This window comes from Eleutherodactylus coqui, chromosome 4 (genome assembly GCF_035609145.1).
Source record: "Eleutherodactylus coqui strain aEleCoq1 chromosome 4, aEleCoq1.hap1, whole genome shotgun sequence".
Lineage (NCBI taxonomy): Eukaryota > Metazoa > Chordata > Amphibia > Anura > Eleutherodactylidae > Eleutherodactylus > Eleutherodactylus coqui.
This window is the reverse complement of record NC_089840.1, coordinates 117,089,153-117,161,241: the sequence shown is the minus strand read 5'-3', so window position 1 is coordinate 117,161,241 and position 72,089 is coordinate 117,089,153. Positions and strand designations below refer to the sequence as shown.

The following is a 72,089-nucleotide window of genomic DNA, read 5'->3' as shown; positions in this document are numbered from 1 at the left end:
CAATTTTGATAGCCTCTCTGGGTATTCCAGTCCTCTCATTTCATGTATTAGTTTAGTTGCCCTTCTTTGTACCCCCTCAAGCACTGCAACATCTTTCCTGAGCACCGGTGTCCAGAACTGTACGCAGTTTTCCATGTGGGGCCTAACAAGTGCCTAGCATAATGGGAGAATAATGTTCTCGTCCCTCGCCCCTATACCTCTTTTAATGCACCCCAAGACTTTATTTGCTTTTGCAGCAGCTTACTGGCATTGATTGCTCCGGCTAAATCTGCAGTCCACTAGTACCCCCAGGTCTTTTTCCATATCACTTTTCCCTAGCAATACCGCATTGTGTATATTGGTAACATCTGTTTTTGCTGCCCAAGTGCATAATCTTACATTTGTCAACATTGAACTTCATTTGCCATTTTTCTACCCAAGCCCCCAGCTTATCTAGGTTCTTTTGTAGCCGTACCTTGTCCTCCATTGTATTACGTGTCTGGTATGATATTGTGACATCTGCAAATATTGATATTTTACTGTGCAGTCCCTCTATCAGGTCATTGATAAATATATTGAACAGAATGGGGCCTAACACTGAACCCTGTGGCACCCCACTAGCAACGGTGGCCCAATCAGAGTACAAACCATTTATTACCACCCTCTGCTTTCTTTCTTTGAGCCAATTCTTTACCCAGATACACATGTTTTTGCCAAGACCGAGCTGCCTCATTTTATATATCAACCTATTATGCGGCACAGTGTCAAATACTTTAGAGAAATCCAGATATATGAGATCAATAGACTCTCCCAGGTCCAGTCTAGAACTTACTTAATCGTAGAAGCTTATCAGATTGATCTGACATGATCGACCCCTCTTGAACCCGTGCTGGTGAGGAATTATTCCATTGTTCTCCTTGAGGTATTCTATGATGGTGTCTCTCAGAAGCCCCTCGAATATTTTTCCAGTTATTGAAATGAGACTTACTGGCCTGTAGTTACCAGGCTCCCTTTTGGACCCCTATTTGTATATTGTAACTACATTGGCAATGCACCAATCCAACAACCCCGGTCTTGATAGTGTCCATAAATATTAGAAATAGCGGCCTAGCATATCACTTAGTTCCCCTAGAACCCTTGGGTGTATTCCATCTGGGCCAGGAGATGGATTAATCGATTTTCATCCACTTTAACTAGCTCTGCACTTCCTCCTGTGTTAGGTATGTCATATTTTGCGGGGGTTTCGTTTTATTCCCCTGCATCGCGTGTGACATTTCCTTTTTGTTCGTGAATACACTTGAAAAGAAACTATATCATAGATTTGCCTTCTCCCCCATCATCTTCTATGATCTCTCCTATATTATTTGTTAGAGGGTCAGTGCTTTCAGTGCAAATCATTTTACTGTTTATATAATTGAAGAATAGTTTAGGGTTATTTTTGCTTTTTTAGGCGATCAGTCTTTCTGCCTCCTCCTTAGCAACTTTAATCTTTTCTTTACATATTTAGTTTATTTCCCTGTACGATTTTACGCTTCTTTGCTGCCTTCTTGTTTTAGTAGTTTAAAGGCTTTTTTTTATTCATTGCCCCCCTTACAGTCTTGTCGAGCCACATTGGTTTCCTTCTACTTGTAGTTCTTTTATTTTTAAAGGGTATGAACTGCTCGCATCTGGTGATTTAGGATGTATTTAAACGTCACCCATTTGTCGACTGTACTGTTATTTTTAAGGATGTTGTCCCAATTAATGTTACCAATAGTAGCTCTGTGCTGGCAGGCAGAGGAGTATCAAGAAGAGGAGTGCCAGGCAGAAAGAAAAGCACCAGAAAGGAGAAAAGAAAGTGCCAGGCCGGAGGGAGAAGTGAAAAGAGACAGAGAACAGCCCTGACAGAGAGAGAGAGAAATCTGAGAAATCGTGAGTAACTGAGGAGGAGAGACAGCTTTGACAGTGAATAAAAAAAATAAAACAAAAAAGATATCAATATGAAGAGAGGGAGATAAAGAAATAAAGATATAAATAGAAAAAAGGATAGATAGAATAAATCCAGAGTAAGCTCCCAGTGTATAAATGAGTTAGACACAGGTGTCTACATTGTTGCAAGTTGTGTATCAGTTATTACGCACTGAATGTGATGAAGAAAACTAGCTCATCTCACTGCCTTATTTAACCCCTTAGTGACGAAGCCTCTTTGCGCCTTAGTGACAGAGCCAAATTTTTGAAATCTGACATGCGTCGTTCAACGTAGCATAACTCTGTAAAGGCTTTACATATCCAAGTGATTCTGACATTGTTTTTTCGCCACATGTTGTACTTCATTTTGTTTGTAAAACGAGACCGATATAATTTGTGTATATTTATTAAAAATACCAATATTGAAAAAATTTTGAAAAAATTGTCATTTTTTTCACATTTTCAACTGTAATATCTCAAATATGTCCAAACATACTGTACAAATTTTTGATAAGATATATATTTACATCTGTTTACTTTGTTCTGAATGCACATTTGAACAACTTTTGTGTTTTTTTTTAACCATTTAGAGGACGTACAAATTTAACATTACTTTTCAGCATTTTGAGGAACACGTTGTTTTCCTGCACCAAGACAAGTTTGCAAAGGCTCATGAGTGTCAGAATAATAGATACCCCCCCAAATGACCCCCCAAATTTTAAAAACTACACCCCTTAATGTATTCACTGAGGGGTGTCATTTTTAGAGATGAGCGAACGTGCTCGCCACGCCCCTTTTTTGCCCGAATACCGTGATTTTCGAGTACTTCCGTACTCGGGCGAAAAAATTTGGGGGGCGCCGTGGGTGAGTGGGGGGTTGCAGTGGGGAGTGGGGGGGAGAGGGAGAGAGAGAGGGCTCCCCCCTGTTCCCCGCTGCTGCCCCCCACTCACCCACGGCGCCCCCGCCCCCGGCGACCCCGAGTACTTTTCAGTCGAGTACTGAAGTACTCGAAAATGGCGGTACTCGATCGAGTAATTACTCGAAACGAGTACGTTCGCTAATCTCTAGTCATTTTGTATTTTGACCCCATCGTTTTTTTCAGGAATTAATTCAATTTAGAGGAGAAAAAATAAAATTTCATATTTTTGCAATTATGTCATTTTAAAGACATTTGTTTTTCCTATTGTGCCCATGAAAATGAGGATTTACACCCCAAAATGGATACCCCTGTTTTTCCCGTGTTCTGAAATATACCCATTGTGGCCCTAATCTTATGTCTGGATGCACAACGGGGCCTAAAATGAAAGGAGTAGTCAGTGTCTTTCAGAACATGCAAAGCAGAAGGAAAAAATTACGATTTTCATTTTTTTGGCAATTTTGTCAATTTAAAAACTGTTTTTTTGTACAGTGTACATAGGAATGAAGACCTTCACCCCAAAATGGATACCCCCGTTTGTCCCGTGTTTAAAAACATACCCCTTGTGGCCCTAATCTACTTAAAGGACACCTGGCAAGGCCTATAATGGAAGGAGCACCCGTTGGATTGCATGCACAACTGAATACATTCCAGGCCCCATTGCCCACTTGTACGGAATAAAAATTGACACCTTAAAAAATCCCACCCCACACACACACACACACACACACACTCCGCGCCCTTTTCGGAGTTCCCCAAATCTTAGATAAAAGTAATAATATGAACTGTGTAGTATTCCCAAAGACAGGGGTAATTACGGAGGCTGCTTGGGATGGGTACATGGGGCAATAAAACCGTGTATCCCCCCTCCTCCCATGCTTTTTGGGGGTATTTCGTGACCTCAGTAGCAGGTATGGGGTGTAAAAAGTGGCGCTTTGTGAGTCTCTGTAAGCTTGATGAGGTGCGGCGGTCTAACACAGAAGACGCTCAACAAGCAGCTCCTGGAACTGCATGAAGGCGAGCGTTCCCGGGGCTTCTTGTAAAATATGTATTACAGGTAGCGGTCTGAATAATGCCGGGCTCACGCAGCCGTAGGTGAAATCTGCTTGCGAAGGCCCGCAGCGGATCCCAGCTGTGAGCCCGGCTGTGACCCTGCGTACAGCTGCGTAATGTACTGCGCATAACTGCCTACTCACACAGGCGGTCATGCGCAGTACATTTTTTTTGTTTGTATTTCCTGCACCGTCACTTAGCGATGACGCGGGTACCCGCAGCCCGTACACAATGTAGTTGCGTATGGGCTGCGGGTATATCCACGACCGTGGAGCACAATGGGCTCTATGTTGCGGATATCCGCGGTAAAATAGAACCTGCTGCGTTCTCCTTTCTGCGAGTGGATTACGCAATTCCGACCCACTAATGTGAGTGGAATTGTATAATCCAATGCGATTGATCTGCGTATTACCGCAGATCAGATGCATGCGAAATCCGTAATTTCTATCCGGTCATATGAGACCGGCCAAAGGTAGATCGCTACCTTTTTATCACGTGACCGGCGACTGCTCAACAAGGTCACTCCTCCAGGCTCTTGGCGACCATTGGTCGCTGGGAGCAGGGAGATTTTACGTTTCCTGGGCTCCCCGGCTCCTGCGCATGTGTCTGGTGTTTTGCCGCATGTGCAGAATCCGGGAAAGTTCACGGAGGAAGATCGCGTCGGGGTGCAAATACAGAGGCCTCCGGAAAAAAGTTTCATCTCATCTCACCGATCGCATCGGTGAGGGGAGATGAACCTTCACCTTTTTTTTACTTTTAGGTGATCGCCATTATCCATTGGATAACAGCGAACACGTGAGCAGAAACCGCTCACCGCAGCCCCCCGTGGAATCTCCAGGCTCTCGGCTAAGTTTTGTAGCCAGGAGCAGGGAGATTTTAAATTACCCTGCCAAACCACGGCTTTTGCGCTTGCGCCTGCCATTTTGGCGACAGGAGCTTGCGCAGAAACTGGGGTAAGGTCAGCGGATAAATCCGCTTGCCTTATGTTCGTCATTTCATCCTCCCTCACGGATATGATCCGTGGCGGGAGATAAAACGTAAGCTTTTTTAACTTTTTTTTACTTTTTAAAACTTTTTTTTTACTTTTTACACTTTTTTTTAAACTCTTTACGCTTTTTTTTAACTTGAAATGATCACTGCTATCCATTGGATAGCAGTGATCATATCCCCGGTGAAATCTCTCTGCTCCTGGCTACAGGAGATTTTAAATTTGCCGGGGACTCCCGGGCTTCTGCGTATGCGCGTGACGTCATCGTCTGGCGCGCATGCGCAGAAGACCGGCGGCGGGTCCGGGAGGACCAGATCTCCGGGGGACACCACGGAAAAGCCGGGTGAGTATTTTCAGCTGCCCTGATGGATCTGATCCATCAGGGCAGCTGAATCTTTAACTTTTATTGACTTTTTAAAAACTTTATTGCGATCGGCGCTATCCATTGGATAGCGTCGATCGCAATGCCGGGGGGGACTGCCCGCAGCCCGGGATGACAGCTTCATGCCGTCGGCTACCTGCGGGCACCTACAGCATGGAGCTGTCACGTCCTCAGGCAAGTGGGCATTAATCCAAAGAGGACGGATAAAACTATGTCCTCTAGGATTAAAGCCCACTTACTGAGGACGTAGTTTCCCGATGGGGCCGTCACTAAGGGGTTAATATAATAATATTGTGGTTACAACAATTAAAGCAAAATATCTGACTGTGTATTATTGCACACCTCACCACTCACAACTACAAATTGTGCCCAAGGGCACTAGCGACCAGACAAAATAAATCACAATTAATTGCCAGCCACAAAGAATAATAATAATAAAACTAGCGCTCACCATAGCGCTTTGTGGCGACACATCACAAGGAAGACAGTAGGTGCTGCTTGCTCTAAATGTAATGTCATAAATTTTATAAAGAGAAATTTTGCCAGGTGAACATAACACTCGAGCACGGATATGCTTCAAGGAACAGCTGTAGAGCTGAAAAAAAAAATTGCAACGAAAGACAGCAGGTGTGCTGCTTGATTTAAAACCAATGCCATAAATTTTACTAGGACAAATTCAAACACAACAGCTGAGCATGGACCTTCTCCAAGGAGAAGCTGTAGAGCTACAGATGTTTCTTATGCATTAAAACATTTTCGTTTAGGGGAGAGGAGGAGGAAATATGGCGAAAGCAGAAGAAGGAGAGTAGCAGCAGTTGCACCATCAGCAGTAGCAACAGCCCCTTTAAGGTATAGTGTGGTCTTTGATATAAATGAATTCTCAGTTATATGTTAATAAAAATTGCCAGCAAGCTAACTAATCAGTGAAATCTGCCATCGGGGTGCAGGAGTCATGTGAAATCCATGGCCGGTTCATTTTTATAAATGTCAAGCAATCCATATTGCCTGTGGACAGGCGGATGTGACTGTCAGTTATCACACCCAGCTGTGCTGAACCTTATTTCTGATAGCACACTGGCAGCAGGGCAGGCAAACATCTCTTAAGCATATTGATATACATTATCTTTAAATTAACATACTGCAAAATTAAATCCCGCACCACATGTCAATATCTGCAAGGGTTTTGTGCAGATTTGTTCCACATGTGTGGATGAGATTTTCAAAATCCCATTTATTGCTGCTACAGCTATTGTAAATTCCGCTGCAAATCCACCCCGTGTAGTAATAGTGATCCCTATATTGGTGGTTCCAGTATTAATTGTGACCCCACAGTGGTCCCAGTAGTAGTAGCGACCCCCAAAGTGGCCCCAGTAGTAATAGCTACTTGGTCACTTCCTATTTGCTTTAACCTGGAGTGTTGCGCCTTCTCCACTGCCAGTTTTTTAGTTCTATCCTCCTATTCTATCACGCCCATCCAGGTTGTGCGTCATCTGGTCAGGCAGCACCTTCACTATTGAAGTTACCACTTCACTCTCTTCACTACTTTTACAGTATCATTTTTCACAACAAACACAACTGTACAGGTTTTGCTCCACTCCTCTTTTTCCTCCTCGTCCAGTAGTAATAGCGACCACCACAGTGGCCCTAGTAGTAAGTATCCCCCACAGTGGCCCCAGGTCTAATATCGACCCCCACAGTGGCCCAGTTAGCATGTATTCCTTTCTATTAAGACACGCATGGTGCACATCTTAATAAACTGCCTGCAAAGATACAATATATAGTGCTATAATACTGAGGTATTGCAGCATATTGTATAAACAAACAATTACTAGTTTGAGTCCCCTTAGGGGGCCAAAAGAAGGTAAAAATAGGTGAGCAAGTTATTTTTTTAATTACAAAAAAATCTAAATAAAAGTTTAAATCCTCCATTTTCCCATATTTATACAGATGCTCCCCGACTTGCGAACAGGTTCCGTTCCGGGAGCCCGTTCGCAAGTCCGTTTTGTTCGCAAGTCGAACAAATGGTTGTATGGAGGGGATCGCGGGTGGATCCCGCTCCATACAACGTCGGGTGCCAGCTGTTCTTACAGCGGGCACCCGGCGGCAGCAGTTTCGACGAGCCGCGCCGCTTGTCAGAACTGTTAACACTTTAAATACCGCTCTGACAGCGGTATTTAAAGTGTTAACAGTTCTGACGAGCGGCGCGGCTCGTCAGAACTGCTGCCGCCGGGTGCCCGCTGTAAGAAACAGCCTGCACCCGACGTTCAGGGGGCCCGTACAGCGTCCCACGATGAGATCGCGGGACGCTGTGTGGTTGCTGGGCAGCCGGGGACCTCCTGAAAGGCCCCAGGGCTGCCTATGCAGAGTGCCTATCGAGCGCACGGCTTGCTAGGCGCTCTGCATAGACAGCCCTAGGGCCTGTCCGGTCCCTGCACAGTGTGATGTAATGCCATAGCATTACATCATACTGTGCTGTACAGATAGTTCGTATCTAGCGAAATTCGTAACTCGAATGTTCGCAAGTCGGGGACTATCTGTAATGATAAAGAAAATAAAAGAAAAGCATATTTAGTATTCCCGCAAACGTCTGCAAAAGCATCCAAAAAGTCATATATACGCCAAAATGGTACCAATAGAAACCATGGATTGTGCAGCAAGAAGCCTTTGCACAGCTGCATTGAAGAAAAAATTTAAAAGCTATGACCGTTAGAAGATGGTCACAGAAATGATATGTTAGATATTTTATGTCTTAAAGGGGTTCTCCGGCCACCCGGGGTGAATTTTTTTATAATAATAATGCTTTCCTTTCACTAAACATTCTAAAACACAGCATACGTGGGTTGAAAACACCAGGCATATTACCTGTAATGTCTGTTTCTTACTTTCAAAAATGGTGCTGTTGAGCTGCAATCCCACAATGCCCTGTGCCTCCCCCATCTGTGTGCGCGCTCCCGATGACAGCAGGACGCATTGAAATGAAAAGTAGTGTCTCCTGGCCCCCCACAGCTCCCGCCCACCTCCATTGAACTAATTGTCAGTCTCTCCAGGAGAGACTGTCTATTAGTTCAATGGAGGTGTATCAAGTGTGATACAGCAGCACTGCAGATGTATCACAAATGATCTGCTTATATATGTCTGCAGAGCTGCTCTATCTAAGCAGATCCTGTGGAATACATTGGTAAGCATATGTATCCAAACAGATCCTGTGTGATACGTTAGCTGAGCAGACATTTTACACAGGATCGGCTTGGACACAGCAACTCAGCACACATATACATCTGCTGAGATGCTGTATCTAAGCTGGTCCTGTGTGACATGTCTGCTGAGACGCTGTGTCACACAGGACTGGCTTAGATACAGTGTTGCAGCAGACGTATCACACAGGATCTGCTTAGATACATCTGCTGAGACAATGTATTTAAGCAAATTATGTATGATACGTCTGCTGAGACACTGTATCTAAGCCGGTCCTGTGTGATACGTCTGCTGAGACACTGAATTACACAGGATTAGCTTAGATACAGCAGCTCAGCAAACATATTACACAGGATCTGCTTAGATATGTTTGCTGAGAAGCTGTATCCAAGCCTGTCTTGTGTGATACGTTTGCTGAGATGCTGTATCTAAGAAGATCCTGTGTGATACATCTGCTGAGACACTGTGTCTAATCCAATCATGTGATACGTCTGTTGAGGTGCTGTATTACACAGGATCGGCTTAGATACAGCAACTCAGCATATGTATCACACATGATCGCCTTAGATACAGCGACTCAGCATGGTGGCCCCAGTAGTAATACAGACCCCCTAATAGTTGCCCTGGTAGTAATATAGACCCCCCCAATAGTTGCCCCGATAATAATACAGACCCTTCTAATAGTTGCCCCGGTAGTAATACAGACCCCCTATTAGTTGCCCCAGTGGTACTACAGACTCCCCAATAGTTGCCCCAGCAGCAATAGTGGCCCCCAAATAGTTGCCACAGCAGTAATGGTGACACCCAAATAGTTGCCACAGCAGTAATAGTGACCCCCAGTAATTGCCCCAGCAGTAATGTAGACCCCCAATAGTTGTCCCAGCAGTAATAGGGATCCCAGTAGTTGCCCCAGCAGTAATAGTGATCCCCCAGTAGTTGCCCCAGCAGTAATGCAGACCCACAGTAGTTGACTAGCAGTCAACCCCCAATTACCCTTCTATCGGCCAGTGGATGGTGCTGTAGGATCAGCATCAGCTCCAGGCTGTCAACGGGAGCAGGCAGACAACACTGAGGAATCAACCAGGACGTCAAAGTATATCTCAGTTAACATGCAAATTTAACATCCACAGTATTAATAGTGACCCCCACAGAGGCCCCAGTAGTAATAGCGACCCCCAGAGTGGCCCCAGTAGTCATAGCGACACTCACATAGGGCCCTTAGTAGCAATAGCGACCCCCACAGTGGCCTCAGTAGTAATAGCGACCCCCACAGTGGCCCCAGTAGTCATAGTGACCCACACAGTGGACCCTGTTGTATTAGTGACCCCCACAGTGCCCTCAGTAGTAACAGTGACCCCCACAGTGGCCCCAGTAGTAATAGTGACCCTCACAGTGGCCCCAGTAGTAATAGTGACCCCCCACAGTGGCATCAGTGGTAATAGTGACCCCCACAGTGGCTCCAGTAGCAATAGTGACCCCCCTAGTGGCCCCAGTAATAATAACCCCACAATAGCAACAATAATAATATTAACCCCCTCAGTAATATTAAGCCCACAGTACCCACAGTAATATTAACCCCCTCAGTAATATTAACCCCACAGTAATAATATTAACCCTCTCAGTAATATTAACCGCCTCAATAATATTAACCCAACAGTAATATTAACCCCCTCAGTAATATGAACCCCACAGTAATATTAAGTCTCTCAGTAATATTAACCCCACAGTAATAATATTAACACCCTCAGTAATATTAATCCCTCAGTAGCTCCAGTAGTAATAGTACTCCCCAACCCATATACTTACCTTCTCCTTATAGTCAGCGCCGCTCTTCCCGCTCAGCGCTGATCCCCGTTGCACACTGACGTCAGTGTGTGCGCTTGGAACGCTTCCTCTCTGAATCCTCTCCTGCGGAAGTGAGGAGGAGAGGACTCAGGGGAGTAGGATCTTGGGTGCACACTGACTTCAGAGTGTGCACTGGGATCAGTGTCGCTACTTGATAACCATTGGGAGATGCGACACCCTGCCAATAATCACTACAGTGGTTATCACTACAGCAGCCGTCGGCTGCTCACCACGGAGACCCTGGGTTGGAGCCCCTGACTGTTGCTTGTGGAGCCTTGGGAGCACAGTTTGGGAACTGCTGATCTAGGATGATCTTGTGTAGTTATCAGTTAAAGGGATTGTCTGAGTAGTAGGTTCTCTGTGAAACCCGTTCTCCGTGCATTAAAACAACAAATAGTCATATACTCACCCCACTCTGCTGTGTCCATGTCCCCACTCTGGGTCTCCCCTCTGATGTAACATTTACAGGCTGCCCCAGCCGGTTTACAGGATGTCAAAAGTGTTGCAGCCAATGACAGAGCTTGATACTAGATCACTGAGTTCTGTGATTGGCTGAAGTGCCTGTGACATCCTGTAAGCGTGGTGGGACTACAGCCAGTATACATGCCTCGGAGCAGAAGACTATGCAGAGCTGCAGGACACAGCAGGGAGATGTATTTGCCCATTTGTTATGTTAGTGTATGGAGAACTGGTTTTACAGAGAAGCTGCAACTTGGACAACCCCTTTAATATCTATTATGCCTGGAAATCTAAGGTGCTTTAGTGATTCAAACCTAATACTAGATAATATTCATGCAAGTTTAGCATGATGAAAGGGTTAATGGGCAGTCTAGTGTAGGACAGTGTGCCTATAATTTCATTCTCAAGTGCACCCCAGACTCTCACTGGCTTTTTAAGTATTATTGGCAAGAGCAAAAAAAATGTGTTGTTGATTTTTCAGAGTGATACCCTTTTAATGAGAAGGAGGCAGCCCAGGTCATTGGAAAAACACAGCTCAAAAGCTATTCATTAGTCTCACTTGACCCTCATCTGATAGTTTGACACATAGTAAGGCCCTGGAGAGAGAAGTACCCTGTGTATTTCAGTTTCATTTTTGCTAATAATCTGAAATCACCCAGAAGTGAATTGATCTTGAAAGTCCCATTTGTTATAAAAAGGAGAAGGTTGCCTGAGGATTTGTATCTTTTGCCTTTATAAGCGTAAAAAAAAGGTTTGCAGATTATAGCTACTCAACACTCGACAGAAACTGCCGACTATCCAATGACCTACTGACAGCCAAATCGAGGGGCGATTACTCCCTACTGATCCTCCTCAACCTTTCCGCAGCGTTTGACACTGTTGACCGCAAACTCCTCCTCAGTATGCTACGCTCCATTGGCCTAAAGGACATTTCTCTCTCCTGGTTCTCCTCCTACCTATCCGACCGCTCTTTCAGTGTCTCCTTTGCTGGCTCTACCTCCCCTCCTCTTCCTCTTGCTGTTGGGGTCCCCCAAGGCTCGGTCCTCGGCCCCCTTCTTTTTTCTATCTACACAGCCCCTATTGGACAAACCATCGGGAGTTTTGGCCTCAAATACCACCTGTATGCTGACGACACCCAGCTATACACCTCTTCCCATGACATCTCTGCACCTTTCCTCCAAAACATCACGGACTGTCTGTCCGCTGTCTCTAACACTATGTCCTCTCTCTACCTAAAACTAAACCTCTCTAAAACTGACTTACTGGTATTTCCACCCTCCACTAACCGACCTCATCCTGACATCTTCATCTCCGTGTGTGGTGCCACCATAACTCCTAGACAACATGCCCGCTGCCTTGGGGTCATATTTGACTCTGATCTCTCTTTTACCCCCTACATCCAATCTCTGGCCCGAACATGTCAGCTGCACCTCAAGAACATCGCAAGAATCCGCTCTTTTCTCACTTTGGACACGTTAAAAATGCTTACTGTCGCCCTCATCCACTCTCGGCTCGATTATTGCAACTCGTTGCTGATCGGCCTCCCCTGTACCAGACTGTACCCTCTCCAATCCATCCTGAATGCGGCAGCCAGGCTCATCTTCCTGTCCAGCCGCTACTCGGACGCCTCTGCCCTGTGCCAGTCACTGCACTGGCTGCCCGTTAAATACAGAATTCAATTTAAACTCGCTACCTTCATCCACAAAGCTCTCCACAGCGCAGCGCCCCCCCTATATTGCTTCCCTCATCTCAATCCATCACCCAGCCCGGGCTCTCCGCTCTGCTAATAAAACCAGACTTTAATTCGAACTTCTCATTCCCGCCTCCAAGACTTCTCCAGAGCAGCACTGGTCCTCTGGAATGCACTACCAAAGGCTACCCGAGCAATTCAGGACTCACAGAACTTCTTTTGGGAGGCATACCGCATTCCCTAAACAAACCCCTCTGTACTCTGCCTGATAACATGCTCTCTGCCCTAGTGGCGGGTAAGCGGTTGCACGAGAGCGGCAGTGTGTGAGTGGTTGTACAGAGGCAGCAGCGTGTGAGCGGTTGCAGCAGCGTGGGAGTGGTTGAGCGGAGGCAGCAGCGTGTGAGCGGAGGCAGCAGCGTGTGAGCGGTTGAGCGGTTGCAGCAGCGTGTGAGCGGTTGCAGCAGCGGGTGAGCGGTTGCAGCAGCGGGTGAGCGGTTGCAGCAGCGGGTGAGCGGTTGAGCGGTTGCAGCAGCGGGTGAGCGGTTGAGCGGTTGCAGCAGCGTGTGAGCGGTTGCAGCAGCGGGTGAGCGGTTGCAGCAGTGGGTGAGCGGTTGAGCGGTTGCAGCAGCGGGTGAGCGGTTGAGCGGTTGCAGCAGCAGGTGAGCGGTTGCAGCAGCGGGTGAGCGGTTGAGCGGTTGCAGCAGCGGATGAGCGGTTGCAGCAGCGGGTGAGCGGGTGAGCGGTTGCAGCAGCGGGTGAGCGGTTGCAGCAGCGTGTGAGCGGTTGATCGGAGGCGGTAGCATGTGAGCGGAGTGTGAACAAGTCTATCTTCACTACTTCCACAAGTAAATTGTAGTTCCCCATTAGGATGAGCTCCATGTCTGGCAATGTCATCCAGTGTGCTACTTGTGCAATGTATGCAGTCCTTGATCAGCTGATCGAGGGTGCATACTGTTGCGCAAGATGCGTGTACGTCGCACATTTAGAAGCCCAAATTCTGGATCTAAATGAGCAACTGGCAACACTGAGAGCCATTGACAACATGGAAAGGAGTTTGCTGCTCACTGAGCAGACACTCGCTGGGGTAGAGGCGGGGGGAATGGTAGTACGGAAGAGCAGGGGGAGCAGGCAGTAAGCTGGGTGACAGATAGAAGGAGGCATAGAGGGAATAGATCCAGGGAGGCTGGTCCTGAACTGGCACAACCCAACATGTCTGCAACGTTGGCAGATGAGGGCGATGCCATTACAGAGCCAGCACCGCTGCAGCACGACATGCCCTCTGAAGGCCAGGGGGATGACTGCTCCGGTGAGACGGGGACGGGGAGTGCAGGGCAGGCTAGACAGGTTCTAGTGGTGGGGGACTCAATTATTAGGGGGACAGAGAGGGCAATTTGCCATAAAGACCAGGATCGTCGAACGGTGTGTTGTCTTCCTGGCGCTCGAGTTCGACACATCGCGGATCGGATTGACAGATTACTGGGAGGGGCTGGTGAGGATCCAGCGGTCATGGTGCACGTTGGCACCAATGAACAAGTTAGAGGTCAATGGAGGGCCCTCAAAAATGATTTTAGGGACCTAGGGTCCAAGCTCAGGGCGAGGACCTCCAGGGTAGTTTTCTCGGAAATACTACCTGTACCTAAAGCCACACTAGAAAGGCAGCAGGATCTTAGGGAGGTAAACAAGTGGCTCCGGAGTTGGTGTAAGAAGGAGGGATTTGGGTTCCTGGAGAACTGGGCTGACTTTGCTGTCGGCTACAGGCTCTACCATAGGGACGGGCTGCATCTTAATGGGGAGGGTGCAACTGTGCTGGGGGATAAGATGGCTAGAAGGCTGGAGGAGTGTTTAAACTAGGGACTGGGGGGGAGGGTAAAATGAGAAATAGTGGGGTAGCCAGTATAACTAGCGATCCGGGTCCAAGCAAAGGGAATGGGGGTCGAGCTGGGGGTGGAGTTAGTACAGTTAGAACTGATAGATCAGCCATAAGTATGAATAGCAACAAAACAAATTTAAAAAACAAAAAAAATGATATAAATTGTATGACCACGAATGCACGAAGTCTGATTGGTAAAGTGGGTGAGCTTGAAGCGAGAATGACTGATGAAAATTATGATATAGTCGGAATTATGGAAACATGGCTTGATGATAAGTGCGATTGGGTGGTGAATTTGCAGGGGTACAATCTCTCAAAAGGGACCGAAGGAACCAGAAAGGGGGAGGGGTATGTCTGTACGTCAAATCGAACTTGAAGCCGAGGCTACGGGAGGATATAGGGGTAGGAGACGAACAGGTGGAATCTCTGTGGGTAGAAATACAGGGAGGAAAAAATAACAAAATCCTGATAGGGGTCTTCTATAGACCACCAAAAGCAACAGAAGAAACTGAAAACTTACTATTAAGGCAGATAGAAGAGGTGTCAAAGCGCAATGAAATAATTATCATGGGGGACTTTAATTATCCAGATATAACATGGGAGAAGGAAACCTGCAAATCTCACAGGGGTGATAAGTTCTTGAGAGTAATTAAAGACAATTACCTGAACCAACTTGTGCAGGAACCAACAAGAGGGAGGGCCATTCTGGACCTAGTACTAACCAACAAACCGGAATGTATAAAGGGGGTGCAGGTTGAGGGGCACTTGGGGAACAGTGACCACAATATAATCAACTTCCAGCTGTCAATCAATAGGAAGCCTTATCAGGGAGCGACAAAGAAACTAAACTTTAGTAAAGCAAAATTTGATGAGCTTAGAACTACTATCGGTAACATTAATTGGGACAACATCCTCAATAATGCCAGTACGGAGGACAAATGGGAGAAGTTCAAAAGGATCCTAATCACTTCATGTGAGCAGTTCATTCCCATTAAAAATAAAAGAAACTCAACTAAAAGGAAACCAATGTGGCTCGACAAGACGGTAAGAGGGGCGATAAACGAGAAAAAGAAAGCGTTCAAACTACTGAAGCAACAAGGCAGCGAAGAAGCGCTAAAATCATACAGGGAAAAAAACAAAATATGCAAAGATAAGATCAAAATCGCCAAGGAGGAAGCAGAAAGACTGATCGCCAAAGAGAGCAAAAACAACCCGAAGCTATTTTTCAACTATATTAACAGCAAAAGGATTTGCAGGGAGAGCACTGGCCCTTTAAAAAATAATGCAGGAGAAATCATTGATGATGACGAAGGGAAAGCAAATCTACTAAACAGTTTCTTCTCAAGTGTATTCACAAACGAAAAGGAAATGCCACACGAGATGCAGGGGAATAAAATGAACCCCTCACAAAGTATCTCATACCTAACGCAGGAGGAGGTGCGGAAACGACTAAAGAAGACTAAAATTGATAAATCACCGGGCCCAGATGGATTACACCCAAGGATACTAAGGGAACTAAGTGATGAGATAGCTAGGCCGCTATACCTAATATTTCTAGACCCTATCAAGACCGGTGTAGTACCATTGGATTGGCACATTGCCAACATGGTTCCAATTTACAAAAAAGGGAGCAAAAGTGAGCCCGGTAACTACAGGCCAGTAAGTCTCACTTCAGTAACGGGAAAAATTTTCGAGAGGATTCTGAGAGACGCCATTGATGAGTACCTCAAGGAGAATAAGGGAATAACTCCTCACCAGCATGGGTTCATGAAGGGTCGCTCATGTCAGACAAATCTGATCAGTTTCTACGATGAAGTAAGCTCTAAGCTGGACCAGGGAGAATCTATTGATCTCGTATATCTGGACTTCTCTAAAGCCTTTGACACCGTGCTACATAATAGGCTAATATACAAAATGAGGCAGCTCGGACTGGGTGAAAACGTGTGTAAGTGGGTAAAAAATTGGCTCAATGATAGAAAGCAGAGGGTGGTAATAAATGGTTCGTACTCTGATTGGACCACAGTCGCTAGCGGGGTGCCACAGGGTTCAGTATTAGGCCCCACTCTGTTCAACATATTTATCAATGACCTGATAGAGGGGCTGCAGAGCAAAATATCAATATTTGCAGATGACACAAAATTATACAATATAATTAATGCAACGGAGGACAATGTATGGCTACAAACAGACCTAGATAAACTGGGGGCTTGGGCAGAAAAATGGCAAATGAAGTTCAATGTTGAAAAATGTAAGACTATGCACATGGGCAGGAGAAACGGATGTCACCAATATTCACTTAATGGGGTACCACTAGGGAAAAGTGAAATGGAAAAGGATCTGGGGGTATTAGTGGATAGTAGACTAAACTGGAGTAACCAATGCCAGTCAGCTGCTACAAAGGCAAATAAAGTCTTGGGGTGCATTACAAGAGGTATAGGGGCGAAGGATGAGAACATTATCCTTCCATTATATAAGGCACTTGTCAGGCCTCACATGGAATACTGCGTACAATTCTGGACACCGGTGCTCAGGAAAGATGTCACAGTGCTTGAGGGGGTTCAAAGAAGGGCAACTAAACTAATACATGGAATGACGGGACTGGAATACCCAGAGAGGCTATCCAAATTGAGATTATTTACTCTAGAAAAAAGACGGCTAAGGGGTGATCAAATAACGATGTATAAATACATGAGGGGACAATACAAGGATCTCTCCCAAGATCTGTTTACACCCAGGACCACGACGGTAACAAGAGGACATCCGCTACGATTAGAGGAAAGTAGGTTTCATCACCAACATAGAAGGGGATTCTTTACTGTAGGAGCAGTTAGACTGTGGAACTCTCTGCCGGAGGAAGTGGTGACGGCAAAATCAATAGAGGAGTTTAAAAGGGGACTTGATGTCTTTCTGGAGAGGAAGGATATTATAGGTTATAAATAGTAGGTTAATTGTCAATCCGGGTATATCGGCAGGTAGGAACTATTAGCGGTTGATCCAGGGAACAGTCTGATTGCCATCAGGGAGTCGGGAAGGAATCTTTTCCCCAAAAGGGCTAATTGGCTTCTGCCCTTGGGGGTTTTTTTTGCCTTCCTCTGGATCAACACAGGAGGATAGACAGGCTGGACTAGATGGACATTGTCTTCATTCAGCCTTACATACTATGTTATTATGTTACTAGTGACTGCAATCCCTGCTAGCCATCATAAACCGCTCCTGCAGTCATACCATTTCTGCCGTCACACGGCTAGATGTCTGACCATTGTCTATGTGTATAACATCGCTCACTCTTCCACTTCGCCATACTATGCACATCTCCAGCCCCTATACCTTCTGTATCACCCACTATTCGTAGTATGTAAGCTCGTTGGAGCAGGGCCCTCACCCCTATTGTATCAATCAACTGATTACTATATGTAACCGTGGTTCTGTAATTTTTGTATTTTGTCTTCCTGTACTACCCCTTGTCTATGTAAGCGCTGCAGAATATGTTGGCGCTATACAAATAAAGATTATTATTATGTATTATTATTATTATTACTCAATTCCTAATTCTTCCCTGATAGTTTGTTGTTTGCAATACGATATTGCTGGACATATACCTGACCAATGAAATGAGTAAAATCCCTCAAAAAACAAATAAAAAAAATAAACCAAACATATATATATATATATATATATATATATATATATATATATATATATATATATACTAGTAGAAAGCCTGTCCAAGTATAGTAACTGTAATCTACACTCATTGTCAAAAGAAAATCAGGCACCTAGAGGAAGTTGTTGGAATCGAACTTTGGGTGACTGTAACATCGATATGAGTAAGTGATTAAATCTCAGAGCAGAAGGATAATTTATTGCGGAGAACTGAATCCTTGCAGGGAGGCTCTAGTACCCTGTTGTACCGCCTCTAGATTGGATGCACAATGTGATGTGAGTTGGCATGGAATCTCTAGTATCCATTTGTACCTTCTCTAGATTGGATGCACGATGTGATACGTGTGGGCATGGAGGCTCTAGGATCTTGTTATACCACCTCTAGATTGGATGCACAATGTGATACATGTGGCCATGGAGGCTATAGGACCCGTTTGTACCTTTTCTAGATTGGATGCACGATGTGATACGTGTGGGCATGGAGGCTATAGGACCCGTTTGTACCTTCTCTAGATTGAATGCACAATGTGATACGTGTGGGCATGGAGGCTATAGGACGCGTTTGTAACTTCTCTAGATTGGATGCACTAATGTGACACAGGCGGGCATGGAGGCATACAGCTTATGTATAATATTCTGCAGCATATTGGTCCACACTTGCTGTAAGTAAGCTTCTAGATTGTGCAAACTTGTGCGCTGTCGAATTTGGCATCCCAGACGGTCCCATACGTATTCTATTGCCGATAAATCTGGCAAACGAGCAGCCAAGAAAATGTGGTAATATTGTGAATGAATTCCCATAAACCCCTTGTGTGTGCGGCTGAGTATTATCCTGCTGGAAAATGCCTCTTGGAAGCCGCCGTGAGAGTAAGGCATGTGGCTGCGGAATGTCCTGAACATATCGCTGAGCTGTCATTGTTCCTTGTACTACTACTAGGGGCGACCGACTGTTGTATGCAATGGCCTCCCAGACCATCACACCAGCAGTGGGGGCAGTGTGCTGCTCCACAGCAAAGGCAAGATTGAGGCCCTTACCCCCTAGGTCTCCAGACATAAATATGGCTGTTGTCAGTGCCTAAACTAAACCTGGATTTGTCGCCAAAGACAACCTGGTTTCACTCCGTGGTAGTCCCATTTTGTCATTCATGACACCAAAGAGGTGATGGTGGATGTCAAAGGCAGTACAGCCAAGTGCCTGGAAATGGTTCCGACATATACAGGAGCCTGTGACTATGGTGCCACCTGTCTCTGGATCGTAGACAATGAAACCATTGGGGATGCTCCTGCTTGTCGGATGATCATACCATCCTCTGTACTGGTGGTTTGTCAAAGGCATCCTGAGCCCGGTTGCTTTGTATGTGTGCTCATGCTCACACTGGTCGCAATGCTTCCTAACAGTCTGGTCAAAATGGCCCATGTGATGGGCAATTTGTTGATATAACTCTAGTTTATCACATTCCAACTCTGCTAACTAGGTGAAATCTCTTCAATTGCGTCATAGATGCATGCTTACACAAGCGGAAAAAGAGGTCACTACACACAAGGAGCCTCTGAGAGCCTTTTCATAGGCAAAGGCCACTTTTAGGCCCTCAGGTGACAAGACTGTTCACCTAATCACATCACAACTCTAATCATTTGTACATCTGCATGAGATGTAACTGCATGCCGAGTTTTGCAGCAAAACGACAACTGGTTCTAGGTGTCTGATTCTTTTGTATATATATATATATATATATATATATATACGTTTAACCACTAAAGAATACATTTTATTATTTGCTATTTAAAACCTTAGGGCTGGACAGACAAACAAAAACAATCACACAGGATCCCAACTAGATCAGTGTGCGTCCATGAGTAGAGAGTAATTAATAGGACAAAGTCCCAGTAGATGTAGAAAAGTCCAGATAGGGATAGCTTAATAGTAACAATACGGTGAAGTTCCTCAGACATCTGATCTTTTAATTACAGACCCCGGGGACCTGCTACAAACTATTGATAACATCCATTCATTTAGTTTCTCAATCAAACTACCCCTCCAGGCACGCAGTTAAAATATGATGTAGCTGGGTAATTTCATAATTGGCTAATTTCATAATTCATACTTTCAGTTCTCAAAGTTCATACTGTCAGCTCGACGCGTTTCACTGCAGATTATGCAGATCAGCAGGAACAGTTTCAAATTTCATTTTATTCACAGCGCATTGTTAGTTATGGATGGAGTGAAGTCAAGAATTGACCAAACTTCAGTTTGTATGAATGGTCAGTAAACCCATAACCTAGCTCAATAGCTGAGCTCTTAGATGAGTTGAAACAATTATTACTATAGGCCAGGGAACAAGACCTTATCAATGATACTGAGTACAAATATATACTGCCTAATTCTCCCAGAATTGCAACATTTTATGCTCTTCCTAAGATCCATAAGGGCATTGATCCATTGCATGGAAGACCAATTGCGTCCGGCTGGAACAGTCTGACACAAAATACAAGAGTCTATGTGGACAGAATTTTGAGACCGTTTGTGACATCCAGGCTATCGTATGTCCATGAAACCATGAATGTTTTATGCCACATTGAAGGTATAGCTGTGGGTTCCGATACCTTTCTGGCAACAATCGATGTGAAGGCACTTTACAGCTCTATACCCCACTTAAGGGGGATTGAGGCAGTGGAATTCTTTCTATCTCAGAAAGGTTCACAATTTTGAGAACATAACAACTTTGTCAGTCATCTCTTGTATTTCATACCATGACGATCAGCACCACCCTCTACTGTGAAAGTCTTTGAAAGACTTCCCCCACTATGGAAGTTTGTTTCTTTAATTCCTTCTCGTTTTTCATTAAGTAAGCGAACATCTGGTAAAAAAAATTGACAATTTCCCATAATTTTTTGTTTAGAGATTTCTCTTCTTTACAAATTCAGTATAGGTACAGTCTGTTCACGGAAAAAAAGACCCAAGCACAAGCCTCCTCCAAGGGAACGGAGTATGGCTACCAAAAATTCCACCAAGCAAGACAGCAGGTGTGGTGCTTTTTTTAAGAGCAATGTCATAAATGTTGCAAAGAACAGATTTCACCAGGTGATCATAACACACAACCACGGGCCTCCTTCATGGAAAAGCAGTAGAGATACCGAAAATAACACCAAGCAAGACACCTTTTGTAAAAGCAATGGCATTAATTTTGCAATGGACAAATTCTACCTATTGAGGAAAACACCCAAGAACGATCCTCCTTCTTTAAGAAAAATCAGTAGAGCTAACCAAAATTACACCAAGGAAGACAGCAGATGTAGTGCTTTTTAAAAGCAATGTCATAAATGTTGCCAAGGACAGATTATACCAGGTGAACAGTACACCCAAAAATGGGCAGTGAGGAGGAAGAAGAAACATAGACAGCAGCAGCACCACCAGTTCTGTAATTTGATATATTTTTGTTTTAAGGGGGCGGGGGTGAGTAGGAGCAAGAGGAAACATGGCAGAAGCAGCCATCAGCAACATGACCTTGAGGTCACAGTGTGACCTTTGATATAAATCTATGTTCATTCATATGTGAATAAAAGAGTTGTCTGACCTCTTTTCCACAGATGACCTATCCTCTGGACAGGTCATCAGTAGTTGAAAGACAGGGGTCTGTTGCTTGGCACCCCCATCCAACAGCTGTTCGTCTAGCCCGCTGTTCAGTGTAGCAGGCCGGACGTTATCATCAGCAGACAAGCGGAGAAGTGCGGGCGCCAGATTCCCTCCCATTAAAGTCATTGAGAGAGCTGTGCTGCTATGCTACTTCCTGCTCCTAATCTGTTCAGTTCTGGGTATGACATCCTGGCCAGGAGAGAAGCAGTAAGTGGAATACTAGCATGGCTCTCCCATTGATTTCAACAGGACTGAAGTACTTGCACTTCTTGTGCTGACTGCTGACTACACTGTCCAGCCCACTGCACTGACAGCTGGCCAGATGATCAGCTGATGGATGGGGGTAAACCTGGGTACCTACTTAGGAAACGTTGGGCTACCAGGTTTATCACGTGTGCAGGGAAGGTAGATGTGTAAGATGCTCTTCCTTGGTGTGGCTGCACTCCCCTTGACATATGCATTTTAGCATAGCATCGTGGCATTTCCCATGTACTGTGCTGTATGGAGGCTGGGTTTTGTCATATACAGATATCGGTGTCCACGTGGAGGGTGTTGAAAGGTGGTAGGGGGAGATAGAGTAAGAAAAGGGGGTGGGGGTTAAGGAGGAGATGGACAAGGATGAATGCCCCTGCAAGTCATGGGAGTACCATGAAACTAGGGTCACCCCTATTGGGCTTCATGGCCCACCTGCAGGACCTTGACCTAGTTCTTGTGGCTGCTCGGTCATGTTGTGTTGAGGTTGTTTACATTCTGGTCTCATCTCAAAAGTTTATTGGAGATCTCACAGATGACCACTGGGCATGTGAACCAGGCATCCAATAAAAGTGCTGCCTAAATGAAAGATGGAAGACACATTTGGTGATATCATTAAGGCACACTGCCTTCTGATTGGTTTCATGATGACGCTATAGCTGGCATTAAAGGAAAGTCATTTTCTAACTATTTTGAATAGTTGCACATGGTTTGTTGGTTTCCCAACCAAAAGCAAATCTTTGTGACAAATGGTCCAAGGCAAGGTTCCATGGTGGCACTAATGCACCATTGTATCTGCTTTGCCAACAAATTGTAGCACAACATGAAGATGACGGGAGAGTACTCTTAGGGGTGACCTGCTCTAACTGAAAGTTTTAGTGAGAAAAAGTTAATTTAGGCTTAAAGAGAATCTTTTTTTTAAAGTACATCAGTAAATCCCCCAAAGAAGAACAATATAAAATTTTACAATACGTAATAACGATGGTCATTTCTTTCATATCTACGTATCTAGGACATTAACAGCAGTTCGGTGGGGTTCCTTCACCTGGGCCCCCCAGCGATCAGCAGATGCTACAGACCGCCAAATTGATCAGAGCAGAATGACTCGGACCACTGCCATACAGATGACCTTCTGAACAATCTGGAGGTTCCTTCTCATCAGTTGATCCTAATTAGTGGTACCTCGACGATCTGCTGTTGGTGATCTATTCTAAGAATGAGTCAATAATATTGCCCAGGAAAACCCATTTAAATTACATAAATGTAAAAAAAACAGAGTTGTAATCTGCTATGGTCTTGCATTATACTGTATTTTAACTGGCCGCCTATTAAAGACTTACCACATGCTATAGGCATGACAGCCCTGGAGGCTTTCAGAAGTCCCTGGGCTGTGATGATACCCAGATAACAGCCCTGTGATCTTATCATGTGGGAGGGGGTGTTCGGGACATTTAAATGCCGCTGTCAGAACTGATAGCGGCATTTACAGGGTTAACAGTCTCGATCAAAGTTCTCTCTGATTGTGGCTGTTGCAGCTGATACCTGCCATGTATGAAGTGGGTTTGACTCCTGAGCCCACTCTATACACACCATGTGCTGTAGATGGCTATTTATGTCCTAAGTGCACGGGGTATGTACAGTTAGGACATAAATAGTTGAATGTGTATAACTAAACGGTTAAAGAATGTCATTACTTCCTAAAAGGAAATATGTTTGTACTGTGTTAACCAGCAGATAAAGATAAAAGTGAGCTTCCTCAGATGTTGACAAGCTTAATAGCTAAATGAAAAGCAAGCTTTAAACTTTAACTTAGTCCAGTTTCACATCTGTGTAGGAACCTCCGGCTGGAAGTCCCATCACAGGTCCAGCTCAAAATACCCAAAGAGAAAGCCCTGCATGTAGCGCTTTTTCTTCCATCCAAAAGACTAGGCAGCTGAGCGTAATTCTAACAGACCCCATTATAGTCAATGCCATACCTTCGGCGCTGTTCGGTTCCATCCAAAGAGCGGAGCAGAAAAGCGGAATCCCCAACGCAGATGTGAAACCACCCTAACTCCCCAGCATCAAACAACAGATCCAGCTACAGCCAGCAGTACTTTCAGCAACTAAGGGCTCCCGCACATGGGCGCATTTCTGTGCGTATTTGTGGCTGCAAAATCTGCATGCGGATTGCGCAGAGAATAGAACCCATTGATTTAAATGGGTTCCTTCATACAGTGTTTTTTTCAGCAAGCATTTCGTGTGTGCTAAAAAAAAGCACAACGCACTCCCTTTTGGTGCGCAATTTGGCACCAAAGGTCCCTAAAATGCGTGATTTCGCACGGAAAATTAAAAACAGCTGGGACTAAGTAGGCTGGCTTGTCTACTCTAACATGGCACTGCCGGGAGCACGTTGATCGCTTTGCCACAATTTTACTTTCGGACGCAGCTCCCTGTGGCCCACAGCATGTTTTAGCATACCCCATCATTGTTATGGGTGATTAGGTGTGCTAAATGGCCAAAGATAGAGCAGACATCACTCAAAAATCGCGGCGCCACGATTGAACGTGTGTCTGTGAGGCCCCATTGATGTCAATGGGAGCGTTATATCATGATTAACGAAGCGTCCAAAATGCCGCAGTAAAAAGTGCCCGTATGAGAGAGGCCTTAGTTCTGTAAATTAACATTGGCCATTTGTTATGTAGGTAAGAAGTTGGAATGGTAGTATGACTGCAATGAGCGTGGAGACTGGTCAGCATGGTTGATGTGGAGCCAACACAATGATGTTTCATCAAGATCTCCAAAGTCGCTACATTGTTTATTTTACATAAATTAAAGCAATAACAAATATTGATTTCCTGTTTGCACGTATTTGCTAAACTTTCAGAGCACCTTTCAACAATTACATTTGCCTTATGGTTCCTACATGTTCATCAAGTGAACATTCATCTCATCCCGGCATCCTATTACAGCATTAATCATACAATGTGTTATTATTGCATATTCAATAAAAGTGTTAACATTTTGTATCACTTCCTTTTCTTTAATTTCATTTTTTTTTTAACATTTCGTTCTAGTTTGTTGTATAGAATATCCTGTGGTTCTTGGAAGTTCTATCCATTTTGTTAGTTTATTATAATTTGCCTTGTTTCTGGACTGTGCTAAATTCCTTCTTGAGATATATCATCCAGCGTATGCTCACCACTTGAACTGTCAGTTAACATGACTCTGTGCAGGATGAATGTTTTTATGATCTGAATATACGTTTCTTTAAATTTTTTTATTTTGAATGCATAGATGATAGGGTTCATTGCAGAATTGGCATGAGACAGTAATATAGCAATAAGAATGGCTGGCAGGAACACACTGGAGTCTTTTATCGATGGCCTAAATAGGATAAGGCAATTAAGAATGGACAAGGGCAACCAGCTAAGCGTAAACAGCAACAAAACAAGGGATAGAGATTTTGCCGTCTTGTACTCTTTGCCATAAAACATTCCTTTGCCTTGGATATTGGATGGACCTTTTGCTAAATGTTTCCGGATCAGATAGAAAATCTCGATATATAAAGCTAGCATAATCAGCAAGGGTAGAAAAACCCATCCGAAAGTATTGAAATAAACCATGTAATCCATCCTCATAACACTTTCGAATTCACACTTCATGTAGTTTTTCTCTTCACCCTTTAATTTAGATCCATTGTTCCATCCAAACATTGGCACCAACCCAACTATGAGTGATAATATCCACACACACCAGATTGATATGCAGATCCTTCTCGGGGTGATCACAGATTTATACCTGTAAGACAAAACTGATATTAATCTTTGGTATGAGTCAAAGTTAATGGGGGCATGGATATCAGACAACTGAAGGAAGCGGTGCAAAACCAAAAAATATGGAGGGAGCTCGCCTTTAGGGTCACCGAGGATCGTGAACGACTAAACGGCTAACAACAACAACACAAGTCATTATTGCCTTTTCCCACTTTTTAGTTTTAACTTGCTATTTTGTAAGTATCTGTAATTAATAATCCCCATTAACCATTTTGTAACTGAAGCTGCCCTCATTAAAAGTCAAATAGGTGTGCACACGTAGGGAAACAAATGCTATTTCTCACAAACACTGTGCGTTAGAGGCACAGTAAAAAGTCAACGTTGAAAATGGTACCGCCTGATACGCCATAGCATATGCTCATGTGGGAGAGCCCTAAAGATAAAGGCTCTGTGGGTGGCTGTACAATGCTATATCATACACTGCGTCCGAACCCTATGGGGTCATACAAGTACCCTGTATAGAATTCAGAAGAAACAAGATCGTATCAGTCAAGATGGTTTCACAACAACAGGATGTCATTTACAAAACATCAAGACTTCAACGTTGAGCAAAATCATTGATTATTTTATGTTTAGACAAGCGTATTTAGTTTCTAAGGAAAGGTAGTTACGCATGCAGAGGGTCTGGTATTTGCAACCAGAGGATTAAAAGATACAGCCATGCTGATTTACTTGGAAGAAGTGCTTACATGGGAAATTCTTCCCCCAAACATTTACCCAGTAAAACCCTCTTTGAGGACGGTTATCTCTTGCTTCCTGAAGGGCTAAAGGACCTGAGTGACATCACAATCATGTGTCAGTCCAGCATCCTGACAGATCTCCTATGAGACTTAGACTGCAGTGTCTGTATACAGAGATATGTAGAAGCTGCAGAAGACAAACAATTTGCAATTTTTTAAATTAAAACTCTATTGCAAAAATAATTTTCAGCCCAAAATATATGCATTTAAGGAGTAGCTGCTAGAGATGAGCGAACGCGTTCGTCCGAGCTTGATATTCGTGCGAATATTAGGGTGTTCGGGATGTTCGTTATTCGTAACGAACACCATGCGGTGTTCTGGTTACTTTCACTTCCTTCCCTGAGACGTTAGCGCGCTTTTCTGGCCAATTGAAAGACAGGGAAGGCATTACAACTTCCCCCTGCAACGTTTAAGCCCTATACCACCCCCCTGCTGTGAGTGGCTGGCGAGATCAGGTGTTCGCCTAATATAAAAGTCGGCCCCTCCCGCGGCTCGCCTCAGATGCATTGTGAGTTAGATGAGGGACAGTGCTGTTTATACCGGAGCTGCTGTAGGGAAAGAATTGGTAGTTAGTGTAGGCTTCAAGACCCCCCAAAGGTCCTTATTAGGGCCACTGATAGCTGTGTGTTGGCTGCTGTTAGCAGTGGCATTTTTTTTTCTCAAAATCGGCTCTGCAGAGCGTTGCACCTGGCATTAGGGACAGAAGTGCTGCATAGGCAGGGAGAGTGTTAGGAGTGAGTGTAGCCTTCAAGAACCTCAACCGTCCTTTCTAGGGCCATATTTATCCGTGTGCAGTACTGTCCAGGCTGCTGTTAGCTGTGCTGCATTTTTTTTGGGCTTCTCAAAATCGCCTCTGCAGAGCATTCCACCCTCCATTGATACTGCAGGGAAAGAATTGTATAGGCAGGGCCACAACACAGTTATTATTCATAGAATATACGCAGTGCTGCCTTTTGGTGGAAAAACAAGTGGAAACAAATCTATTTGTCCAGCCTCTGTCCGTCCTTACGGGCGGTGGACACGTGTGAGCTGCGTGAAAAACATTGCTAAATCATACGCACCCAGCTACGCTTTACTGCTGGCTTCGCCATTTGCTTTCCTTAATTGGGAAAAAAAATACCTGCTCTGCCAGAGTTATAATAACTCTGCTACCCTCACGTTCTGTGACACATAAGCAGGGACACAGCACAGTTATTAAACTTCTCATGTTCATTGAATATACGCAGTGCTGCCTTTTGGTGGAAAAAAACTGAAAACAAATCTATTTGTCCAGCCTCTGTCCGTCCTAACGCCTGTGGACACGTGTGAGCTGCGTGAAAAACATTGCTAAATCATACGCACCCAGCTACGCTTTACTGCTGGCTTCGCCATTTGCTTTCCTTAATTGGGAAAAAAAATACCTGCTCTGCCAGAGTTATAATAACTCTGCTACCCTCACGTTCTGTGACACATAAGCAGGGACACAGCACAGTTATTAAACTTCTCATGTTCATTGAATATACGCAGTGCTGCCTTTTGGTGGAAAAAAACTGAAAACAAATCTATTTGTCCAGCCTCTGTCCGTCCTAATGCCTGTGGACACGTGTGAGCTGCGGGAAAAACATTGCTAAATCATACGCACCCAGCTACGCTTTACTGCTGGCTTCGCCATTTGCTTTCCTTAATTGGGAAAAAAATACCTGCTCTGCCAGAGTTATAATAACTCTGCTACCCTCACGTTCTGTGACACATAAGCAGGGACACAGCACAGTTATTAAACTTCTCATGTTCATTGAATATACGCAGTGCTGCCTTTTGGTGGAAAAAAACTGAAAACAAATCTATTTGTCCAGCCTCTGTCCGTCCTAACGCCTGTGGACACGTGTGAGCTGCGTGAAAAACATTGCTAAATCATACGCACCCAGCTACGCTTTACTGCTGGCTTCGCCATTTGCTTTCCTTAATTGGGAAAAAAATACCTGCTCTGCCAGAGTTATAATAACTCTGCTACCCTCACGTTCTGTGACACATAAGCAGGGACACAGCACAGTTATTAAACTTCTCATGTTCATTGAATATACGCAGTGCTGCCTTTTGGTGGAAAAAAACTGAAAACAAATCTATTTGTCCAGCCTCTGTCCGTCCTAACGCCTGTGGACACGTGTGAGCTGCGTGAAAAACATTGCTAAATCATACGCACCCAGCTACGCTTTACTGCTGGCTTCGCCATTTGCTTTCCTTAATTGGGAAAAAAATACCTGCTCTGCCAGAGTTATAATAACTCTGCTACCCTCACGTTCTGTGACACATAAGCAGGGACACAGCACAGTTATTAAACTTCTCATGTTCATTGAATATACGCAGTGCTGCCTTTTGGTGGAAAAAAACTGAAAACAAATCTATTTGTCCAGCCTCTGTCCGTCCTAACGCCTGTGGACACGTGTGAGCTGCGGGAAAAACATTGCTAAATCATACGCACCCAGCTACGCTTTACTGCTGGCTTCGCCATTTGCTTTCCTTAATTGGGAAAAAAATACCTGCTCTGCCAGAGTTATAATAACTCTGCTACCCTCACGTTCTGTGACACATTAGCAGGGACACAGCACAGTTATTAAACTTAGATTATTCATTCACTAGAGGCAGTGGGGCCTTTCGTTTTCCAAAAAGGGAAAAAATTATATTTGGCCTGCAGTCTTGCGCCAATTTATTTCCTGCCTGTGAAATCAAATCACTGGTAATACAGCATGCTGAGGGGTAGGGGTAGGCCTAGAGGACGTGGACGCGGCCGAGGACGCGGAGGGCCAAGTCAGGGTGTGGGCACAGGCCGAGCTCCTGATCCCGGTGTGTCGCAGCCGACTGCTGCGCGATTAGGAGAGAGGCACGTTTCTGGCGTCCCCACATTCATCGCCCAATTAATGGGTCCACGCGGGAGACGGTTATTAGAAAATGAGCAGTGTGAGCAGGTCCTGTCCTGGATGGCAGAAAGTGCTTCGAGCAACCTATCGTCAACACGCAGTTCTGCGCCGTCCACTGCTGCAAATCCGAATCCTCTGTCTGCTGCTCCTCCTTCCTCCCAGCCTCCTCACTCCACTACAATGACACCTGCTCAGGAGCGGGAACACTCCCAGGAACTGTTCTCGGGCCCCTGCTCAGATTGGGCAGCAGCGGTTCCTCTCCCACCAGAGGAGTTTATAGTCACTGATGCCCAACCATTCGAAAGTTCCCGGGGTCCGGGGGATGAGGCTGGGGACTTCCGCCAACTGTCTCAACAACTTTCTGTGGGTGAGGAGGACGATGACGATCAGACACAGTTGTCTTGCAGTGAGGTAGTAGTAAGGGCAGTAAGTCCGAGGGAGCAGCGCACAGAGGATTCGGAGGAAGAGCAGCAGGACGATGAGGTGACTGACCCCACCTGGTGTGCAACGCTTACTCAGGAGGACAGGTCTTCAGAGGGGGAGTCAAGGGCATCAGCAGGGCAGGTTGCAAGAGGCAGTGCGGTGGCCAGGGCCAGGGGTAGAGGCAGGGCCAGACCGAATAATCCACCAAGTGTTTCCCAAAGCGCCCCCTCGCGCCATGCCACCCTGCAGAGGCCAAGGTGCTCTAAGGTCTGGCAGTTTTTCACAGAGACGCCTGACGACCGACGAACAGTGGTGTGCAACCTTTGTTGCGCAAAGCTCAGCCGGGGAGCCAACACCAACAGCCTCACCACCACCACCATGCGCAGGCATATGATGGCCAAGCACCCCACAAGGTGGGACGAAGGCCGTTCACCGCCTCCGGTTTGCACCCCTGCCTCTCCCCCTGTGCCCCAACCTGCCACTGAGATGCAACCCCCCTCTCAGGACACAGGCACGACCGTCTCATGGCCTGCACCCACACCCTCACCTCCGCTGTCCTCGGCCCCATCCACCAATGTCTCGCACCGCACAGTCCAGCCGTCGCTAGCGCAACTGTTGGAGCGCAAGCGCAAGTACGCCGCCACGCACCCGCACGCTCAAACGTTAACCGTCCGCATCGCAAAATTCATCAGCCTTGAGATGCTGCCGTATAGGGTTGTGGAAACGGAGTCCTTCAAAAGTATCATGGAGGCGGCGGCCCCGCGCTACTCAGTTCCCAGTCGCCACTACTTTTCCCGATGTGCCGTCCCAGCCCTGCACGACCACGTCTCCCGCAACATTGTACGCGCCCTCACCAACGCGGTTACTGCCACGGTCCACTTAACTACGGACACGTGGACAAGCACAGGCGGGCAGGGCCACTACATCTCCCAGACGGCACATTGGGTGAATTTAGTGGAGGCTGGGACCGAGTCAGAGCCTGGGACCGCTCACGTCCTACCCCCCCCCAGAATTGCGGGCCCCAGCTCGGTGCTGGTATCTGCGGCGGTGTATGCTTCCTCCACTAAACCACCCTCCTCCTCCTCCTACGCAACCTCTGTCTCGCAATCAAGATGTGTCAGCAGCAGCACGTCGCCACCAGTCGGTGTCGCGTGGGGTGGTAGCACAGCGGTGGGCAAGCGCCAGCAGGCAATGCTGAAACTACTCAGCTTAGGAGAGAAGAGGCACACGGCCCACGAACTGCTGCAGGGTCTGACAGAGCAGACCGACCGCTGGCTTTCGCCGCTCAGCCTCCAACCGGGCATGGTCGTGTGTGACAACGGCCGTAACCTGGTGGCGGCTCTGCAGCTCGGCAGACTCACGCACGTGCCATGCCTGGCCCACGTCTTTAATTTGGTGGTTCAGCGCTTTCTGAAAAGCTACCCACGCTTGTCAGACCTGCTCGGAAAGGTGCGCCGGCTCAGCGCACATTTCCGCAAGTCCAAGACGGACGCTGCCACCCTGCGGACCCTGCAACATCGGTTTAATCTGCCAGTGCACCGACTGCTGTGCGACGTGCCCACACGGTGGAACTCTACGCTCCACATGTTGGCCAGGCTCTATGAACAACGGAGAGCTATAGTCGAATACCAACTCCAACATGGGCGGCGCAGTGGGAGTCAGCCTCCTCAATTCCTTTCAGAAGAGTGGGCCTGGTTGGCAGACATCTGCCATGTCCTTGGTAATTTTGAGGAGTCTACCCAGGTGGTGAGCGGCGATGCTACAATCATTAGCGTCACCATTCCTCTGCTATGCATCTTGAGAAATTCCCTGCAAACCATAAAGGCAGCTGCTTTGCGCTCGGAAACGGGGGCGGGGGAAGACAGTATGCCGCTGGATAGTCAGGGCACCCTCCTGTCTATTTCTCAGCGCGTACAGGAGGAGGAGGAGGAGCATGAGGAGGATGAGGAGGAGGGGGAAGAGACAGCTTGGGCCGCTGCTGACGGTACACCGGCTGATTGCCTGTCATCCTTTCAGCGTGTATGGCCTGAGGAGGAGGAGGAGGAGGAGGAGGAGGAGGATCCTGAAAGTGATCTTCCTAGTGAGGACAGCCATGTGTTGCGTACAGGTACCCTGGCACACATGGCTGACTTCATGTTAGGATGCCTTTCTCGTGACCCTCGCGTTGCACGCATTCTGGCCACGACGGATTACTGGGTGTACACACTGCTCGATCCACGGTATAAGGAGAACCTGCCCACTCTGATTCCCGAAGAGGAAAGGGGTTCGAGAGTGTTGCTATACCACAGGACCCTTGCGGACAAGCTGATGGTAAAATTCCCAGCCGGCAGCGCTAGTGGCAGAAGGCGCAGTACCGAGGGCAAGGTAGCAGGGGATGTGCGTAGATCGAGCAGCATGTACATCCCAGGCAGTGCAACAGTCTTTAAGGGCCTGGCCAGCTTTATGGCTCCCCACCAAGACTGTGTCACCGCTCCCCAGTCACGGCTGAGTTGGCGGGAGCACTGTAAAAGGATGGTGAGGGAGTACGTAGCGGATCGCACGACCATCCTTGGTGACGCCTCTGCCCCCTACAACTACTGGGTGTCGAAGCTGGACACGTGGCCTGAACTAGCCCTGTATGCCCTGGAGGTGCTTGCTTGTCCTGCGGCTAGCGTCTTGTCGGAAAGGGTGTTTAGTGCGGCTGGGGGAATCATCACAGATAAGCGTAGCCGCTTGTCAACCGACAGTGCCGACAGGCTTACACTCATCAAGATGAACAAAGGCTGGATTTCCCCAGACTTCTGTTCTCCACCAGCGGACAGCAGCGATACGTAAGCAATACGTAGGCTGCACCCGCGGATGGAAGCTACGTTCTCTCTCACCATCCAAAACGGGGACATTTCTGCTTCATCAATCTGTGTCTAATATTCCTCCTCCTCCTCCTGCTCCTCCTCCTGAAACCTCACGTAATCACGCTGAACGGGCAATTTTTCTTAGGGCCACAAGGCTCAGTCAAATAATTTTTCTGAACAATTTTTATAAGTTTCAATGCGCTTAAAAGCATTGGAACTTTAACTTGAACCAATTTTTCGTTACACTGGGCTGCCTCCAGGCCTAGTTACCACTTAAGCCACATTAACCAAAGCGATTAATGGGTTTCACCTGCCCTCTTGGCTGGCCATGGCCAATTTTTTGGATGTACATTAGTACTGTTGATACAGCAATTTTTGTGGGCCCTCGCCTACAGTGTAATCAAATTAATTTTTAGCCCACCTGCATTACAGCTGACGTTACCTCAGCTGTGTTGGGCAATGCAATGGGATATTTTTATGTACCGCCGGTGGGTTCCAGGGAGCCACCCATGCTGTAGGTGCACACGGAGTTTTTAATACATCTGTACACTTCTAAAGAACCCCAGTCTGACTGGGGCATGCAGTGTGGGCCGAAGCCCACCTGTATTACGCACGACATTACTACCTCAGCTGTGTTGGGCAATGCAATGGGATATTTCTGTGTACCGCCGCTGGCTTCCTGGCACCCACCCAGGCAGTGGGTCCACAGGGAATTATAAATGCATCTGTTTCCACTTATAAAGAAACCCAGTCTGACTGGGGCATGCAGTGTGGGCCGAAACCCACCTGCATTAACCCTTTCCAGTCCACTGTGTGACCTGTGAAGACATTAGGGTTTTAAGGCTGTACAGCTCCGTTGTTGGTAGACGTCCGTCGGGGTTCTCTTACTGTATATTGCCAGCCTCTCTGCTGTCGGAGCCTATCCTACGTGTCAGCTCATGCAGTACTGGCTTTAGCCAGCATATAGCGCCGTTGTATAACGGCAGAAAAAGAGTAAGCCCCCTAGGAAAACCATATACAAATTGGATTGGAAAGGGTTAAGCACAACATTACTACCTCAGCTGTGTTGGGCAATGCAATGGGATATTTCTATGTACCGCCGGTGGCTTCCTGGCACCCACCCATGCTGTAGGTGCACACGGAGTTTTTACTACATCTGTACACTTCTAAAGAACCCCAGTCTGACTGGGGCATGCAGTGTGGGCCGAAGCCCACCTGCATTAAGCACGACATTACTACCTCAGCTGTGTTGGGCAATGCAATGGGATATTTCTGTGTACCGCCGGTGGGTTCCAGGGAGCCACCCATGCTGTGGGTCGACAGGGACTTCACAATAGGGAGTTGTACCTGCCTGTGTCTATGAATTAAAAAGCCCGGTCTGACTGGGGCATGCAGACACCTTGACAGAATGAATAGTGTGTGGCACATAGGTTCCCCATTGCTATGCCCACGTGTGCAGCTCCTGATGGCGGTGGCACAGGATTCTATTTCTCATTGCTTCTGTACAGCATTGTGGGCTATCGCTCCGCCACTTTTAAAGAGGGTCGCTGCCTAGCCGTGCCAACCTCTGCAGTGTGTGCCTGCGGTCCCTCGTCATGGCAGACGCACTTCTAAATAGACATGAGCGTGGTGTGGCATGAGGGCAGCTGAAGGCTGCCCAGGGACACTTTGGTGTGCGCTGTGGGGGGGAGGGGGGGCGGTTGGTCAGCATGTAACCCAGGAGAAGTGGCAGTGGAGTGTCATGCAGGCAGTGATTGTGCTTTGTTGGAGGTAGTGTGGTGCTTAGCAAAGGTATGCCATGCTAATGAGGGCTTTTCAGAAGTAAAAGTTGTTGGGAGGGGGGGGGGCCCACTCTTGCCGGTATTGTGGCTTAATAGTGGGACCTGTGAACTTGAGATGCAGCCCAACATGTAGCCCCTCGCCTGCCCTATCCGTCACTGTGTCATTCCCATCACTTTCCTGAATTGCCCAGATTTTCACACATGAAAACCTTAGCGAGCATCGGCGAAATACAAAAATGTTCTGGTCGCCCATTGACTTCAATGGGGTTCGTTGTTCGAAACGAACCCTCGAGCATCACGGGAAGTTCGTTACGAATAACGAACACCCGAACATTTTGGTGTTCGCTCATCTCTAGTAGCTGCACTTTTCACTAACTTTTGAAAAAAGTTTAATGGAGTCCCGCTGCTGAGACCCCCGCTGATTGCTAGAAAAAGAGGGCTGCAGTGTTCATCCAAGCGATGTGTCCCTTCGACTACCTTTGCTGATATTCGGCTCCTTCTGGCAGCTGGAGACGACACATAGAGGTCTATAGGGAAGCTTATTAGTTCATGCATGGGCATTTTTCTTGTATTCTGTGATTGTAACAGAACTTCTATGCACCTTATTAATAATACATTTTGTTTATGGCAGGTTTAGTTATATATAGTTGGTATTATATAAATTGGTATTCTCACCATATAAGCACATGCTTTACATTTTTTTTCCTTTTCTTTTGGGGTTATTAAATAATTCTTCTTATTGATATACAGGTTGACATATGGGCAGCATATTTCATTGACATACATACTGTATATACAAGGTGTAGTTAAATAAACTGATCCAGTGCTATATCTAAACACTGGGGTCCTATATTGAAATAACAATAGCATGCTTGAAAAGGGAGGCATGGATGCACTACATGATGGTATGGCCTATGGACCACTGGGGGCCATGGAACATCAATTTCAATTTTGTGTTGTAGCCCCTGTAAGAGATGGAGAGTAAAACCCAACTGCAAAGTTGAAGAGCAGCATGTGAGAAGCAGAAATCTGCTTTCCACGTCTCTAAGTCTCAAGGGACTGCTTTTATGACTGAAGTTATGGAAAGTATACTCAAAGTAGCCTCCTTCTGGTACTATAGATGCAGATCATCCAGGAAGTCATCCAATGTCATCTGTAGAAGATTCAGGTAGCGATCCACGTTGAGAGTCGCTGGAATTAACACAAGTCCAACAAAGTGAGTGTGCCAAATTCCAACCCACACATTTACGCTGAATTTAGCATTCTCTTCTGATTGGGTTGTGCTTTTACTAGTAATTTATATTGCATCTTCACTTCACTAATACATAAAACCATAGAATGGTAGAGTTGGAAGGGACCTCCAGGGTCATCGGGTCCAACCCCCTGCTCAGTGCAGGATTCACTAAATCATCCCAGACAGATACAGTATTTTCCAGCCTTTGTTTGAAGACTTCCATTGAAGGAGAACTCACCACCTCCCGTGGTAACCTGTTCCACTCATTGATTACTCTCACTGTCAGAAAGTTTTTTTCTAATATCTAATTTATCTTCTCCCTTTCAGTTTCATCCCTACAATTACTACAATTCCACAGTGATAGCATCAGCCCAGGATTGTATTGTCGAATGGCTCCATGCATGTATAGTAGCAGAAAGAGGCTACTATAAGTACAAGTACACTTTTCCTACTTCAATCATAGCAGTGGTCCAGTGGAACTTAGAGAGACTCAGAAAGCATATTTCTGCTCATCACACGCTGCTCTAAATGAGTCTTCTTCTATAGGGGCCACAATTCGAAATTGAAGTGTATGTACCATGGCCCCCAGAGGCCTGTGCGCCATATTATTGTGTCGCCTTACTATTCTAGTACGCTATTGTTATTTCAATGTAGGACACCTGTATTGAGATGTAGGGCTTATAGAATACATTTTGTATATATTATGTCCCAATTCATGTCATTGTGTGGTTGTGTTAGGATGCTTTTTGCATAGGAATGGAGGGATGGTCCATATTCCGTATCTGTACCACCAATAAAAAAAAACATTCTGATAAATGAGAGGCGTTCCCACTCCCACTTAACCCAGACAGGCATACGGCTGTGCTAAGCTGCTTCATAAAGCTATAGGTAGAAAGAAAAAATGGGACTGATTCTCAGGGCTTAAACACATGGGTGCATGTGCTAATATGCTCTCCACTACGAAGCGTATTAGTGCATGAACCGGGGTTTTTATTTTTGACTATTTAAACTCCATGCTGTTGTGCATGAGGAAGCGGGAAGATGAGTCCTGCCCTATCTTTCTTGCATGTAGAAAAACTAAGTGCAAGAAAGAAAGGGCAATTCCTGATAGTCAATATGAAACCATTGAAATCAATTGTTTTGTTTCATCATGTTTTGCGACCGTGAATTTCACGGCTGCAAAACTTAACAAAAACACACCCATTCTTGCAACAAATCTGCTGTGTTTTTATACGGTCACTCTTGTTCTCAAATTCAAGACAGTACCAGCTGGAAACAGATATATTCTTGCAGATCACATAATTACTAGAGATGAGCGAGCACCCAAATGCTCGGGTCCGCGTTATTCGAGTCGAGCTTTTCGTAAAATTCGAGAGCTCTACTCGAGTAATGAACCCCATTGACTACAATGGGAGACTCGAGCATTTTTGTATGTGGAACGCAGGGTCTCGCTTTTTTTTTTTTTTTTTTTCTTGGTTTGTGTTTGTTTCTCTCTCTCTCCCTCTCTCTCTCTCTCTCTCCTTCTCCTTCTCCTTCCCCTTCCCCTTCCTGCCAGACCAAAAATTTTCAAATGACGCGCACTGCGTCGCGACAGGGAGGGGCCAAAACAGGCACGTCACAGCGGGGAGGAGCCAAAAGCTGGGGCGGGGTCGAACGCAATTTGATGCTTGTTCGAGTAACGAGCACCATCGAGTACGCTAATACTCGAACGAGCATCAAGCTCGCCAAAGTATGTTCGCTCAACTCTAATAATTACATATTGTCCACTAAGGCTGGGTTCATACAAGGCGAATTTGCCGCAGAAATTCCGTCCTGAATTTTGCTGCGGCAAATCTGCATGCGGCCGCTAATCCCGGGATTATCCAGCCATGTGGGCGAGATTTGTGAAAAATCCTGTCCACACACGAAGGCCAATCCAGTGTGGCAAAGCCGGCGGAAGCTGACGCTGCGGCGCGGATTGCCCAGCCACAGCATGTAAATTTTTTTTTTCCGTTGCGGCCGCGCTCTCTTCTATGGGAGTGCCGGCCGCAATGAAAAAGCTTGCGGCCAAGCCACTCCAAAACCCGTGGCAATTTTGAAGCAGTGCTTTCCCGGCGGAAATCTCGCATACTTTCGCTGCGGCAAGACAGCAAGATTTCCGCTGGGAATACGTGCTGTGTGACCCCAGCCTAATACTCTGAAAGTGGTTAGTTATGAGTTAAAATTGAACTTTAGGAATAACAGCAGTCTCAAAACAATTTTGGATGTAACATTAAGGCTGGGTTCTCACAGGGCGGATTCTCGGCGGAAATCTCGCAGTTTGGCCGCAGCGAAAAACCACAAGATTTCCGCCGGGAGAACCGCTGCTGCAAAACCCGTGGCGGCTTTGAAGCAGCCCGGCCGATTGCTCTTCCGCTGCGGCCGGCGCTCCCATAGAGGAGAGCAGCGGGGGAAAAAAAATGGACATGCTGCGGTCGGCAAATCCGAGCCGCAGCGACGGCTTCTGCCGGCTTAGCCGCAGCGGATTTGCCGTCCCGTGTAGATGAGATTTCTGAGAAATCTCGTTCACATGGCTGGCTAATCCCGGGATTAGCGGCCGCATGCAGATTTGCCGCGGTGAAATTCCACATGGAATTTCCGTGGCAAATCCGCCCTGTGTGAACCCAGCCTAAGGCTGCTTTCACACCGGCGTTAGGGTCAGTTCAAGTTTTCCATCTCTCTGCTCCCTTTTTGGAGGAGAGAAACAGAAAATAAACTTAAAAAAAAGGAATCCGTTTCTTTCCACATTGATTACAATGGTGTTTCAAAAAAACAAAAAGGCTTCCATTAGCTTCCATTCCATCAGGTTTCCATCACTTTGGATGGGAAAATAATGCTGCAAAATGCGCCATTTTACCATAAACATTGGCTTCACATTGGCATATGCTTATGTGCGCATGCCTGAGCGCTCCATATTTGCGAAATGAGAAATGCTATTTTGCACGTGCATCGTCATATTTTACTGCACTTTTTGTGCCCGCAAGCCATGTTCATTTGCGCGTGACAAACAAAGACGCACCGATTGAAATGGCTATTTTGTCCTAATGAGTTTCAGATGTGTACTTTTTCCAGCAGAATTACGCAGTGCTTCACGCATCTCCTTGTGTGTTCATTTGCCTTTGCGCACCCTCCCCATTGGCTTCCATGTGCGCAAATACACAGAAAAATAAAGCATGTTATATTTTTGTTTTGTGCAACTGAAATGCACGCACAAAGTACGGAAATGTGAACAAACGCATTTAAATAAATGGGTTCTATTCTCTGCGTATTACATGCAAAAAGTTTGTGCACGCAAATATGCGTACAGATATGGCCGTGTGAAGCCAGCCTAAGGATGCTTTCACGCCTGCTTAGTTCAGGGCTCAGACTGCACTATTTTTCCATCTAAAAAAAATGGAAACCAGGCAGAATGGAAGTAAACTGAAGCCTTTCCATTTGCTTTCCAAATTTTTGAAACCCCATTGAAAGCAATGGGGAAAAAATTATTGTTCAATTTTTTTTAGTTTTATCTCAGTTTTTCTTCTTCAAAACGGAGCTGAGAGGCAGAAACCCTGAACTGACCCTAACGCTGGTGTGAAAGCAGACTTAGACCTTTGCTATACATTTAGTACAGGAGTTGTGCTGCGTTTTATATCCCGTTGTGAGGAAATACATGAAAACAGCTGTGCAACTCTATGCAGTATTGGTAATGTAGAATGCATATCAGAACAAACATCTTTCTAGCAAATACTATATAGACAAACAATGTATAGAATGTTGTGAAGAGTAGTAATAACATTATACAATGGAACTTCTACAGGGTTTAGCAGGTTCCTTACCTTGTGGGTATTTTAACTCTCAAGTACCTGTCAATGGATATTGCAAGCAGGGATAGGATGGAGGCATTGGTCAGAATAATCAGTAGACAGCACATAAACAAACAGGAGTAGAAATGCAGATGTTTCCCGAGGCTGATTACAATGGCCAGCGGCATAACCAGGATGCCTACTGCAAGGTCTGCAAATGCAAGTGATACAATGAAGAAAAAAGTTGTATTCTGCAGGCTTGGGTTTCGCTTCACTGCCCAGATGACCAGGATATTGCCCAAAATAGCTGTTATTCCAATCACAGTCTCCACGACAATGTATGCCTTGCTGTAGGATTCCAAATCAGTTTCATTTGCCATGTCCAGTGATATCTAAATAGTTACTGAAGAATTTTCCCAGTATACATCCAAAGAAGAGGGTAATAAATTAAAAGGGTTCAGTGCACAGAAACGCTGCTTATTGTTCCATTGGACAAACCTGTCAAAAATAAATCTTGCTTTTTGTTTTCTTGTGCCAAAGACTAAAAAAAAACTCCAGTAGGGATGACAGTTCCTCCAAATAGATTAGAATCACAGGCTAAGTCCTGCTGTCATTCCTTGTTTTATCAAAGGAAGTCGATGCTGTGCTTTGAAATGTAAAGAAACTGCAGGATGTCACCTCAGATGTGGCCAGCTAGTTGCAGTAGTGAATGCAAAAGCTTTAGAGAAATCACACTTTATAACTTTTGGTTTGTGTGCCTCCTCAGCTTTAGAGAAGTTGCCCTAACGGAAACCAATGTTTCCCTTTTTCTAGCAACATTTGTATTTAAAGGGGTAGTTACAGCCAAGAGTGGCAAGGCTAGCAAAGGAATGGTAAGTACAGAAAAACAGCAATTCCACTCTTCATATCCTTCAGTTCCTCCTAACCCTTCTTAGGCTACAACTATCTGGAGACTTTGGGTGTGCAACTAAAAATCACTATGCAGCCATTTGACTTTGCATTTTCATTTAAGTCAATGGGGTCATAGAATCATAGAATGGTAGAGTTGGAAGGCACTTCTAGGGTCATCGGGTGCAACCCCCTGCTCAGTGTAGGGATTCACTAAATCATCCCAGACAGATTTCTGTCCAGCCTCTATTTGAAGACTCCCATTTAAGGAGACCTTACCACCTCCTGTGGTAACCTGTTCCACTCATTGATCACCTTCACTGTCAGAAAGTATTTTCTAATATGCGACTTTTAGGCTGTTGCAAATGCGACCTGTAGATCTCAAAATATCCAGCATCCTTGTTTACTAACAATGCAATTCTTCTGTGGAGGCAGGTCCAGCAAATGTTTTTTCCTAACAAGCAGTAAAAGGAGTGATGCAATCAGAACTAGTGTCCCCTTTTTCCAAGGGTCCCGTAGCAGATGCATGGTCTGCCTCTATGGTATGTACACTCTTACTGTTAAAGAAGACTATTGTATTGCTTATGTCAAGCTCATGTTAATTGCATGTTGTGTTCTGCTTTTCATTGGTACAGGTAAAGGGATCAGTGACAGAAGCACTAAAAGTATAGATCTCTTTGAACTCAGGGCCAGTGAGGATACTGGTACCTTCGAAGGCAGATTAAGGCTACCAAGGCCCTAGGTTGTATAAAAATTGTGGGCTCCTTGACGAGTATAAAGTTCTGAACTAGTCTGACATATACTACACAAATATAATACCAGAATCAAGCTTACTATATAGATGCAATAACAGAAACAAGCTCATACATAGATACAGAAAAGAAAAATTTCTACAAAGCACAGAACATGTTAAAAAATCCATCAAAGATTAATCATTTCAGATTTATTTCCTCCTTCAATTCAACCCAATATAATAATAATAATCTTTATTTGTATAGCGCCAACTTATTCCGCAGCGCTTTCAGGCATGGATAAATGCAAAACAATACAACAATTACAATATAAGGTACATTGGGTTAGACACAAATGGGTTGGGGGTGGTACAGGAGGTGCAGGGGTTGGGGAACATAGGCAATAGGAAATTTTATGTACAGATCATTTATCAGAAGGCAAACAGGGTGGAGCACTATAGGGAGGGGCGATATCTGTACAATTCCACTGGAAAACAAACCAAAAGCCTTATGGTGGAAAGAAACATAAAAAAATAATAATATGGTTGCATAAATATACGCACGCTAAAACATATGCTTTGTTGATGAACTCTTTGACTTTATGACAGTATTCAGTGTTTTTGGGTAGGTAATCAGAATGGCACACCTTGACTTGGCAATTTTTTGCCCACTTTTCCTTGCTTGCTTGGTTTTGTGCCAAAAAGGACTGATATTTGGAACTGTTCATAATTCCTTCCGTGTTGACTAAAGCCCCAGTTCCAGAAAAAACAGCCCCAAAGCATAAAGACATTTTTTATATCCACTTTATATGAGGGCCAAATAATACAACCGGACCATGACCACATAATTCACCATAGTGTTACTGAATAAAAAGCAGTAAAAAGATCAGCATTACCAATAATAAAATTCTACGAGGGCCAAATAATACTGCTAGACTGTGACCACATAATACTACCCTACTGTTGCAGAAAAAAACAAAAACAAAGATTTATACTACCCCCGTACAATGACCATATAGCAATAGATATTAGCTCTACACATATGCTCTACAGACTGTATAAAGGCCCATTTAGACACAACGATTATCGCTCAAAAGATATTGCTCAAGCGACTTTTGAGCGATAATTGTGTTATTCACAGTGCAAGATGAGCGATCACCTTGCGCTGCCAGCGTAGGATGCAGAAGACAAGCGGGGTGTCCCCGCTTGTCTTCTGCATCCAGTTGTTCCCCGCTCTGAGCTCCCGGCTATTATACAACCGAGCGCTCGGAGCGGAGGATGCAGAAAACAAGCGGGGTTTCCCTGCTTGCCTTCTGCATACAGCTGTTTTCTGCATGGAGTGCCCGGCTGTTATGCAGCCAAGCGTTCTGTGCCGGGTATTGAGAACAGAGCTGGACTGCTCTGTTCTTCATACCCAGGCTTTTATCAGGGAGCGGGATACAGCTGAAACAATAGTATCAGCTGTATCCCGCTGTGAATCGCTGATAAGACTCATCGTCGTCTTTCTGCACGCTGAAAGACAATGATGAGCGACAGCATAACGAAAATTGCACGCAACGAGTATCGCTCAAAAGATGGCTTTTGAGCGAATTTTGAGTGATAATCGTTGTGTCTAAATGGGCCTTAAGTCATTACAGTACTGTTATATTCGATAATCACAGGTGACATCTTCACTGACTGGAGTTGTTCATTTTCCCTTTTCTTCTGCATCTGGCCCAGACCATCATGGCAATTTATACCAGCCACAACTTGTCTCTGCAGAATTTCATACACTGACAACCATGGCTTCTCGCCAGTATCTTCCCTATGTTATCCACACCTCTACATAATACTCCCCTCTATAGTGTCTCAGAGAGTAATAATGCCACTTTTGGTGTCCCACACGATAGTACTATCCCCATTTTTGTGCCCTCTGTAAGCCTCACACAATGTGTCCTACTTATAGTGACTCTAACAAAGTTAAAGTGCCTCCCTTAGCAATAATGTCCTTATGCCCCACTCAATAATAGTACTCTATTGTGCCCCTACTCAGTAATAATACCCCTTTTGCCTCCTTTTACTTATACCACCCCTTTTACTCCCTTTTACAAATAATTCCACTTGTTTCCCCCTTTTACAAATAATGCCCCCCTTTTTTAAAATAGAAATTCAGGCAGCATCAGTAGGTGCATTTAAAACTTATCCATAGAGGGTGAGGACTTTATTGCACAACCCAAAGACAGCAATGTTTCGACCCTGAACACAAAAGGGACTTTATCAAGCCCCTTTTTGAAACAGTGTCCCACAGTATATCTGATTGGAAGTTGCTCTCAGGCAAGAAATTTATGTGACAGACACCGGTCAGGAATTGTCTACAGTTCTGGACAGTTGTCAACTTTACTGTATTTTCTTTACTAAATCAGTGATTCTCAAACTTATTGCCACAGGGAAACCTGTAAGTAGTGTACTCTGTTGGAACGCCGTACTCCCAAGAAACTTGGTATAGGGGTGGGTAAAGCACTCTCTAACACTTGCTGATCACTATATTCTGGCAAATATGTGCTGACTATTTTGCCAAGCATCTTTGAAAAGATGAAATCTATCATCCCTACAGTACATATGACAGGTCCTGCTGTTGTGTTTCAGGGAACCTTGTTGAGAAACACTATATTATAAAGTAACTGCACTTTTTTAACATTTGTGCAATAGGTCTTATTAGCCAATTCTTTACATTTTGCTTACAAAACCCTTATTCTGCTATACAGCTAGGTAAAGATGGGGCTGACAAATCCACCTTTGCCTCACTGCAAAGCAGAAGCGGGTGCTGCAGCTCTCTATAGAACAACGGCAGACATAACTCTTTTGTTCCCATATAATAGTTTATTAAGAAGTGTCTTTATTATATATAATTTATTTTCAATAACCCAAATATTTCCCACCATCCCTGGTGTTTTATTCCTCTCCAGTCCAGCTCAGATGCTGCCATCCCACAGCGCAGTGAAGGAGAAGCTGTTCTATGCAGCAGACAGCTTCTCCCCTTCACAGCATTCTCTGTACGCTAGACTAAAGCACTGACAGTGTGCTCAGTGTATCATGTGTAGACTACTATACGTCAAAACCTGGCAAGCAGCAGGCACTGTGAAGGGGAGAAGCTGTTGCCAACACAACAGCTTCTCCTCCACAGTGCCTGGGGACAGCAGCATATGAGCAGGATAGAAGAGGAATAAAACACTGGGCATGGTGTGACCGATTGAGGGCACAGGGCTAATGAGAATAAATTATATTTAATTGAGACAACTCTTCAAGGGCCATTCTGGTGATTTTTTAAAATTAATTCATTATGTATTTATTAGAGATGAGCGAGCGTACTCGTCCGAGCTTGATACTCGTTTGAGTATTAGGGTGTTCTAGATGCTCGTTACTCGAGACGAGTACCACGCGATGTTCGAGTTACTTTCACTTTCATCTCTGAGACGTTAGCGCGCTTTTCTGGCCAATAGAAAGACAGGGAAGGCATTACAACTTCCCCCTGCGACGTTCAAGCCCTATACCACCCCCCTGCAGTGAGTGGCTGGCGAGATCAGGTGTCACCCAAGTATTAAAATCTGCCCGCCCGCGGCTCGCCACAGATGCATTCTGACATAGTTCAGGGAAAGTGCTGTTGATGCCGGAGCTGCTATAGGGAGAGCGTTAGGAGTGATTTTAGGCTTCAAGAACCCCAACGGTCCTTCTTAGGCCATAGAAATCGGAGATCGCACCTATCTGCGATCTGCGATTCCTGTTCTCTTCCCTATATGAGCTCAATGGGGCCGGCGGCAGCAGCGCCGACCCCATTGAGAACATATAGAAGACAAATCATTCTTCTCTGCCACAACTGTAACAGCTGTGGCAGAGAAGAACGATGTTTGCCCATTGAATTCAATGGAGCCGGCAATACAGCAGGTTCCACTGAAAGCAATGGGCTGCCGGCGTGCGCGGGATGAATTGTTGGGAAGGGCTTAAATATATAGGCCCTTCCCTGCAATTCATCCAGAAATGTGTTAAAATAAAAATATATATATATACTTACCTTGTCCCGGCAGACGGAGTTCAGCCGCGGCGGCCGGCAGTGGGTGTGAAGGGGGTGTGAGTCAGACTCAGCGCTGAGCCAATCAGGGGGCAGGTCTGACACACCCCCTTCACACCCACTGTAGGCCGGCCGCGCTGAACTCCGTCTGCCGGGACAAGGTAAGTATATACCGGCGTATAAGGCGACGGGGCATATAAGATGACCCCCCAACTGTCACCTTATACGCCGGGAATACAGCGGAGCAAAAAATAAAAATCATTACTCACTTCCCCTGGCGTTCTGCGGCGCTGCTGCAGGCTGTTGCTCCCTCCTGGTCCCTGGCAGAGCATTGCTTTCTGGACGCAGGGCTTGAAATCCCCGCCTCCAGAAAGCTACTGTGATTAGCTAACACACGCCGTCAGCCAATCATAGCCATTCAATGACATCATTGTCATTGGCTGTGATTGGCTGAAGGCACGTGTGTTTTCTGGAGGCGGGGATTTCAAGCCCTGCGTCCAGAAAGCAATGCTCTGCCAGGGACCAGGAGGGAGCGACATCCTGCAGCAGCGCCGCAGAACGCCGGGGGAAGTGAGTAATGATTTTTATTTTTTGCTCCGCTGTATTCCCGGCGTATAAGGTGACAGTTGGGGGGTCGTCTTATACGCCCCGTCGCCTTATATGCCGGTATATACGGTATATATTTTTTATTTTTACACATTTCTGGATGAATTGCAGGGAAGGGCTTCTATATTTAAGCCCTTCCCAACAATTCATCCCGCGCACGTCGGCAGCCCATTGCTTTCAGTGGAACCTGCTGTATTGCCGGCTCCATTGAATTCAATGGGCAAACATCGTTCTTCTCTGCCACAGCTGTTACTGCTGTGGCAGAGGAGAACGATCTTTATGCTGACAGTGCGGGGGGGGGGGCACTCTTGCCGCTATTGTGGCTTAATAGTGGGACCTGGGAACTTGAGATGCAGCCCAACATGTAGCCCCTCGCCTGCCCTATCCGTTGCTGTGTCGTTCCCATCACTTTCTTGAATTGCCCCGATTTTCACAAATGAAAACCTTAGCGAGCATCGGCGATATACAAAAATGCTCGGGTCGCCCATTGACTTCAATGGGGTTCGTTACTCGAAACGAACCCTCGAGCATCGCGATAATTTCGTCCCGAGTAACGAGCACCCGAGCATTTTGGTGCTCGCTTATCTCTAGTATCTATCCCTCAGTAAGTTAGTGTTACCTTGGTTAGTTATTTCTATCTGGACTCTTTCTCCTAAGATATTCATGTTGTTATTCGAGCCGACCTCTGATGTATATCCAGGGCACATAAGAAATACACAAAGATTTATTCTGTGTCTACACTAGTTGAGTCTAGGAGAAAGTAGGTTCTCAAATCTCAGACTTTTATTACATCACAACAGAGCCTTTTATAGTCAATAGGCAGGCTTATTAAAAACGAACACTTATTGGTTTCCTTTATCCCCCACCCTTGTGCACTATGCATTCCAACAAAGCCTGCCTGCTCCTGTAACTTTCTTCTGATATCAAATTCATAGGTTTCTTCCCAGCTTTTCAAACACCCTGCAGTATAATGTTTCTTTGCATATGCAGACCATTTCTTCCACCGTCACTGTTAGCATCCCAGTTCCTGTCGACATCAAGATATATGGCAACTATGTGGGCGGCTGCATTTGCTATATCATGTGGGATTATGCTCTGTCAGGCACTTACTAAAATGTTTGTCAATACAGCAACATTCTTCAATACTAAACGGAGTACAAAGAAGGTGTTGACCATCTTCCTTTTCTGATGTTGTTCAACAATTTCATCATTCTCTGCAGTTGTTCAAAGATTGAGGGAGTGTTGATTTTCCAGTTCAAAAGATTGGAACTGGTATAAGGGGATATACAGCACACCAACACACAAGGGAATGCATAGCATATACAACATTGCTTATTCATACTACTTATGTCTGGCCATCTGCCCAGAGCTCCAGAATAAATCATTGTTTCTACAAATATGCATGGTTTTTCCTTAATGAGAACAATCACACTTTACTCTACTGATGAAACACCAAGGCTAGAGCACATACCAGGGTGTCAGGTTACAAATTTCCTTTTGTTAGAGGTGCTGATATACCCAGCCAGCTTAATTATCTCACACTGGTGGCATTTATTCATAGAACTACAAGTCCCAGCATCACAACCTAACCACTCCTCTTTCTTTGTTCTACCTCTGGCCATAGAGACTACTGTAAGAAGGTAGTGGTTCTTCTTCCCACTCTAAAGGAGGTGCTATGTTTGGGGTGCGGCTTTTCCACTATTCTCAACCATCTTTATGTAACATTCCTTTGCATATCCTAATACATGGCTTTTGATTTCTTACAGCAGTTATACAACAGTGTACACACAGTTGCATATACTGAAAACTTACATCCTTGTCAAATATTTTTTGCAGTATTTCAAGCATCTCTAAATCAAGACTACTCTGTGGTGGCCAAATTGGTAATAGCTTCAACCATTGTATTTCAAACAAATATTTTAACCTTTTGTTGTCCAGTTTCACATTACTAACTTTACAATACAGTTTACTGAAGGTTTTTTTAGCAAGCATCCAAGCCCATACTTGGTTGGTACTGTTTTCCCTATGCATTGAAAACAATTGCCGAGTTTTACACAGTTTTTTTTTCGCTGGACTGTTTTTTTTTTTAAGTAAACCACAGTACTTTAACAACAAGACATCTTCATTTGGAAAATCCCATCAAATTATTAAGGTCTGTCCGGGACGTGATCAAGATCCTCATCAACCCCTATGGGATAGGCTGTTTACCTGTGATTGCCTCAGACTAAATCACTAACACTACTCGACAGGGCATATCATCTGTGACTAATCAGAGGCAGGTCTCAGCTATTGAATGACAGCTGAGAGCTGCCTCTGATTTGTCCCTATGCTCAGCCAATCAGAAGCAGCACTCACCCATTCATGAATTCATTGTGTTCAGTGATGATGGGACTCCCCGGAGAGATGAAGGAATCCTCTGCCACAGTTGTCACAGCTGAGCAGAGGAGCGCGATGTTCTCTGTATGCCAATTGGAATGCCGCAGCTGCCGCCTGCCACACTAACCACAGGTGAAACCCCTGGATGTGACAGCATCCGGGGGTTTCCCATTCAAGGAATCCCCTGCTGCAGCTATCATAGCCACAGCAGGGGATAGTGGGTTGCACTCTTTTTGAGGGGATAAATGCTGCTAGGTGCGGTTTTTCTGCCATGACGCTTCTTTTATTCACACAAATTGTTGATCAGTAGAGATGAGCGAGCACCAAAATGCTCAAGTGCTCGTTACTCGAGACGAACTTTTCGCTATGCTCGAGGGTTCGTTTCGAGTAACGAACCCCATTGAAGTCAATGGGCGACCCGAGCATTTTTGTATATCGCCGATGCTCGCTAAGGTTTTTATTTATGAAAATCTGGGCAATTCAAGAAAGTGATGGGAACGACACAGAAACGGATAGGGCAGGTGAGGGGCTACATGTTGGGCTGCATCTCAAGTTCCCAGGTCCCACTATTAAGCCACAATAGCGGCAAGAGTGCCCCCCCAACCCAACAATTTTTACTTCTGAAAAACCCTCATTAGTAAGACATATCTTAGCTAAGCACCACACTACCTCCAACAAAGCACAATCACTGCCTGCATGACACTCCGCTGCCACTTCTCCTGGGTGACATGCTGCCCAACCCCCCCCCCCCCCGCACGACCCAGTGTCCACAGCGCACACCAAAGTGTCCCTGCGCAGCCTTCAGCTGCACTCATGCCACACGCTGGCCTCATAGCCACACCACCCTCATGTCTATTTATAAGTGCGTCTGCCATGAGGAGGAACCGCAGGCACACACTGCAGAGGGTTGGCACGGCCAGGCAGCGACCCTCTTTAAAAGGGGCGGGGCGGTAGCCCACAATGCTGTACAGAAGCAATGAGAAATCCAATCCTGTGCCACCTCCATCAGGAGCTGCACGCGTGGGCATAGCAATGGGGAACCCATGTGCCACACAGTATTCATTCTGTCAAGGTGTCTGCATGTCCCAGTCAGACCGGGGTTTTTTATAAATAGTCACAGGCAGGTACAACTCCGCAATGGGAATTCCGTGTGCACCCACAGCATGGGTGGCTCCCTGGAACCCACCGGCTGTACATAAATGTATCCCATTGCAGTGCCCTGGACAGCAGAGCTAACGTCAGATTAAATGCAGGTGGGCTTCGGCCCACACTGCATGCCCCAGTCTGACCGGGGTTTTTAATACATAGACACTGACAGGTACAAAGCTCTAATGTGAAGTCCCTGTGGACCCACAGCATGGGTGGCTCCCTGGAACCCACCGGCGGTACATAAATATATCCCATTGCATTGCCCATCACAGCTGAGGTAACGTCAGGTTTAATGCAGGTGGTCTTCGGCCCACACTGCATGCCCCAGTCAGACTGGGGTTCTTTAGAAGTGGACACATGCAGTTACAACTCCGTGTGGACCGACAGCATGGGTGGGTCCCAGGAAGCCACCGGCGGTACATAAATATATCCCATTGCATTGCCCATCACAGCTGAGGTAACGTCCGATTAAATGCAGGTGGTCTTCGGCCCACACAGCATGCCCCAGTCTGACCGGGGTTTTTAATACATAGACACTGGCAGGTACAAATCCCTAATGTGAAGTCCCTGTGGACCCACAGCATGGGTGGCTCCCTGGAACCCATTGACGGTACATAAATGTATCCCATTGCAGTGCCCTGCTCAGCAGAGCTAACGTCACATACAACATAGGTGTGCTTCGGCCCACAGTGCATGCCCCAGTCAGACTGGTAATATGTATCTTAACAGTAACCGCGTTGGTGGGAATGTGGTGGCGACTGTGGACCTAGTAGCGCGGTTTTATTTAGTTGGTTTTCGGAATGTGGCCAGGATTAAGTGTACCGTGGTGGGGGGATGGTGGGGGGGATCTCTTGTTGTGTCGGTAAAGGTGAAATTCCTGGACTGCCACCAGACGGACCAATGCAAAGGTATTTGCCAAGCATGTTTTCATTGTTGGAGGAGGAGGGGGATGTTTTTGAGGCACTACGTGTCCTCTCCACGTGTCCGTGGTTATATGCACCTTAACAGTAACCGCGTTGGTGGGAAATGGCCTCGCCACCATCATGTCTTTGGGAAGCCTCCGTTTCCACACCCCAGTGACATAGCATTAGCAGCGGTATAGGTAGAGCCCAGAATTAGTAACAGTTCAGCGGTAGCATTAGGGACAGGCCCCAGTAACATATCACTAGCAGCATTATAGGGGGAGTACAGTATTAGTTCCATTTCAGTAGTAGTAGCAGTCCAGACAGGCCCCAGTAACAATTCCGAAGCAGCAGTATAGTGGGAGCACAGTATTAGTTCCATTTCAGTAGTAGTAGCAGTCAAGACAGGCCACAGTAACATTCCCATTGCAGCAGTTTAGGGAGATAACAGTCTCTTTCACATTTCAGTAGTTGCAGTATAGACAAGGCCCCAGTTACATTTATGTTTATGTAGCAAAAGTGTAGGCCAACCCCACACACCTTGCTGTACCATGAGTGCAGGCGAAGCCCACAAAAATTACTAGGATTACACTGTAGGCGAGGGCCCAAAAAAATTGGTGTACCAACAGTACTAATGTACCTCAGAAAAATTGCCCATGCCCAACCAAGAGGGCAGGTGAAACCCATTAATCGCTTTGGTTAATGTGGCTTAATTTGTAACTAGGCCTGGAGGCAGCCCAGTTAAAATAAAAATTGGTTCAGGTGCAAGTTTCAACGCTTTAATGAGAATTGAAACGTATAAACATTGTTTACTAAAGAAATATGACTGAGCATTGTGGACCTAAGAAAAATTGCCCGTTCGGCGTGATTACGTGAGGTTTCAGGAGGAGGAGCAGGAGGAGGAGGATGAATATAATACACAGATTGATGAAGCTAAAAGGTCCCCGTTTTTGATGGTGATAGAGAACGATGCTTCCATCCGTGTGTGCAGCCTACGTATTGTATAGGTACCGCTGCTGTCCGCTGGTGGAGAAGAGAAGTCTGGGGAAATCCAGGCTTTGTTCATCTTGATGAGTGTAAGCCTGTCGGCACTGTCAGTTGACAGGCGGGTACACTTATCCGTGATGATTCCCCCAGCCTCACTAAACACCCTCTCTGACAAGACGCTAGCCGCAGGACAAGCAAGCACCTCCAGGGCATACAGCGCGAGTTCAGGCCACGTGTCCAGCTTCGACACCCAGTAGTTATAGGGGGCAGAGGCGTCACGGTGGACGGTCGTGCGATCGGCTACGTACTCCCTCACCATCCTTTTACAGTGCTCCCGCCGACTCAGCCTTGACTGGGGAGCGGTGACACAGTCTTGCTGGGGGGCCAGAAAGCTGGCAAAGGCCTTGGAGAGTGTTCCCCTGCCTGCGCTGTACATGCTGCCTGATCTCCGCGCCTCCCCTGCTACCTGGCCCTCGGAACTGCGCCTTCTGCCACTAGCGCTGTCGGATGGGAATTTTACCATCAGTTTGTCCGCCAGGGTCCTGTGGAATAGCATCACTCTCGAACCCCTTTCCTCTTCGGGTATGAGAGTGGAAAGGTTCTCCTTATACCGTGGGTCGAGCAGTGTGTACACCCAGTAATCCATAGTGGCCAGAATGCGTGTAACGCGAGGGTCACGAGAAAGGCATCCTAACATGAAGTCCGCCATGTGTGCCAGGGTACCTGTACGCAACACATGGCTGTCCTCACTAGGAAGATCACTTTCAGGATCCTCCTCCTCCTCAGGCCATACACGCTGAAAGGATAACAGGCAAGCAGCATGGGTACCCTCAGCAGTGGGCCAAGCTGTCTCTTCCCCCTCCTCCTCATGCTCCTCCCCCTCCTCCTCCTCCTCAACGCGCTGAGATATAGACATGAGGGTGCTCTGACTATCCAGCGACATACTGTCTTCCCCCTCCTCCGTTTCCGAGCGCAAAGCATCTGCCTTTATGCTTTGCAGGGAACTTCTCAAGAGGCATAGCAGAGGAATGGTGACGCTAATGATTGCAGCATCGCCGCTCACCATCTGGGTAGACTCCTCAAAGTTTCCAAGGACCTGGCAGATGTCTACCAACCAGGCCCACTCTTCTGTAAAGAATTGAGGAGGCTGACTCCCACTACGCCGCCCATGTTGGAGTTAGTATTCCACTATAGCTCTACGCTGCTCATAGAGCCTGGCCAACATGTGGAGCGTAGAGTTCCACCGTGTGGGCACGTCGCACAGCAGTCGGTGCACTGGCAGATTAAACCGATGTTGCAGGGTGCGCAGGGTGGCAGCGTCCGTCTTGGAGTTGCGGAAATTTGCGCTGAACCGGCGCACCTTTCCGAGCAGGTCTGACAAGCGTGGGTAGCTTTTCAGAAAGCGCTGAACCCCCAAATTAAAGACGTGGGCCAGGCATGGCACGTGCGTGAGGCTGCCGAGCTGCAGAGCCGCCACCAGGTTATGGCCGTTGTCACACACGACCATGCCCGGTTGGAGGCTGAGCGGCGCAAGCCAGCGGTCGGTCTGCTCTGTCAGACCCTGCAGCAGTTCGTGGGCCGTGTGCCTCTTCTCTCCTAAGCTGAGTAGTTTCAGCATGGCCTGCTGGCGCTTGCCCACCGCTGTGCTACCACCCCGCGCGACACCGACTGGTGGTGACGTGCTGCTGCTGACACATCTTGATTGCGAGACAGAGGTTGCGCAGGAGGAGGAGGAGGAGGGTGGTTTAGTGGAGGAAGCATACACCACCGCAGATACCAGCACCGAGCTGGGGCCCGCAATTCTGGGGGTGGGTAGGACGTGAGCGGTTCCAGGCTCTGACTCTGTCCCAGCCTCCACTAAATTCACCCAATGTGCCGTCAGGGAGATATAGTGGCCCTGCCCGCCTGTGCTTGTCCACGTGTCCGTTGTTAAGTGGACCTTGGCAGTAACTGCGTTGGTGAGGGCGCGTACAATGTTGCGGAAGACGTGGTCGTGCAGGGCTGGGACGGCACATCGGGAAAAGTAGTGGCGACTGGGAACCGAGTAGCGCGGGGCCGCCACCGCCATCATGTTTTTGAAAGCCTCCGTTTCCACAAGCCTATACGGCAGCATCTCCAGGCTGATCAACTTGGCTATGTGCACGTTTAACGCTTGAGCGTGCGGGTGCGTGGCGGCGTACTTGCGCTTGCGCTCAAACAGTTGCGCTATCGACGGCTGGACGCTGCGCTGAGAGACATTGCTGGATGGGGCCGAGGACAGCGGAGGTGATGGTGTGGGTGCAGGCCAGGAGACGGTCGTGCCTGTGTCCTGAGAGGGGGGGTTGGATCTCAGTGGCAGGGTGGGGCACAGGGGGAGAGGCAGTGGTGCAAACCGGAGGCTGTGAACGGCCTTCGTCCCACCTTGTGGGCTGCTTGGCCATCATATGCCTGCGCATGCTGGTGGTGGTGAGGCTGGTGGTGGTGGCTCCCCGCCTGATCTTGGCGCGACAAAGCTTGCACACCACAGTTCGTCGGTCGTCTGCACTCTCAGTGAAAAACTGCCAGACCTTTGAGCCCATCGGCCTCTGCTGTGTGGCATGGCGCGAGGGGGCGCTTTGGGAAACACTTAGTGGATTATTCGGTCTGGCCCTGCCTCTACCCCTGACCACCGCACTGCCTCTTCCAACCTGCCCTGCTGCTGCACTTGCCTCCCCCTCTGAAGACCTGTCCTCAGTAGGCTTAGCAAACCAGATGGGGTCAGTCACCTTATCGTCCAGCTGCTCTTCCTCCGAATCCTCTGTGCGCTCCTCCCTCGGACTTACTGCCCTTACTACTTCCTCACTGATAGACAACTGTGTCTCATCGTCATCGTCCTTCTCACCCACTGAAAGCTCTTGAGACACTTGCCGGAAGTCCCCAGCCTCATCCCCCGGACCCCGGGAACTTTCCAAAGGTTGGGCATCGGTCACAACAAACTCCTCCAGTGGGAGAGGAACCATTGCTGCCCATTCTGGGCAGGGGCCCGAGAACAGTTCCTGGGAGTCTGCCTGCTCCTCAGAATGTGTCATTGTAATGGAGTGAGGAGGCTGGGAGAAAAGAGGAGCAGCAGCCAGAGGATTCAGAGTTGCAGCAGTGGATGGCGTAGAAATCTGGGTGGTCGATAGATTGCTGGATGCACTTTCTGCAATCCACGACAGGACCTGCTCACACTGCCCATTTTCTAATAGAGGTCTACCGCGTGGACCCATTAATTGTTAGATGAATCTGGCGACCCCTGAAACTCACCTCCCTCCTAATCCCGCAGCAGTCGGCTGCGATACAACTGGATCAGGAGCTCGGCCTGTGCCCACACCCTGACTTGGGCCCCCGCGTCCTCACCCGCGTCCACGTCCTCTAGGCCTACCCCTACCCCTCAGCATGGTGTATTATGACTAGAGCAGAAACAGAACGCTGTAATTAAATGTGCCGCTTATTGGCCTGTGGTTGGAGGCTGACTTCGCTTACGGAACGCACAGCAGAGCAAGGAAACAATTTTGCGCACGCCTGTAGTGAGACGTAGGTGTGTAGGATTGAGCTAGTGAAATTCACAGTGCAGAAGCAGTCAAGTCGCCAAAGGGCAGTGGTACGCCTTAAGTATTTGGCTTCCCTTTTTTTAAATGGTGAGCTGAAACAGCAGACAGATACTGTATGCAGCGTATATTATGTTTACTGTTTCCCTCTGGCGCTATCACGGCGGTGATGTAACGGAGACAGCAGAGCCAGGAAACAATTTTGCGCACGCCTGTAGTGAGACGTAGGTGCGTAGGACTGAGCTAGTGGAATTCACAGCGCAGAAGCAGTCAAGTCGCCAAAGGCCAGTGGTACGCCTTAAGTATTTGGCTTCCCTTTTTTTAAATGGTGAGCTGAAACAGCAGACAGATACTGTATGCAGCGTATATTATGTTTACTGTTTCCCTCTGGCGCTATCACGGCGGTGATGTAACGGAGACAGCAGAGCCAGGAAACAATTTTGTGCCAGCCTGTAATGAGACGTAGGTGCGTAGGACTGAGCTAGTGGAATTCACAGCGCAGAAGCAGTCAAGTCGCCAAAGGGCAGTGGTACGCCTTAAGTATTTGGCTTCCCTTTTTTTAAATGGTGAGCTGAAACAGCAGACAGATACTGTATGCAGCGTATATTATGTTTACTGTTTCCCTCTGCCGCTATCACGGCGGTGATGTAACGGAGACAGCAGAGCCAGGAAAGAATTTTGCGCACGCCTGTAGTGAGATGTAGGTGCGTAGGACTGAGCTAGTGGAATTCACAGCGCAGAAGCAGTCAAGTCGCCAAAGGCCAGTGGTACGCCTTAAGTATTTGGCTTCCCTTTTTTTAAATGGTGACCTGAAGCAGCAGACAGATACTGTATGCAGCGTATATTATGTTTACTGTTTCCCTCTAGCGCTATCACGGTGGTGATGTAACGGAGACAGCAGAGCCAGGAAACAATTTTGCGCACGCCTGTAGTGAGACGTAGGTGCATAGGACTGAGCTAGTGGAATTCACAGCGCAGAAACATTCAAGTCGCCAAAGGGCAGTGGTACGCCTTAAGTATTTGGCTTCCCTTTTTTTAAATGGTGAGCTGAAACAGCAGACAGATACTGTATGCAGCGTATATTATGTTTACTGTTTCCCTCTGGCGCTATCACGGCGGTGATGTAACGGAGACAGCAGAGCCAGGAAACAATTTTGCGCCAGCCTGTAGTGAGACGTAGGTGCGTAGGACTGAGCTAGTGGAATTCACAGCGCAGAAGCAGTCAAGTCGCCAAAGGCCAGTGGTACGCCTTAAGTATTTGGCTTCCCTTTTTTTAAATGGTGAGCTGAAACAGCAGACAGATACTGTATGCAGCGTATATTATGTTTACTGTTTCCCTCTGGCGCTATCACGGCGGTGATGTAACGGAGACAGTAGAGCCAGGAAACAATTTTGCGCCAGCCTGTAGTGAGACGTAGGTGCGTAGGACTGAGCTAGTGGAATTCACAGCGCAGAAGCAATCAAGTCGCCAAAGGCCAGTGGTACGCCTTAAGTATTTGGCTTTCCTTTTTTTAAATGGTGAGCTGAAACAGCAGACAGATACTGTATGCAGCGTATATTATGTTTACTGTTTCCCTCTGGCGCTATCACGGCGGTGATGTAACGGAGACAGCAGAGCCAGGAAACAATTTTGCGCACGCCTGTAGTGAGACGTAGCTGCGTAGGACTGAGCTAGTGGAATTCACAGCGTAGAAACATTCAAGTCGCCAAAGGGCAGTGGTACGCCTTAAGTATTTGCCTTCCCCTTTTTTAAATGGTGAGCTGAAGCAGCAGACAGATACTGTATGCAGCGTATATTATGTTTACTGTTTCCCTCTGGCGCTATCACGGCGGTGATGTAACGGAGACAGCAGAGCCAGGAAACAATTTTGCGCATGCCTGTAGTGAGACGTTGGTGCGTAGGACTGAGCTAGTGGAATTCACAGCGCAGAAGCAGTCAAGTCGCCAAAGGCCAGTGGTACGCCTTAAGTATTTGGCTTTCCTTTTTTTAAATGGTGAGCTGAAACAGCAGACAGATACTGTATGCAGCGTATATTATGTTTACTGTTTCCCTCTGGCGCTATCACGGCGGTGATGTAACGGAGACACCAGAGCCAGGAAGCAATCTTGCGCACGCCTGTAGTGAGACGTAGGTGCGTAGGACTGAGCTAGTGGAATTCACAGCGCAGAAACATTCAAGTCGCCAAAGGGCAGTGGTACGCCTTAAGTATTTGGCTTCTCTTTTTTTAAATGGTGAGCTGAAACAGCAGACAGATACTGTATGCAGCGTATATTATGTTTACTGTTTCCCTCTGGCGCTATCACGGCGGTGATGTAACAGAGACAGCAGAGCCAGGAAACAATTTTGCGCACGCCTGTAGTGAGACGTAGGTGCGTAGGACTGAGCTAGTGGAATTCACAGCGCAGAAGCAGTCAAGTCGCCAAAGGGCAGTGGTACGCCTAAAGTATTTGGCTTTCCTTTTTTTAAATGGTGAGCTGAAACAGCAGACAGATTCTGTATGCAGCGTATATTATGTTTACTGTTTCCCTCTGGCGCTATCACGGCGGTGATGTAACGGAGACAGCAGAGCCAGGAAACAATTTTGCGCCAGCCTGTAGTGAGACGTAGGTGCGTAGGACTGAGCTAGTGGAATTCACAGCGCAGAAGCAGTCAAGTCGCCAAAGGCCAGTGGTACGCCTTAAAGGGGTTGTCCCGCGCCGAAACACTTTTTTTTTTTATTCAATAGGCGCGAGACAAACCCAAGGGATGGGTTAAAAAAAAAAAAGGTTTAGTACTTACCCGAATCCCCGCGCTGCGGCGACTTCTTACTTACCTTACCAAGATGGCCGCCGGGATCTTCACCCACGATGCACCGCGGGTTTTCTCCCATGGTGCACCGTGGGCTCTGTGCGGTCCATTGCCGATTCCAGCCTCCTGATTGGCGGGAATCGGCGCACGTGACAGGGCGGAGCTACGAGGACCAGCTCTCCGGCACGAGCAGCCCCATCCACCAGGGAGAAGACCGGACTGCGCAAGCGCATCTAATCGGGCGATTAGACGCTGAAATTAGACGGCACCATGGTGACGGGGACGCTAGCAACGGAGCAGGTAAGTGAATAACTTCTGTACGGCTCATAATTAATGCACGATGTACATTACAAAGTGCATTAATATGGCCATACAGAAGTGCTGAACCCCACTTTCTTTCGCGGGACAACCCCTTTAAGTATTTGGCTTCCCTTTTTTTAAATGGTGAGCTGAAACAGCAGACAGATACTGTATGCAGCGTATATTATGTTTACTGTTTCCCTCTGGTGCTTTCACGGCGGTGATGTAACGGAGACAGCAGAGCCAGGAAACAATTTTGCGCCAGCCTGTAGTGAGACGTAGGTGCGTAGGACTGAGCTAGTGGAATTTACAGCGCAGAAGCAGTCAAGTCGCCAAAGGGCAGTGGTACGCCTAAAGTATTTGGCTTTCCTTTTTTTAAATGGTGAGCTGAAACAGCAGACAGATACTGTATGCAGCGTATATTATGTTTACTGTTTCCCTCTGGCACTATCACGGCGGTGATGTAACGGAGACAGCAGAGCCAGGAAACAATTTTGCGCCAGCCTGTAGTGAGACGTAGGTGCGTAGGACTGAGCTAGTGGAATTCACAGCGCAGAAACATTCAAGTCGCCAAAGGGCCGTCGTACGCCTAAAGTATTTGGCTTCCCTTTTTTTAAATGGTGAGCTGAAACAGCAGACAGTACTGTATGCAGCGTATATTATGTTTACTGTTTACCTCTGGCGCTATCACGGCGGTGATGTAACGGAGACAGCAGAGCCAGGAAACAATTTTGCGCACGCCTGTAGTGAGACGTAGGTGCGTAGGACTGAGCTAGTGGAATTCACAGCGCAGAAACATTCAAGTCGCCAAAGGGCAGTGGTACGCCTTAAAGGGGTGGTCTCGCGAAACCAAGTGGGGTTATACACTTCCGTATGGCCATATTAATGCACTTTGTAATATACATCGTGCATTAAATATGAGCCATACAGAAGTTATTCCACTTACCTGCTCCGTTGCTAGCGTCCTCGTCTCCATGGTTCCGTCTAAATTCGCCGGCAGCTTGCTTTTTTAGACGCGCTTGCGCAGTCCGTTCTTCTCCTTTCAGCACGAGCCGCTTCAGTGTGCTCCCCGCTACAGCTCTTCTGCGCATGCGCAGACGAGCTGTCACTGCTCGGGAGCGCGCTGGAGCGGCCATTCTGTACCTTCCTCTGTTAGAGGAAGGTGCAGAGCTGCCGAGCTGTCCGGAGAAGCCGCCCAGCTGTCCTGCCGTCCAGCTGTCCTGCCGTCCAGGTAAGTGATGGGCCGGGGGGGCTGTCGTCGCTGCCGCTGCGCGGGGGGGGCTGCCGCTGCGATGGGGGGGGGGCTGCCGCTGCGATGGGGGGGGCTGCCGCTGCGATGGGGGGGGCTGTCGCTGCGATGGGGGGGCTGTCGCTAGGCCGGGGGGGGGGGCTGTCGCTGCGATGGGGGGGCTGTCGCTAGGCCGGGGGGTGCTGTCGCTGCGATGGGGGGGCTGTCGCTAGGCCGGGGGGGGCTGTCGCTGCGATGGGGGGGCTGTCGCTAGGCCGGGGGAACTAGCGCTGGGCTCCGGAACCTAGCGCTGGGCTCCGGAACCTAGCGCTGGGCTCCGGGGCCTTCACCTGGGCTGAGGGTCTAGCGCTGGGGAGCCGGGGGCTAGCGCCGGTTACCTGCTGCCTGGCGGTGGGTTACTGGTCGGCGGCTGCGGGGCGTCTGGTCGGCGGCTGCGGGGCGTCCGGTTGCCATGGAGACACAGCTGGCGGCGTCTCGGGAGCGCGCACGTCGGGCTGCAGCGAGCGACGGGGAAAGAGCCGGCGGCCATCTTGAGGAAACTTTTATAAGTTGCTGAAACGCTGGAACGGTAAGTAGAAACCAGCTAGGAAAGTCATTTACAGGGGGGCTTAGTAATGTATGTTTAATTAGGGGGACTGGGCAAAAAAAAAAAATCACTGCTTCCTCGAGACATCTCCTTTAAGTATTTGGCTTCCCTTTTTTTAAATGGTGAGCTGAAACAGCAGACAGATACTGTATGCAGCGTATATTATGTTTACTGTTTCCCTCTGGCGCTATCACGGCGATGATGTAACGGAGACAGCAGAGCCAGGAAACAATTTTGCGCATGCCTGTAGTGAGACGTTGGTGCGTAGGACTGAGCTAGTGGAATTCACAGCACAGAAGCAGTCAAGTCGCCAAAGGGCAGTGGTACGCCTAAAGTATTTGGCTTTCCTTTTTTTAAATGGTGAGCTGAAACAGCAGGCAGATACTGTATGCAGCATATATTATGTTTACTGTTTCCCTCTGGCGCTATCATGGCGATGATGTAACGGACACAGCAGAGCCAGGAAACAATTTTGCGCACGCCTGTAGTGAGACGTAGGTGCGTAGGACTGAGTTAGTGGAATTCACAGCGCAGAAGCAGTCAAGTCGCCAAAGGGCCGTCGTACGCCTAAAGTATTTGGCTTTCCTTTTTTTAAATGGTGAGCTGAAACAGCAGACAGATACTGTATGCAGCGTATATTATGTTTACTGTTTCCCTCTGGCGCTATCACGGCGGTGATGTAACAGAGACAGCAGAGCCAGGAAACAATTTTGCGCCAGCCTGTAGTGAGACGTAGGTGCGTAGGACTGAGCTAGTGGAATTCACAGCTCAGAAGCAGTCAAGTCGCCAAAGGCCAGTGGTACGCCTTAAGTATTTGGCTTCCCTTTTTTTAAATGGTGAGCTGAAACAGCAGACAGATACTGTATGCAGCGTATATTATGTTTACTGTTTCCCTCTGGCGCTATCACGGCGGTGATGTAACAGAGACAGCAGAGCCAGGAAACAATTTTGCGCACGCCTGTAGTGAGACGTAGGTGCGTAGGACTGAACTAGTGGAATTCACAGCACAGAAGCAGTCAAGTCGCCAAAGGGCAGTGGTACGCCTTAAGAATTTGGCTTCCCTTTTTTTAAATGGTGAGCTGAAACAGCAGGCAGATACTGTATGCAGCGTATATTATGTTTACTGTTTCCCTCTGGCGCTATCATGGCGATGATGTAACGGAGACAGCAGAGCCAGGAAATAATTTTGCGCACGGTTGTAGTGAGACGTAGCTGCGTAGGACTGAGTTAGTGGAATTCACAGCGCAGAAGCAGTCAAGTCGCCAAAGGGCAGTGGTACGCCTAAAGAATTTGGCTTTCCTTTTTTTAAATGGTGAGCTGAAACAGCATACAGATACTGTATGCAGCGTATATTATGTTTACTGTTTCCCTCTGGCGCTATCACGGCGGTGATGTAACAGAGACAGCAGAGCCAGGAAACAATTTTGCGCCAGCCTGTAGTGAGACGTAGGTGCGTAGGACTGAGCTAGTGGAATTCACAGCGCAGAAGCAGTCAAGTCGCCAAAGGCCAGTGGTACGCCTTAAGTATTTGGCTTCCCTTTTTTTAAATGGTGAGCTGAAACAGCAGACAGATACTGTATGCAGCGTATATTATGTTTACTGTTTCCCTCTGGCGCTATCACGGCGGTGATGTAACGGAGACAGCAGAGCCAGGAAACAATTTTGCGCACGCCTGTAGTGAGACGTAGGTGCGTAGGACTGAACTAGTGGAATTCACAGCGCAGAAGCAGTCAAGTCGCCAAAGGGCAGTGGTACGCCTAAAGTATTTGGCTTTCCTTTTTTTAAATGGTGAGCTGAAACAGCAGACAGATACTGTATGCAGCGTATATTATGTTTACTGTTTCCCTCTGGCGCTATCACGGCGGTGATGTAACAGAGACAGCAGAGCCAGGAAACAATTTTGCGCCAGCCTGTAGTGAGACGTAGGTGCGTAGGACTGAGCTAGTGGAATTCACAGCGCAGAAGCAGTCAAGTCGCCAAAGGCCAGTGGTACGCCTTAAGTATTTGGCTTCCCTTTTTTTAAATGGTGAGCTGAAACAGCAGACAGATACTGTATGCAGCGTATATTATGTTTACTGTTTCGCTCTGGCGCTATCACGGCGGTGATGTAACGGAGACAGCAGAGCCAGGAAACAATTTTGCGCACGCCTGTAGTGAGACGTAGGTGCGTAGGACTGAGCTAGTGGAATTCACAGCGCAGAAACAGTCAAGTCGCCAAAGGGCAGTGGTACGCCTTAAAGGGGTTGTCCCGCGCCGAAACACGTTTTTTTTTTATTCAATAGGCGCGAGACAAACCCAAGGGATGGGTTAAAAAAAAAAAAGGTTTAGTACTTACCCGAATCCCCGCGCTGCGGCGACTTCTTACTTACCTTACCAAGATGACCGCCGGGATCTTCACCCACGATGCACCGCGGGTCTTCTCCCATGGTGCACCGTGGGCTCTGTGCAGTCCATTGCCGATTCCAGCCTCCTGATTGGCGGGAATCGGCGCACGTGACAGGGCGGAGCTACGAGGACCAGCTCTCCGGCACGAGTAGCCCCATTCACCAGGGAGAAGACCGGACTGCGCAAGCGCGTCTAATCGGGCGATTAGACGCTGAAATTAGACGGCACCATGGTGACGGGGACGCTAGCAACGGAGCAGGTAAGTGAATAACTTCTGTATGGCTCATAATTAATGCACGATGTACATTACAAAGTGCATTAATATGGCCATACAGAAGTGCTGAACCCCACTTTCTTTCGCGGGACAACCCCTTTAAGTATTTGGCTTCCCTTTTTTTAAATGGTGAGCTGAAACAGCAGACAGATACTGTATGCAGCGTATATTATGTTTACTGTTTCCCTCTGGCGCTTTCACGGCGGTGATGTAACGGAGACAGCAGAGCCAGGAAACAATTTTGCGCACGCCTGTAGTGAGACGTAGGTGCGTAGGACTGAGCTAGTAGAATTTACAGCACAGAAGCAGTCAAGTCGCCAAAGGGCAGTGGTACGCCTAAAGTATTTGGCTTCCCTTTTTTTAAATGGTGAGCTGAAACAGCAGACAGATACTGTATGCAGCGTATATTATGTTTACTGTTTCCCTCTGGCGCTATCACGGCGGTGATGTAACGGAGACAGCAGAGCCAGGAAACAATTTTGCGCCAGCCTGTAGTGAGACGTAGGTGCGTAGGACTGAGCTAGTGGAATTCACAGCGCAGAAGCAGTCAAGTCGCCAAAGGCCAGTGGTACGCCTTAAGTATTTGGCTTTCCTTTTTTTAAATGTTGAGCTGAAACAGCAGACAGATACTGTATGCAGCGTATATTATGTTTACTGTTTCCCTCTGGCGCTATCACGGCGGTGATGTAACGGACACACCAGAGACAGGAAACAATCCTGCGCACGCCTGTAGTGAGACGTAGGTGCGTAGGACTGAGCTAGTGGAATTCACAGCGCAGAAACATTCAAGTCGCCAAAGGGCAGTGGTACGCCTTAAGTATTTGGCTTCTCTTTTTTTAAATGGTGAGCTGAAACAGCAGACAGATACTGTATGCAGCGTATATTATGTTTACTGTTTCCCTCTGGCGCTATCACGGCGATGATGTAATGGAGACAGCAGAGCCAGGAAACAATTTTGCGCTTGCCTGTAGTGAGACGTTGGTGATTAGGACTGAGCTAGTGGAATTCACAGCACAGAAGCAGTCAAGTCGCCAAAGGGCAGTGGTACGCCTTAAGTATTTGGCTTCCCTTTTTTAAAATGGTGAGCTGAAACAGCAGACAGATACTGTATGCAGCGTATATTATGTTTACTGTTTCCCTCTGGCGCTTTCACGGCGGTGATGTAACGAAGACAGCAGAGCCAGGAAACAATTTTGCGCCAGCCTGTAGTGAGACGTAGGTGCGTAGGACTGAGCTAGTGGAATTTACAGCGCAGAAGCAGTCAAGTCGCCAAAGGGCAGTGGTACGCCTAAAGTATTTGGCTTTCCTTTTTTTAAATGGTGAGCTGAAACAGCAGACAGATACTGTATGCAGCGTATATTATGTTTACTGTTTCCCTCTGGCGCTATCACGGCGGTGATGTAACGGACACACCAGAGACAGGAAACAATCTTGCGCACGCCTGTAGTGAGACGTAGGTGCGTAGGACTGAGCTAGTGGAATTCACAGCGCAGAAACATTCAAGTCGCCAAAGGGCAGTGGTACGCCTTAAGTATTTGGCTTCCCTTTTTTTAAATGGTGAGCTGAAACAGCAGACAGATACTGTATGCAGCGTATATTATGTTTACTGTTTCCCTCTGGCGCTATCACGGCGATGATGTAATGGAGACAGCAGAGCCAGGAAACAATTTTGCGCTTGCCTGTAGTGAGACGTTGGTGATTAGGACTGAGCTAGTGGAATTCACAGCACAGAAGCAGTCAAGTCGCCAAAGGGCAGTGGTACGCCTTAAGTATTTGGCTTCCCTTTTTTAAAATGGTGAGCTGAAACAGCAGACAGATACTGTATGCAGCGTATATTATGTTTACTGTTTCCCTCTGGCGCTTTCACGGCGGTGATGTAACGAAGACAGCAGAGCCAGGAAACAATTTTGCGCCAGCCTGTAGTGAGACGTAGGTGCGTAGGACTGAGCTAGTGGAATTTACAGCGCAGAAGCAGTCAAGTCGCCAAAGGGCAGTGGTACGCCTAAAGTATTTGGCTTTCCTTTTTTTAAATGGTGAGCTGAAACAGCAGACAGATACTGTATGCAGCGTATATTATGTTTACTGTTTCCCTCTGGCGCTATCACGGCGGTGATGTAACGGAGACAGCAGAGCCAGGAAACAATTTTGCGCCAGCCTGTAGTGAGACGTAGGTGCGTAGGACTGAGCTAGTGGAATTCACAGCGCAGAAGCAGTCAAGTCGCCAAAGGGCAGTGGTACGCCTTAAGTATTTGGCTTCCCTTTTTTTAAATGGTGAGCTGAAACAGCAGACAGATACTGTATGCAGCGTATATTATGTTTACTGTTTCCCTCTGGCGCTATCATGGCGATGATGTAACGGAGACAGCAGAGCCAGGAAATAATTTTGCGCACGCCTGTAGTGAGACGTAGGTGCGTAGGACTGAGTTAGTGGAATTCACAGCGCAGAAGCAGTCAAGTCGCCAAAGGGCAGTGGTACGCCTAAAGTATTTGGCTTTCCTTTTTTTAAATGGTGAGCTGAAACAGCAGACAGATACTGTATGCAGCGTATATTATGTTTACTGTTTCCCTCTGGCGCTATCACGGCGGTGATGTAACAGAGACAGCAGAGCCAGGAAACAATTTTGCGCCAGCCTGTAGTGAGACATAGGTGCGTAGGACTGAGCTAGTGGAATTCACAGCGCAGAAGCAGTCAAGTCGCCAAAGGCCAGTGGTACGCCTTAAGTATTTGGCTTCCCTTTTTTTAAATGGTGAGCTGAAACAGCAGACAGATACTGTATGCAGCGTATATTATGTTTACTGTTTCCCTCTGGCGCTATCACGGCGGTGATGTAACGGAGACAGCAGAGCCAGGAAACAATTTTGCGTACGCCTGTAGTGAGACGTAGGTGCGTAGGACTGAACTAGTGGAATTCACAGCGCAGAAGCAGTCAAGTCGCCAAAGGGCAGTGGTACGCCTTAAGTATTTGGCTTCCCTTTTTTTAAATGGTGAGCTGAAACAGCAGACAGATGCTGTATGCAGCGTATATTATGTTTACTGTTTCCCTCTGGCGCTATCACAGCGGTGATGTAACAGAGACAACAGAGCCAGGAAACAATTTTGCGCACGCCTGTAGTGAGAGGTAGGTGCGTAGGACTGAGCTAGTGGAATTCACAGCGCAGAAACATTCAAGTCGCCAAAGGGCAGTGGTACGCCTTAAGTATTTGGCTTCCCTTTTTTTAAATGGTGAGCTGAAACAGCAGACAGATACTGTATGCAGCGTATATTATGTTTACTGTTTCCCTCTGGCGCTATCACGGCGATGATGTAACGGAGACAGCAGAGCCAGGAAACAATTTTGCGCATGCCTGTAGTGAGACGTAGGTGCGTAGGACTGAGCTAGTGGAATTCACAGCACAGAAGCAGTCAAGTCGCCAAAGGGCAGTGGTACGCCTTAAGTATTTGGCTTCCCTTTTTTTAAATGGTGAGCTGAAACAGCAGGCAGATACTGTATGCAGCGTATATTATGTTTACTGTTTCCCTCTGGCGCTATCATGGCGATGATGTAACGGAGACAGCAGAGCCAGGAAACAATTTTGCGCACGCCTGTAGTGAGACGTTGGTGCGTAGGACTGAGTTAGTGGAATTCACAGCGCAGAAGCAGTCAAGTCGCCAAAGGGCAGTGGTACGCCTAAAGTATTTGGCTTTCCTTTTTTTAAATGGTGAGCTGAAACAGCAGACAGATACTGTATGCAGCGTATATTATGTTTACTGTTTCCCTCTGGCGCTATCACGGCGGTGATGTAACAGAGACAGCAGAGCCAGGAAACAATTTTGCGCCAGCCTGTAGTGAGACGTAGGTGCGTAGGACTGAGCTAGTGGAATTCACAGCGCAGAAGCAGTCAAGTCGCCAAAGGCCAGTGGTACGCCTTAAGTATTTGGCTTCCCTTTTTTTAAATGGTGAGCTGAAACAGCAGACAGATACTGTATGCAGCGTATATTATGTTTACTGTTTCGCTCTGGCGCTATCACGGCGGTGATGTAACGGAGACAGCAGAGCCAGGAAACAATTTTGCGCACGCCTGTAGTGAGACGTAGGTGCGTAGGACTGAGCTAGTGGAATTCACAGCGCAGAAACAGTCAAGTCGCCAAAGGGCAGTGGTACGCCTTAAAGGGGTTGTCCCGCGCCGAAACACGTTTTTTTTTTATTCAATAGGCGCGAGACAAACCCAAGGGATGGGTTAAAAAAAAAAAAGATTTAGTACTTACCCGAATCCCCGCGCTGCGGCGACTTCTTACTTACCTTACCAAGATGACCGCCGGGATCTTCACCCACGATGCACCGCGGGTCTTCTCCCATGGTGCACCGTGGGCTCTGTGCAGTCCATTGCCGATTCCACCCTCCTGATTGGCGGGAATCGGCGCACGTGACAGGGCGGAGCTACGAGGACCAGCTCTCCGGCACGAGCAGCCCCATTCACCAGGGAGAAGACCGGACTGCGCAAGCGCGTCTAATCGGGCGATTAGACGCTGAAATTAGACGGCACCATGGTGACGGGGATGCTAGCAACGGAGCAGGTAAGTGAATAACTTCTGTATGGCTCATAATTAATGCACGATGTACATTACAAAGTGCATTAATATGGCCATACAGAAGTGCTGAACCCCACTTTCTTTCGCGGGACAACCCCTTTAAGTATTTGGCTTCCCTTTTTTTAAATGGTGAGCTGAAACAGCAGACAGATACTGTATGCAGCGTATATTATGTTTACTGTTTCCCTCTGGCGCTATCACGGCGGTGATGTAACGGAGACAGCAGAGCCAGGAAACAATTTTGCGCCAGCCTGTAGTGAGACGTAGGTGCGTAGGACTGAGCTAGTGGAATTCACAGCACAGAAGCAGTCAAGTCGCCAAAGGCCAGTGGTACGCCTTAAGTATTTGGCTTCCCTTTTTTTAAATGGTGAGCTGAAACAGCAGACAGATACTGTATGCAGCGTATATTATGTTTACTGTTTCCCTCTGGCGCTATCACGGCGGTGATGTAACAGAGACAGCAGAGCCAGGAAACAATTTTGCGCACGCCTGTAGTGAGACGTAGGTGCGTAGGACTGAGCTAGTGGAATTCACAGCGCAGAAACATTCAAGTCGCCAATGGGCCGTCGTACGCCTTAAGTATTTGGCTTCCCTTTTTTTAAATGGTGAGCTGAAACAGCAGACAGATACTGTATGCAGCGTATATTATGTTTACTGTTTCCCTCTGGCGCTATCACGGCGGTGATGTAACGGAGACAGCAGAGCCAGGAAACAATTTTGTGCACGTCTGTAGTGAGACGTAGGTGCGTAGGACTGAGTTAGTGGAATTCACAGCGCAGAAGCAGTCAAGTCGCCAAAGGGCAGTGGTACGCCTTAAGTATTTGGCTTTCCTTTTTTTAAATGATGAGCTGAAACAGCAGACAGATACTGTATGCAGCGTATATTATGTTTACTGTTTCCCTCTGGCGCTATCACGGCGGTGATGTAACAGAGACAGCAGAGCCAGGAAACAATTTTGCGCCAGCCTGTAGTGAGATGTAGGTGCGTAGGACTGAGCTAGTGGAATTCACAGCGCAGAAGCAGTCAAGTCGCCAAAGGGCAGTGGTACGCCTTAAAGGGGTTGTCCCGCGCCGAAACGGGGTTTTTTTCAATAGCCCCCCCGTTCGGCGCGAGACAAACCCGATGCATGTGTTGAAAAAAAAAACCGGATAGTACTTACCCGAATCCCTGCCCTCCGGTGACTTCTTACTTACCTTGCGAAGATGGCCGCCGGGATCTTCACCCTCGGTGGACCGCAGGTCTTCTGTGCGGTCCATTGCTGATTCCAGCCTCCTGATTGGCTGGAATCGGCACACGTGACGGGGCGGAGCTACAAGGAGCAGCTCTCCAGCACGAGCAGCCCCATTCAACACGGAGAAGACCGGACTGCGCAAGCGCGTCTAATTGGGCGATTAGACGCTGAAAATTAGACGGCACCATGGAGACGGGGACGCCAGCAACGGAACAGGTAAGTGAATAACTTCTGTATGGCTCATATTTAATGCACGATGTATATTACAAAGTGCATTAATATGGCCATACAGAAGTGTATACCCCAACTTTGTTTCGCGGGACAACCCCTTTAAGTATTTGGCTTCCCTTTTTTTAAATGGTGAGCTGAAACAGCAGACAGATACTGTATGCAGCGTATATTATGTTTACTGTTTCCCTCTGGCGCTATCACGGCGATGATGTAACGGAGACAGACGTCACGGCCCCACGTGACCCAGTCAGCTGACACGCGCGGAGGAGGCGTGACGCCGCAGGACGCTGAGGGGGATGGAGGACGGAGCGGACCGCATGTAATGAAGGTATGTAACTTTTACTATAAATGTTTTGTATGTAACACATTGTCACACTTGAAAAAGTCCCTTTAAAGGGATGAAACGCGTTGTGAAGTGAAGATTAAAGTATTGAAGTGCCATATTCCCGGAGCGCGGACCTATTTTGTTGTGATTTGCATACATTTGTATTGAGCGGCTCTCTACTTGAGAGACGGAGGAGGAACGCGGCTCCCCAGCTGACTGGCCCAGCAGGACACCAGGGGATTGAAAGGCACAGGCGTACATATATATAAGAGAACCTGGATAAAGAGTGTTAGTGAGGATCCTAACAAACAGGATCTTCACTAGACACCGGGTGAGTGAGATATAATTTTTGTATTTACATCTGTTTTATGACCTCTCAGTACACTCTGGCAGCGCTATCCTAATTTTTGCACATATCATTCTGGCGCTATCACGGCGGTGATGTAACGGGCACAGCAGAGCCAGGAAGCAATTTTGCGCAAGCCTGCTGTAACGCTTAGCTGCGTATTAATTAGGACCACTATCCCCAGCAGACACGCAGTACACTGAAGACAGTCACAGGCAGCCCAAATATAGTATTTTTCCCCAATTTTTTTGAAAAAGCCCACTGCCTATATAGACAGTATATCTTTTTCACCTTTCCCACTGTCCCTGCCTCACCAGTACTGCCCCTATACTGAGTAAAATGACTGCAGACTGGGGACGCAATGGTCTGCATGCCCGATATACAAAAAAAAAATAATCGTGCAACACTGCTAAAAACAGCCTCAACAGTACTGCACACGGTCAGATGGGGCCCTAAGAAGAACCGTTGGGGTTCTTGAAGCCTAAAATCACTCCTAACACTCTCCCTATAGCAGCAGCAGAATCAGCAGCACTTTCCCTGATCTGTGTCAGAATGCATCTGTGGCGAGCCGCGGGCGGGGCAGATTTAAATACTCCGGTGACACCTGATCTTGCCAGCCACTCACTGCAGGGGGGTGGTATAGGGCTGGAACGTCACAGGAGGAAGTTGTAATGCCTTCCCTGTCTTTCTATTGGCCAGAAAAGCGCGCACATTTCTCAGAGATGAAAGTGAAAGTAACTCGAACATCGCGTGGTACTCGTCTCCAGTAACGAGCATCTTGAACACCCTAATACCCGAACGAGCATCAAGCTCGGACGAGTACGCTCGCTCATCTCTATTGATCAGTTATTTGTACAAAAATTCGCACATCAAAACGCCCATGTGACTGAACCCTTAGGCCTCATGTCCACTTAAAAAATACAATCTGCGCAGAATCTTGCTTTAAATGGTATTTTTTTTTTGCATGCAGATATCCGCACACATTGCTATCAATGTGATAGCAATGTTGCCGATCCGCGCGGAATCCGCGGCAGAATGGAGCATGCCGCGTTTTTTCTCCCGTGCGTGAAAAACGCAATTCTTTTAAAATGGCCAATGATTCCCTATGGGCATAATCCGCTGCGGAATCCGCAATTCCATTTAGCTAGTGGACATGAGGCCTTAGTAGTTACATTGTGAACCACATGCAGTTTTAATCTTGTACCTACGACATGCATGAGAGGACTTTTGCAGCGTACCAATCGCATAATGTTGAACAGATAATGCAATTCTGAATGGTGATTCATTCATGTGAAGGAAACAACAAAGTAAAAGCAGAAGCAGAACTTCAGAATAAAACAAAAACAATGTTCGAATAAATATTGAGGTTAAATAGATCTACAACAGTAATCAAAATTTATTTAGTGTTTCGTAATCTATCTATCACTCATCTCCAACTATTGTATACGCTAGCAGAGTATTTCTACTATTTGCATGACTTGGTGTTATTTAATTGCCTCTTCTATGAGAAAAAAATCTCATAAAAATGACAGCTTCAAGACTAAGGAGGAATGCACACGGGCGGATTTGCATTGCGGAGTCTAGAGCAGGCATCCGCCTCCGGATTCCTCAGCAAATACCGCCCATAGCATGCTATGGCACAATGTGAATTCATCTACATGAGCGGAAATTGATTGCAATTTTCCGCTTACGGAAGAGAAATCGAAGCATGCTGCAATCCTGTGCGAACCTCGCATGGACGGCTTCCATTGAAGTCAAAGGAAGCCGTCCACCCAGTGGCCCTTCTGCAATCATCATTGCGGAAAGGCCGTGCGGTCTGCGTCATCGCCTAGCGATTGCGCCGCATTATCTGTACTGCGCATGTGCGCTGGTGCGACGGTCGGAACATCCGTAATACAGATAAGAAATCCTGACAGGTATGCAGGGGTCACCGTCTGGGCTCAGGGTAGGATTCCGATGCGCAGGGTTGGCCTAACTAGTTTTCAGAATTGAATAGTGCCAACCAACCTAGGACTAGTTTCACACAGGCAATCGCAATTTTGCTGTGAGAAAATCTCGTCTTTGTGCCCGTAATTTTTGAGCATCAGCGATGCTTTTTTAAAATTTAGAATAATCTCGCATTGCATTGCTGTCACTCGCGATAAAATCGAGCAATTTTTTATCACAAAAGTCAATTGGACTTTCTATTGTTAGAATCGCATTGCGCATTGTGTTTTGATAAAAAGGAGGCTGAATAGGATAATATAAAATCAGTGCTTTTGTTTTGTCCCATTATTCACTTGCCACTATGGAGTGTATTTGCGCATGAACAAGCCTAATTTCTTTTTTCTTTTTACTGTTTACATTTTGTGTGTGGTAAAAAAAAAATCAGGAAAATAGGTCCTGCCCTATCTTTTCCACATGCGAGAAAGATAGGGTAAGGGCGCCCACCCACTGGCGTTTTTTTTCCCTGCGAAATTCGCAGCATTTTTTTCTCTGCAGGGGTCTATGGGACTTGTAATGTTAAAATCGCGATCGCGCAAAATCGCAATTTACCGCAAAATCGCGATTTTAACATTACAAGTCCCATAGACCCCTGCAGAGAAGAAAATGCTGCGAATTTCGCAGGGAAAAAAAACGCCAGTGGGTGGGTGCCCTGAGGGCACCCACCCACTGGCGATTTTTTTTTCTTTGCGTTTTGCGTTTTTTCTCAAGAGCAATTAGAATTTAATGTACTCCCACCAACTGGCGTTTCTTTTTGCGTTGCGTTGCGTTTTTTAACATAGGAACTGTCAGTTGCATATGTGTCCTTATTTTTCTCCTAATGCACCCATGAAAGTCAATGGAAATTAATGGAAAAGCCGCGAAAACGCGGCAAAAAACGCAGCGGAAAACGCGGGAAAAATGCCGCGAAAACGCTGCGTTCTTCACGCACGAAAATCGCAAACGCCAGTGGGTGGGCGCCCTAAGGCTTATCTTTTCTTGCGTATAGTAATATCATGCAAGAGTCCTGCTAGTCAAAACAAAAACATTGAAGTCAATAGTTTTGTTTTGTCACATTCTGCAGGTGTGATTTTCACGCCCATAAAACGTGACGCATATCATGGTCATGTTTTTAAGCCCTCGGTGTGTGCTACAGAGAGATAGGGGAGCAGGACCTCCACTTCCTTATGTGTACTGTGTATGGGAGACATCTTTGC

At 47.1% G+C, this 72,089-nt stretch overlaps 1 protein-coding gene across 1 annotated transcript; it reads right to left on the bottom strand.

Annotated features, from left to right (window-relative positions):
• Positions 1-24,418: 24,418 nt before the first annotated feature.
• On the bottom strand, positions 24,419-39,784 carry LOC136624723 (adenosine receptor A3-like). The gene is made up of 2 exons (XM_066598661.1): positions 39,428-39,784; positions 24,419-25,653 (listed from the first exon to the last, which is right to left on the bottom strand). Exons 1-2 carry the CDS (start codon positions 39,772-39,774, stop codon positions 25,014-25,016), a joined length of 987 nt encoding a protein of 328 aa, XP_066454758.1. The 5' UTR covers positions 39,775-39,784; the 3' UTR covers positions 24,419-25,013.
• Positions 39,785-72,089: the final 32,305 nt, after the last annotated feature.

What these genes read in the sequence shown, in the direction of transcription:
- LOC136624723 (XM_066598661.1), bottom strand. Translation starts at nt 39,774, where the DNA reads ATGGCAAATGAAACTGATTTGGAATCCTACAGCAAGGCATACATTGTC. An exon ending in AGAGTTAAAATACCCACAAG is followed by an intron (nt 25,654 to 39,427) that starts GTAAGGAACCTG and finishes TTTGTCTTACAG; the next exon opens with GTATAAATCTGTGATCACCC.